General features: G+C 44.0%; 5 protein-coding genes across 5 annotated transcripts in view; 2 read left to right on the forward strand and 3 right to left on the reverse strand.

Annotated features, from left to right (window-relative positions):
• LOC133909988 (heat stress transcription factor C-1a-like) overlaps positions 1-1057 on the forward strand; it is a 1447-nt gene extending 390 nt beyond the window's left edge. Inside the window, exon 2 of the mRNA XM_062352510.1 lies at positions 138-1057. Coding sequence (XP_062208494.1) covers positions 138-824 — 687 coding nt within the window. The 3' untranslated portion in view covers positions 825-1057. The remainder of the gene's footprint in view (positions 1-137) is intronic.
• A 26058-nt stretch (positions 1058-27115) lies between these two features.
• On the reverse strand, positions 27116-29417 carry LOC133908239 (uncharacterized). Its single transcript, XM_062350242.1, has 4 exons — positions 29374-29417; positions 28755-29295; positions 28123-28184; positions 27116-27539 (listed from the first exon to the last, which is right to left on the reverse strand). The coding sequence occupies exons 2-4, from the start codon at positions 29275-29277 to the stop codon at positions 27462-27464; spliced, it is 663 nt and encodes a 220-aa protein (XP_062206226.1). The 5' UTR covers positions 29278-29295; positions 29374-29417; the 3' UTR covers positions 27116-27461.
• Positions 29418-45847: 16430 nt separating this feature from the next.
• Positions 45848-47354, reverse strand: LOC133909989 (transcription repressor OFP8-like). The gene has a single exon (XM_062352511.1). It carries the CDS (start codon positions 47204-47206, stop codon positions 46127-46129), a length of 1080 nt encoding a protein of 359 aa, XP_062208495.1. The 5' UTR covers positions 47207-47354; the 3' UTR covers positions 45848-46126.
• Positions 47355-60033: 12679 nt separating this feature from the next.
• On the forward strand, positions 60034-68051 carry LOC133908241 (beta-adaptin-like protein A). The gene is made up of 11 exons (XM_062350244.1): positions 60034-60380; positions 60469-60985; positions 62601-62725; positions 62809-63007; positions 63370-63598; positions 63702-63868; positions 63966-64175; positions 64610-64720; positions 64828-65004; positions 65940-66398; positions 67312-68051. The coding sequence occupies exons 1-11, from the start codon at positions 60181-60183 to the stop codon at positions 67600-67602; spliced, it is 2685 nt and encodes an 894-aa protein (XP_062206228.1). The 5' UTR covers positions 60034-60180; the 3' UTR covers positions 67603-68051.
• A 644-nt stretch (positions 68052-68695) lies between these two features.
• On the reverse strand, positions 68696-69295 carry LOC133908242 (mitochondrial import receptor subunit TOM7-1-like). Its single transcript, XM_062350245.1, has one exon. It carries the CDS (start codon positions 69205-69207, stop codon positions 68959-68961), a length of 249 nt encoding a protein of 82 aa, XP_062206229.1. The 5' UTR covers positions 69208-69295; the 3' UTR covers positions 68696-68958.
• Between the last annotated feature and the right edge of the window lie 2642 nt (positions 69296-71937).

Consider the following 71937-nt stretch of genomic DNA (forward strand, 5'->3'; position numbering starts at 1 on the left):
CTTCCCCGTTTCCACCTGTTGACTCGTGTAGCTTGTACAAGTTGAAGCTTAGACATTGAGATGCCAGTGCCTTGCGCGTGCACTGTACTTACTTGGAGTAACGGATGCTTTGCTTGATTGGATTCTTGTTTGCGCAGGGGTTCCGGAAGGTGCACCCGGACCGGTGGGAGTTCGCGCACGAGTCGTTCCTGAGCGGCCAGACGCACCTGCTCCCGCGCATCGTGCGCCGCAAGAAGCGCGGAGAGGGCGCATCCTGCTCCGCCGGCGGCGAGCAGTACTGCGGCGGAGAGGATCAGGAGGGAGAGGAGGAACGGGAGGCGCTGCTCGAGGAGGTGCAGCGGCTGCGGCGGGAGCAGGCGGCCATCGGGGAGGAGCTGGCGCAGATGAGCCAGCGCCTGCAGGCCACGGAGCGGCGGCCCGACCAGTTCATGTCCTTCCTCTCCAAGCTCGCAGCGGACCCCGACGGCGTCACGCGCCACCTCATCGAGCAAGCCGCCGAGAAGAAGCGCCGCCGCATGCACCTCCAGCACCATCGTCCCAACGCCTCCCCCCTCCCGCCTCCTCTCCCGCCGGCGCCATCGCCGCCGCTAGCGCTGCTGGCTCTCGGCGGCGCAGCCATGGACTGCGACGACTGGCTATGGGCGGCGGAGCAGAAGCCAGCGTTGCTGCCCTCCTTCGATCCCACCGTTACCTGCGGGGTGCAGCAGGTGCCGGATTTCGCGAGCGGCGCCGGTGCCGGCATCGGCATGGGCCTGACTACTGACGACGAGACCGCAGTGGAGACGCCCTTCCCGTTCTGCCTTCTTGGCCAGGGTTTCCTTTAACCCGGCGAATCATGCTCATGTATGCACGGTTTACTTCCTCTTACTCATTTTAGTTACTCCTACTCCTCAACATCATGCAAATGACTGTTCAGCTATGCAGTGATCAGGCTATACATCGGTATGTCTTGTGATCATTGTCACATATATGAGAACAGATTACAGGCTACTGTGCCTGTTGTATGTAATCGTATAACTGATCGATCGATGATGGTTCATTAGTTTTGGTAAAGTACTCTCTTCGGTTATAAATATAAATTGCTTTAGCTTTCTTAACTATCTATCTATTATCTTAATATTTAAGAGAAAAAATAAGTTACACAAAAGAAAAAGAACTAAATCACTCATTGTTATGAATATCTGATGACCTAGTTTAAAAAAAAAATTATATCAAATACTATTAATAAATAGGTAAATTCATAATTAAAAGGTATGAAAAATTAATAGTTTGATTTTCATACGGTTTGAGAAACAAAACATCTCAATAAAGAGTCCAAATAAAATAAATATAAATAATAACTAAAATTGGTGTTATACTAAAAAAAGAAGGATCCACATTAAATATAGTCTTAAAAAAATCAAATTATTATAAAAATAAAACACCTATATAAAGAATCCATGTAAAATACAATTAATCAATAACTAAATTTTATAATAAAAATAATGAAAATTTTACTTAGATAATATATTAAGAAACACCATATAGCTCAAAGTCGTCACATCAGACAAACAACAGGCAAGACATAACACGGAGAAAAGGTAAACCTATTCTAATTTTGTTAGAATGCATATACCAGACGCAAAATTATAGCAGTTGATCAAAACATATACGAATCGAACCAATATCTATATACGATTCAGGTATAAGTTTGAAGTATAAATAATTTTCTCTTCTCTTAACATAATATTTATCTCTTCTTCTAATTTTGTAACCAAATAACACTAACCTCATTAAAAAAAAACTAAAGAGACTAATTTTTAATTAAAGGTTATCGTGACAAAATATTACAGTAAGCCTAGCCATGCTATTAGTTTGGACCATCTTACTAGTTCTCTAAATATAAGTCATCATTAAACTTCTAGGCATTTTTCACTTTTCTTATTCTCTTGATCTTGCTTAATAAATACTTTTGTTCTCATAAATAAATAAGTCATCTTTTAAAAGTTTAATATAAATAAAAGGTAACAAAGTTAATCTAGTTCCTTAATTCTTGTTTAAATATAAAACAACTTGCGCTTGCAATAGGAGGGAGTGTAAGTGATTAAACTAAGCTTGCCGCACTTGGTGCATTATTACTTTTGTCCACATGTAATTGCTTAGATCATTTCATTCGGTGTGGCGTCTGAGGGCATGTTTGTTTCAGCTAGAGATTCTGAAAAGCAGCTTATAAAAGCTAGATTGTTAAAAGCTGGATTGTGAAAAGCTGGATTGTGAAAAGCTTTTAGACTGTAGATTCTAAAAAAATAATGGACAGTTTAGTAAAATGGACCTTCACAATCTATCAAAAGCTGAGGAAAACCAGCTTCTCAGATTCTCACAATCCAACCAGCAGATTTTAAAAAGCTATAACCAAAAGCTGCCTGTTTGTTTCAGCTTCGGATTATAAAAGCTGAAAGCCAGAATCCGAAGCTGAAACAAACAGGGCTTGACTCTACTCTAGTTCATGAGATGCTCGTGTACGTGTTACTACGGCGTTAGCCCAAGAGCTTTGGCCTGGATGCTTTTCCTGGGGCCCACAGCTCAGCCAATAGGAGGTCATGGTTTCCTATTGGTCCAGATGTATGTCTCTCTTATAATGCTTCTAAACTTTCTCTAGTGATGATGTTAGCTTTTCCTTTTTCTGTTCTCACTTTTTTTTGCGAGGGTTATTTTTTTAGAGAGGATGTAGCTAGTGACGATGTCAATTGAAGTTGTGATTTGGATGTTGATGGGAAGGAAGAAAATTAAAGGCTCTTTGACTCGCGAGAGGGTACGATCGGATCGGAGGGATTTTCTCTTGCGATATTGACCCGCCTTTTGCTTGTTGATTTTGGCATAGAGGCGGATCACCCCCTACGCAGGGTGGGGCACTACCCCAGCTACCCGGCGGCGCAAAGATCCCCTACGGCGTACCTTGGCTGACGCCCTGCCGAGATCGAAGCAAAGCAGAGGAGCCGCGTCACGTCGGGACTCGAGCGTCGGCCTCTCCGTAAGGGCGGGGACAGGGTAGTGGCCAGGGGCAGGTCCTTAACTACAAATTATAGATGTGTGTTTGAATCTCGGATAATAACTATCCTAGTCTTGCTGAGCAAAGACAACTATTTGGTAAAAGTAGAAAAGGCAGGCTCGAGCACGACTAATCCGCACGTGTGAGGAGGTGTCCACGCACGCCACCCCGATAGCCCCCTCCTTTCCCCTTTCAATTTTTTTCCTTCCCGGTCTTTTTAAAAAAAAATTGCACGAGAAAATTTTAAATTTAAAAGTTTTGAGAAAAAATTATACGAGAAAAGCTTGACATGAAAAATTAACGAGAAAAATTACCTTAAAAATTTTAAGGAAAAAATTTCAAAAAAATTTACATAGGCCTCACACACGCGGAAGAGAATTTTCGCTTTTGAAGGTTGTCTAGCCTGCCACTGGCAAGAAAAAGGCTTGCTCGGTCAAGCGAGTCAAATCAGCTCTCCCTCAGCGGCAATATCGTGGGCATCCTGTGTTGCAGCTAGCAACCAAATAAGGGTCCTTGCTTTCGGGGACCATGCTAGGATGAGCTATTTTGGGTTTATTTGGTAGGACTTTAAAATAATTTTTCGGTGGTATTAGGAAAACTCTGATAAAGAGTTATTTTTAGTTTTTAGTTTTTTGAGTGAAATCTTTGAGAGCGATTATCTGAAATAAATTAGAAGTTGAGGAGCTGAAAAAAACAGATTCCTCTTATTCACTTCCCGCAAAAAATCATTTTCTTCATATATTTTATTTTAGAGAATCACTTTCAGCTACAGAATCACTTTCTCTAGAAAATCACTCTACATAAAAAATTTAAATAAGAGAAAGCTCTATCAAACAGACCTTTGACTTGACTCGGCTAGCGGTGACTGATCCAGTATTTTAACAATAAATATATATAGTTAAAAAATTATTCGATTGCCAAGATACTTTAAGACCACGACAGTGAAAAAAGAATACAACACGTAATTCAAGAATTTAACAACTACTGATATTTACAACTATAACATATAATATATAAAAAAATAAATAGATGTACACATGTACACTACCTTAACTTAGATCACCACTGCTAGCTAATTGTAGTTGTAGCCATGCATCCCTATAGTGAGCAGCTACCCGACTTCAAATGCTGGACGTCCTATGCCAGGGGCGGAGCAGGAGCAACTACTCCTGTTGTAGCTGTAGTTAGGCATACTTCTTGCTTGACATTGACCCAAAGCTCGAGTACGGTCCGTGCGTAATTGCTGGTACCTTATTCAATCTCACTCGTAAATATTGAATTTTCAGTCAAGTATTGAAAAATTTCTTAATAAAAATCACTACGAAAAATGTATAGAAATGGAATCTACCGAACTTGCAATTAATAAACATGTCTCGACAACAGAAAAGCAGGAATCTAATTAACGATGGCTACCGGCTAAAGAAAGCTCAGTGGACCATGTGCAAATTACTTCTTACACTTTAGCTAGTAGTAAATAATCGCTGATCTCTGGTGAGATCGTGGCTTAATCATGACTACTAAGCATATCAAATCTTTTTTTACTACTCTCCCAGCTGTTAACTTGGGTGGTGCACATAATCTAAGGTGATCGCATGATCTATATATATACACACTAAACTAGTACGTGGAGCTAGTTGCTTTCCAAGATTCCAGCTGATGGAAAAGACGTATGGAATCGGATGAAAAACATCTTATGATGTTTTAGAGTTGAGTATAAATATTAAAGTGAAAGATAAAATGATAATCTTATTTTTTAATATTATTTATTGTGTGAAAAATAAGATTTAATGAAGTTACTTAATGGATATGATAAAATTGAAAAATTTAAATTTAAATTATCTTAAAATCGTACATCGTCTATATTTTATGACGGAGGAAGTACCATATTTGGCTGTCCGGCCGGCCGATCGAATATCAGCTACGTTGTGAATAGCTGGTAGAGTGGGGAAAGAATAGCGCTAGCTTGTACTAGCTTCTACTAGTATATACAGAGCGTAATGGCGGTCCCCCGGCCGTTTCTTCTCCACCATCCACGTGCCATGGATCACATGGCTCATGGACGTCCCCGTCGAAAGAGCATGCGTGATGCAATCGTGCAAATGAAGTAGTTTTCTTTGAAAACCCTCCTTCTTATTAGTTTGTTTATATAGGCCGATTTTTCATGTTAGGATTATACAGGACAAACCTTGTCGGTGGTTCTTGGCCTTATATCTGTTATTGTATTCGTAGGGTAAGAGAATCTTGTAACTAAACAGAAATGTTTGAATTTGTTAAAATTATGGGGAGAAACTGAAATGATCCGTGACTTCTTAAGAGGAGATGGATTATGATATTTATTAGTGTATTTCTCTTCTCCTTGGTCACCTTCTTGATTCACTTGTATTGGAAGGATTTATGATCTTTTTGATGATACTTGAAATATGTTACGGTAGATCTCTTCGTAAGTTTGTTCACCATATTGTTACGATTATTTTGAAGATATTGTACATGATTCTCGCAATTCAATCTTGCTAAGTTCTTGAGCTTCTCTATTTTTTCTTAAGTTTATCATTCTCTTGTGCAATAAGATTATTACAAGATTGTACAACAACATTTTTAACACATGTCTCATTTTAAAGGTGTGAGCTAGATAGATCAATCAAATCATCACAAGAAGTAAAAGAATCTACCTTATGATTAAAATCAAAGAAATAGGTAGATTGCGTCAAAGGGATCTTAAGTTAAGATTCAATGTCCTCAAATTTTGCTTTAAGCTATTCACGCTCATTGTATAGAATTTTGAATTTACACAATAATTATTTATAATTTGAAACAAAATAAGCATAATATCATTAAGGGTATTGGATTTCTTATGTTTTTTAGCTTGTTTTTTTAAGAACCTTTATTGCTCATTGATCAATTCAAGAAGTTCTTCTTAAGTGGTGAATCATTATCGGATTTATTATCACTTATATCATTTTTCATACATTTGGCCATAAGATACTTGTGTGATGATAACTTGCGTGATAACGATCTTGAGGAAGAGCTTCTCTTGAAGGAGTGGAGGAGTGGATCGTGAAACTATCATCACTTGAGCTTAAATCTTTATCTTCACTTATGCATCTTGCTATGCTTGTAAATCCTTTGCTTCTTTCCCTTATCTCACTCTTCTTCTTGGTCTTTTCCTCTTTCTTGATATGATCAATTATGTTGAGTAAGTTTTTCATGGAGATTGAATGATCAAACTTAGTGTTGATCCTCTTATGGTCATTCTCCAATCTTGAGATGAGCTTAGTGAAAGGATCAAATGGCCCAAGAAGGAGGAGCGTGAATTGGGTAATTAAAACTTCCACCGAATTCTAAAACAATTACCAACCTTAGCTTAGAAGAAAGGAAATATGACTACATGAACAAGCTAGGAGAAGGCAACCCAACAAGCAAGAAAAGACACTATGTAAATGTAGAATTGAAAGTTTGCAAGAACGTAAATGCTCAAATTAAATTGAGAATGGCAAAGAGATGGATAAGAGAACACCAAATTTTTTCTCGAGGTATCAAGGAGTTGGCACTCCTCCTAATTCTTGTTGGAGCATTCACCAAGGATATCGTTTCCACTTGAGTCACCAAGACTCAAGTGCTCCCTCATGATTGTCACTTCTCTATCTCCGAATTTGTGGACATCAAACCAAGTACATAACTCTTCTCGGTACTTCTACAAGAACTCCAAGAGCTCACTGAGACACTTTCAATCACCAAAGACTGACTAGGTGTTGTCAACCACGAAGAGTAACAAGCTAATAGCATCACTTGACCAAGATCAAACCTAGACTATAGCTAGATGTAAACTTGCTACACTCTAAGCACTAATGATGTCCTTAATCTTCAATTAGAACTTTGGAATTCACTCAAGTGCTCTATCTTACTTCTTGATGACACACTAAGTGTATTAGCTCCGTTGAGTACGCAAGAGCTCAAACTCAAACCAAGTGAGGGGATATTTATAGTCTAGAGGTCCAAATCTAGCCATTGCCCAACAACCCAACTTTCTGTGAATGCTGGAAGGTCCGACGTGCACTGACTCACCCATGCCGGATTATCCGGCATGTACATTTCAAAGCCCCAAACTGTTCCAGCTGTCATTAGCAGTTACTACGAGAAATATTCCGATGAAGCCTCCGGTTCACACGCCAGACCATCCAGCGTGTACAAACATAGAAACCAATCTGAAATTTCTTCTTTATAGAACTTTGCTTTGACGATGTCATCCGATGAATGCCAGACCATCCAGCGTGCACACTTAATTCTTCTACTGAAAATCTTGTTTTGTGTAAAATGCTATGGTGTTCTTCATCCTCAACGTCGGACCATGCAATGTGTAGACTCGAAATTGTCCTTCTAAGTCAAAACACTCTTGTGTGTTCATCCCGCAGAGCGTCAGACCATCCAGCGTGGACTTGTTGTTTTTCTGGCCACGTCACCCCAAAAATGCTCTGGTGTAAATGACTTTGTAGATCAACGGACCATCTGGTGCACTCAACAACTTTCTAAACTAAACCAAGAATACTCTGTTGAGTTCATCGTCAAGATTGTCGGACCATCCGGTGTAGGTATTTTCTTCTGAACTCATACAATTCAACCAAGTTCGAGTTCTAACTTCTCGATAACTTATCCATAGGCTTCTCTAAGCTACCTAGTGCTAGAGTTTCACAAGTGTGCATCAACCATGTCTAGATTCACCTAGTTCAAGCTACTACTCTTAACCCCCTCTTTATATTACGGTTAAAAGACTAACAAAAAGGAACTTGTACTACTCTAAGTGTCCTTGATCTCCTTGTGAAACTTAGAACTAGAAGATCATTAATCTTGATGCTCAAGTCCTTTGATCGTCCATGTCAGGACCCTGAACCCGGGTTCCCCTGTGCCTCCTATATCAGTCAGAATTTAATAGAATGATATCAAATACATACTTTGAATAAAATAATTACTTGAAAAGGCTAAAAGATGGTCTGGTGGATAAGGATCTACAACAGACCAGCCAGGAAGAAGAGCCTACATTGCAGCGGAGCGAAACAAACGATGCAATCCAATGCCACGGGCAGCTCGGGTGCGGACGTGACCTTAGATTTCTTCCCTTTAACTTCATCTAGGTTGAGGTTAATCTCCATTTGAACGACCTGAAAGTAACAAGACTGAGTACGAAAGGTACTCAATAAGTCCTATACTACTTCAAAGGGGTTGATAGATGCATAATGGATATTTCAAGGATAAAATTTTACGGTATAGTTTCAAGCGTAAAGCAGGTTTTATGCAGATATCCAGTTATATTCTCTATTGTTAACCTTTTGAAACAAAGGTAACCTGGTAGCAAAGCTTTTGAAATAGTTTTAAAACAAAAGAACCTGGTAACAAAGCTTTTGAAACAGTTTTAAACAAGGTAACAAGGTAATAAGCTTTCAAAACAGTTTAAACAAGTTAACCTGGTAACAAAGTTTTTGAAACGGTTTAAAACAAGGTAACCTGGTAACAAAGCTTTTGAAACGACTTTAAATCCAGAAAATAGTAACAAGTTATATTTGGGGGTTTTTCAATCCTGGGAGGGGTTACACCACACTCCGCAGTCCCTTTCATCACATCTAGTGTACCTCTAGTACCACACAGATTCTAGCAGATTTAGCCAGCAACCTCATCACACGGATATCTAGTCCACACACTCACTCATCAAGACATACGCACCCGAAGTCTAGTAAAAAGATTCTGCCTTCGCATGTCCATGACTGTGGCTACAGCTATTGAATAGATTTACACTATACAGAGGTCATACAGCTTTACCCATGCGATATGCTTAGCCCCCAACTGTTGCAAGCAGAGGAACGAATCATACTGAGACTCTCCAAACACCTTTCCTGTCGAGCGTTTCTACGAGATTTATCCCAAAGCGCCAGAGTCCATGTACTGAAAGTCAATCCCCTTTTTAAGCCTAGGCCGGTACTTGCAACCTCCAAACAGAGGGACAGATGACCACTTGACTGCTCGCTACTCCCAGCCTCCTAGTATGATGCTCAACTCATTCCAATGAAGGGGAAGTCAAGTCCTGCCCATTCAGGACGCATGGTTGCAGGAGGGTTGCTAAGGTATGGCTGCGAAATGACTCGGTCCTTAAACGGGCAGGATAGGTATCTTCGAGCAATGAATACGACAAAGGTAACTCAAGTCCACAAGAGCATCCTCATCCAGAGTACTACTCTACCTGCCCCTGCCAAAGCAATTTTCACCCATTTTTACATATCTTCTACCATATCCCACATGACATTAAGGATTTCACAACCATCAAGGATTCATGCTATATGAGTTATCATTGATAACAGTAAATCTTATCTTTGAGGAGAGGTGTTTTAAAAATGACGTCTTCAAGGAGACGTATTCAGTCCTAAGCATGCTAGATATCAAGACATCGTCTGTCATTAATATAGATAACAATAGGTAATCCTAGGGTGATATATGTTTTGGATGATAACATTATGACATGGCAAGTGTTTAATAGGATTCCGTTTTAAGTTGATCATGTAGATTATTTGAAAACATAGGTTCAATATAATAAAGGAGATATGACTTACCTTCCCGAAGATCAATTCATGATTGGTCTTGTCGTTTGAGCATCCCGGGTTCTTCATCATCAGGCCTCACCTTCAGTTCCTTTTTTGCGTTCTTGCTTTGATCATTGACTTCGAGCCTAGGCAGATTAACGAAGAAAACACACAACGACTAAGCAATGGAACAACAACAAAAAACAAAGGAACACCTAAACAAAGAAGAACAAACGAGAAAAATGACAAAAGCTAACCTAACAGGAAGACGACGGCAACACTAAGCTTAGCGAAACTAACATACATAGACTATCGAGATTATCTTGTGGAGCTAGGTTAAGCTGTTAACCTAGTTGTTTTATTAACTTAAGGAAAGTCTAGACAGTTATTACGACTAGATGAGCGTTTATAAGCCTAACTGCCAGCGATAGTTAGGGTTTCTACGTGTAGGTGAGTGCACGTGTACCGATATAAATGTATGTACGATACTTACGTTTATATGTATGTGAGCATGTATATATATACGTAAGTATAACTCTAGACGATTATATGTGCTTAAGTGTTGAATTAAATATTCTAATCTATAGCACTTAAACCTTAATTACCTAGTGTTGTTTAATTGTCACACTAATTAAGTTAAATTTTATTGCATAAAAGCATGCATGTAATTAATTAACTAAGTTAAACTATTCTTTAAGTCTAATCAATTAATTATTGAAAGCATATTTAATTAATTAATTACCAGCGTTAAGTTACTATATCATATTCTAATGACTTATATTTATTTATTTATCAGCTGCACTAGTTAATCTTATTACATTAATTATACTCAGATTAAATACTATATATTAAAGCATGAAATGACAATCTATATCTACACATGGAATAACAGGAAACCATTAGTTATTCTAAAAACCTATTCTTTAACTAACATAAGTGACTAATCTATGATTATAATCTAAATATGGTTATCAATTTAACTACCTCCACTTTATTTATTAAAATATGAAACTATTTCTAGTTAAACGTCACGACACGAATTAAATACCGAACAAGAAAATTAAATGAGCTCCATAAATTACAAGAATTTGGCATGAATATAGATTATGATTTTACAGGAATATTGGCAAAAGAATTACCGAATCAGAGTTAAAATGGAGGAGTTGTGACTATTGAAATATTTGCCAGAATTGAAAGTGCCGAAAAAAGAAAAGTGGGCACTGTTTCATGGACTTGGTCCATGCAACTATGGACCGGAGGGAGATTTGTGAGGGGGGTTCATCGTGCACCAAAGGGGTGGTGCTGTCGGTGGGCTCAGAGCATGGATTTGGTGGACCAATGGGGCTGTGGGTGGCCGGTCCACCGTAGACCAGCTTGTGGATAGGGCTGGACTGGCAAGTGGGCCCACACGGCAATGAGATAAGAGAGGGGATAAGGAGATAAGGCCAGCCGGTGCTTTTCCTGTGCGGCTCAGAGAAGAGAGAAGGGGACCAGAGGGAGGTGTGGGCGCCGGAGGGGGTTGAGGCCGCAGGGAGGAGATGGCCAGCGGAAGGCTTGCTCGCCGATGGCGGAGAGAAAGGGAGCCGGCCGGAGGAGACCGGAGCAGCACAAAAGGAAGGGAACGCAGGGGGAGAAGGTAGTGACAGTTGGAAGAAGGGCAGGGGAAGATGGCCGGTGGAGCGAGACTAGGACGGCGGGAGGCCAGATTTGATCAGCCGAGTAGAAGGAGGCCGGTGACGGGAGAGGGGCTTTTGGTGACGGTGACCTCGGCCGAGTAGCAGAGGGCGATGATGGAAGAAGCTGGGAAGGCACGCGAGCAGGGAAGGCTGGGCTGGTGGAGCGGTGCGGCACAACATGGCATGTGCTGGCCTATTGGTGCGACGGCATGAGGCTGCGAACGCACGTGGGGGACTATGCGGGTGGACGATGCGTGAGCACGCGGCGCAGCGCGCAAGACGGTTGTGTGGTGTGGCGGCATGGAAGACGCACGAGTGGAATGACACGGGTTGACATGAGCCGGCGATGCATGTGGGCGGTGTGAACTAATGGCGCAAGCCAGCGACGGCTCAGGCGGGATGGCGCACACGACAGCGTGGCATGGCGCGCGGGCCAGTAGTGATGTGGTGGCACGTGCAAGAGGCAAGCCACAACACAGCTCGGCTTTGTGGGGAGCAGAAAGGAGAGGGGGAGGGGCTCACCACGGTGGCTGGAGGCCAGCAGCAGAGGAGCACCACCAGGACTGCCAGGACAGTACGCGTGTAGCCAGCTGTACGTACGGTGGGAAGGATCAGCACACGACGGTAGCCTGGATAGCACACACAAGTGGCGGTGCGGGTCAATTGCTGCTGCTGTGGTTGTGTGACGCCGTGGATGTTTGCTTGGTTGTGCAGGTGCGGGAAGAGAGAGCCGATGAGGGTGCTGGTGCTGCTGTTGTTTGTGCCATGTGTGTGCTATGTGTGTTGTATGCATGTGTGTATGTATGGTGCAGGGAGAGGAGGAGGCCAGCATGGTGCTTTGCTGTGTATGTGGCGTGGGGTGGGGGCTACTTTGCAGGTGAAGGAAGAGGGAGGAGAGGAAATTGGATTTGGCTCCTCGGTGAAAAGATCAGAGAGAGGAGAGAACAGGGCATGGGCTGCCTTGGTGAGAAAGATTAGGGAGACATGGGGTAATGGCTGGCGCAGTGTGCAGGGAAAGGGAGAGAGGAGCAGGGAGATGAGAGAGAAGGAGAGATGAGAGAGATTGTGAGATATTTTGTGTAACCAACCAAATTGACGTATTTGAATGGTAAACAGAATGTGTGATAATTCAAATAGATGTATTTGAATTTGAACTGGATTTGTATGATTCAATTCAAATGTAATTGAATTGAATTTGTAAATATTCAAATTGAGTAAATTGTATTAGATCGAAATGGATGATTCAATGAATGGCTAGAATTTGAATTGGATCGAGTAATTCAAATTGTATTTGAATTAGAGATTGAAATGACTTCGAAAAGAGGATTCAAATTGCATGTGAATACGAATTCGACAATGATTTGATCGAATATGGATTCGGATAGGATTTGAGATTGATTGAAAAGAGTATTTAAAGTTGGTTTGAAATTGAGTTTGGCATTAATTCAAATAAGGATATTTGAATTAGGAAAAAGATTTCAGACTTGAAGCCTCGGAATTTGAGAGGGGTTCAAATCAAATCACCACTCAAAGAATCATATGGGCAATTAAACACAAAATGCATATGCTCAATTTATTACGTGGATTAATATAGAAGTTAACTGGGTGCACTTTGGAATACTTAGCCAAAATATTATATTTGAATATATACATATGAGTATATACACATCAAATATATATTTCCTTGATTTTATATTGGTTTAATAGTTGGATAAAAGTTTTAATTTGGAGTGAATTTTGCTATATTTTTATATGCTAAAACTCCGGATGTTACAGTCCATGAGTTCAACTTAGGAACCAAGAGTACCCAATTAACATTGCGAACTAAATTTTTTATTCCCTTCAAAATATACATGTTAGTCATAATGATACGGTTGTCATTAATCACCAAAACACTTACCACTTACCTAGGAGCCTAGATGCTACAATCTCCCCTTTTTTTGGTGATTGATAACAACACATATGAGAAGATAAAGATATGAAATGAAGTACAACCTATCATACTAGGCAATGTGACAGCATATAACAATTAAGCAAGACAAAGCCTAGCAGTCGAACAACATATCATGCTAGATGAAATAGAATTAAGCACGCATGAAATTAAACACAATATGATGATAAGCGAAACACATCCAAAGAGAGAGCCAAATAGCCTATCGTTACATCAAAAACCAAAAAAAAAAATATCTAACAAGTCGAACAAAACTACTCAAGCTCCTCTAAGCACCCAAAAAGGAGACACCTAAGACACATCTAAACATCTAGAGTGGGAGAAGAAGAGGAGTCCGACACTGCAGAAGATGGCAACACGGTGTACTGAGATCCTAAGCCAGACTCAGAGTTGAAAGAACTGATCTCCTGGGTGGCCAATTGCTAGTCAACCTGTGACTGTACTGCCCGGAGAGTAGAGTCTGCCTCTTCAAGCGCTGATTGCACAGCTGGAGGAGACTGTACTGGTCGCTGCGAAGTTGGGACTGTCGGCTACGAGGAGTTCTCAAAACTGAGAGGTCCAGTGGTCAAAAGTGAAGTCAACGAAGGAAGAACTAACCTCAGATGTCTCGACAGGCTATGAGAAAACTCTAGCGAAGAAGAGTGGTGAGAGAGCAAACTCTAACACCGAAGTACCCAAAAGTCCGCTGACACTTCCTAGGAGAGGACTAAGAGCTGGAGTAGGGGCTCGAGGGGTAGCAGGCAGTTGAAGCCCAGTAACCTAGAATAGGAGCCCAAACAACTGATCATTGTTCTACCTATCCAACTGAAGCACTAAATGCATGGCTTGCTGCTGCTGCTGAAGAGACTGTAAAAGAGCCATCTGCTACTCCTGCTGGCATACGAGATCTGCCTGAAGCTTCACCTGAGCCTCATCATGATGTCTCTGCGTCTCAGCCTAGAAACCCTGCTGCTGCTGAAGAATAGCTATGAAATCTCAAGGCGGTGCAGCAAGAGGTACGAGAGGTGCCGACTCAGGTGACGATGGAAGGGGAGCTTCAAACTGAGGAGCAGACTGAGAAGAACCTCCTGTCTCGGTGTCATGAGACCTAGCGACCAGAGGAATGTACTTGACGTCATCTGAGTTGCTATCACTTACCAAGTCAAAGAGCACATGAGGTAACTCTACCTCAGCCTCATCTCATGCCTAGTCCTCAGCTGCAATTCTCTGTATCCTCAGCTGACACTTGCTGCTGAGCGTAAAACATAGCATGATGACCTCTACGTCTGTCTGTTGGTGCAGTGGGGATGTACTATCTGAAGGAGTGAGGAGATTGCTCGTAGGTGTGCAAAAATTGAGGGAACCTTATGGCATAAGCAAGCAAGCAGGAGATGATATGCGCATAAGACTAGTATCTGACTATCGTCATCCCATCAGTAATCACATCCTCAATCTCACACAATATCATATCAACAATATCGAAACACTAGTGAGTGATAATGGAAAAGATGATCCATTGCTGTAAACTAGTGATTGACTATGCATATCCAATCTGTAGCAGCAAACTGCATCTCATAGCCATGTGAATCGCCTTCGCCTCAGGTGTAAGCATATCCAGCAGACGAGGTGAACTGGGAGGAAGGGTTGCCTGAAGAGTGGCCTAATCTCATTGTCATAGGGAAAATTCCTCCAAAGAAACCATAACAGGGGAGGGGGTTGACGTTCGGATAAACGACCTTGTGCAAACACCTCTCACTCGCCTCAACCCCTAGGGCCTCTAGCATGTTGCTCCCGTACAACCTCATCTGCTCTCCCTCAAACATGAACTTAATGAAGTTCTGTTCAGACTCTATCCACACTGTAGCTTAAAAGACTTGGACCAGTCCTCAACATCAACATCTGTTAGAAGAGCTGAGAGTCTAAGAAAGGTGTCAAAGGGAGCCTTCACATCCACGCCTCCTGCTGCCTGCTGCAAGTAATACCAGTTCAATGTCTTATGCTTGCTCAAGCTAACTTTCTTCTTCATGTAAGATGCATGGAAGCTCTCCTACAGTAATGTCTACAACCTGGGGTTTACCCCCTCATCTCTGTCTAGGGTAAACTACTCATCGATGGGCATAAAACGCAGCTTCTTAATCTTTGGTGACTTGAAGGAGGTCAAGTCACACAATCGTATCTCTCTCTGAGCTGGGGGCTACTGCTCTGTCTGCTCCTCTGTCTGTTGCTCCTCCTCCTCCTCTAACTCTAGCTCCTAACGAGCTCTCTTCCGACTGACCGACTATTCGAAAGGTGTCGAGCCTAACCCTGTAGCAGAACGAATGCGCGTGGACCGACACAACGTAGAGGAGTCATCTCTGATCTGAAAGCCATGCTGCATATCTAACGCATTGGTTGCAGCAAAAACTCTATCCCACTCCTTCTATACCTTCAACTTCTTCTTCTTCAGCTGCTCAACGGCTTTACCCTTATCGCGGCATTCATGACTCATCTAGGAAATGAAACAAATGAGAAGAGATGAGCAAACGATTCAAGTTTATGAAATTTCAACGAATTTGACCCAAATTTGAATCCTAAGCAATAATTTGTGGACAATATTGAACAACATGCCATGGATTCATGTTTGCGATAGTAGGCAATGATCAATTGCAAAGGATTTGACTCTAATTTGAGGGAATTGATCAAAGGGCATATGAAAATTGCAAGATTTCGGCCCAAATTTGAAAGAATTGAGTAATTTGAGCACAATTCGAATCAGCATACCCTCATACAACATCAATGTATAGGGTATGGCTCTAATTGCAACAATTGATCAAGTAATTCTTGGATTTTGGCTAGAAATTGAATGAAATTTGAGAAAAATTATCAAAATCAATCTAGGGCATGAGCAATATGAAGTTGTGGCCAATTATTTGTGCTCACCATGATGGATTGGGGGAGTAGAGGTCGACGCTAAGCTTTGGAAGTGGCCGGTGATGGCGAGAACGGCGGCAGCGGCTAGGGTACGTGGTGGCGGTGGCTCAGGATGCTGGAGACGGCGGCACTCGGCAGCTCTGCGATGGTGCAGTGAGTGACAACGGCGAGGGGAAGGAGCTAGGCGGTGGAGCTCATTGGCAGCAAGAGGCTCAGGGGCGGTGAGTCAGCGGGTGGCACGAGAGGTACGGGCGGCGACAACACAGATCGAGAACAAGAAGAGAGCAGGAGCCGAGCCTGAAAGCTTATATGACAGGTGGGAACCGCGCCGAAAGGTCCGACGATAATCCATCTGATAGCCGGAGAGAGCGCTAGACTAATTTTTGCAGAGAGCATGCAAATTGACCCAAAACTGACTTCTGAACGCTGGATATTCCGCTGAACATTGCACTGAACGCCAGACCTTTTTTGAGGAAATTTTCAATTTTGAATGCCAGAAGGTCCGATGTTGAACTTTTTGCACTTGGTAGAATAATTTCCAAAACCTCTAAAAAGCTGCCACTCATATGAGCGTTGGAAGGTCCAATGATGACCTCAAGCACACGCCAGACCATTTTCCAAGGTTTAACAAAACTGATAAAGCACTGAGTGCTGGATGATCCGCTGAGAAGAAAGAATCGAACGCTGGATCATCCGGTTTGAGGAAAAACTTTCTGTTGAACTAAAAATTATCACTGAGTTCAAATTTCAAATAACCACTTAATAGAAACACATATTCGGACCAGTTTGAGTGAAACCCTTACCTCCCAAAAACTCATTTTCAATATTTGCCCAAAAAAAAGGCTATATTATACATAATTTTTGCAATAGACAATAAGAACCAAAGAAAGAGGGAGAAAACTCTAAAGGAAATGTATGAGCCATATTGCCTTTGAATTCAAAGATTAAGGTTTTAAATTCGCTAGGACATGACTCAATAGGCATGAAGCACATACATCTATCTAATCACACTTATAGAGGTGTATGTTCACATAGAGAGCGAACAACAATTTTAAAGAGTGATATCCTCCTTTCTGAACTCTCTACCGCTAATGCACATGCAATGCAAGACATATGCATAAAACTAAACATGAGTGCATGCTATATGACATGTGAGTGCATAGCATTAAAATGAACTATCTTGTCATATTACTTCACTTCTCAAGCTTCTTCATGGTGAACCCAACTACATGCATTGAGTGAAACAAAAAGGGTCACCAACTCAAGTAAAACCCTTGTTCACCACTATTTTGAGAAGGCTAGACGAACACCTATTATGAATACATCTGTATGACAAGGCATCACATGATGTTAAAAGCATCTATTATATTCAACTCACTTCGTAATCTACAAAAATGTGGCTTCATCTAGAGGTTTTGTGAATATATCCGCCAATTGATCTTATGATCTTACACCACTAAAAGAGATATTATTATTAGCCACATGGTCTCTAAGGAAGTCATAGAGAATATCATTGTGCTTTGCGCGAGAGTGTTGAACGGGATTGTTTACAATTTTTAAGGCACTCTCGTTATCACAAAGGAGTGAAACCTTCTCTAGATGAACACCAAAGTCTAACAAGGTTTGCTTTATATAAAGGATTTGAGCACAACATGCTCCAGCGGCTATATATTCGGCTTCCGCGGCGAACAAAGCTATGAAATTTTACTTCTTAGATGACCAAGAAACTAGGGACTGCCCTAGCAAGTGGCACCCACCCGAAATACTCTTACGATTCACACAACATCCGACAAAGTCCGAATCCGAGTAACCTAAGAGTAAGAGACTAGCACCTTTGGGACACCATAAGCCAATGCTAAGTGTATGCTTAAGATATTTTAAGATTCTTTTTACGGTGCTAAGATGATATTCTTTAGGATTAGCTTGAAAGCAAACGCACATGCATACACTAAACATAATATCGGGCCTAGATACAGTAAGGTAAAGAAGTGATCCTATAATAGAATAGTAAAGCTTTTGGTCAACCGCTTTACCCGATTCATCCAAGTGGAGATGTTCATTGGTAGGTATTGGAGTCTTCATTGGTTTGCAATCATCCATCTTAAATTTCTTGAGAATATCCTTCGTGTACTTCTTTTGATGGATGAATGTCCCTTCCTTCAATTGTTTGATCTAAAATCCAAGGAAGTAGTTTCTTGTGTGAAACCCACCCATGTAGGTGAGGCTCTTAAAGATCCGGATTGGGTGATGTCAATGCAAGAAGAACTTAATAACATCACCTGCAATTGCCATGTTCTTCATTGCTTCTCTCAAGGGTTCATCACCTATATCATCACAAACAATACCTTCTACTTGGGAGCCATTAGATTCTCAAAATTTCCTAAGCGTTCTCTCTTCTTGAAGATAAAACACTTACACCCGAACACTCGGAAGTAGGAGGTATTGGGTTTCCTCTCAATAAGAAACTCTCATGATATTTTCTTTAATAGTCGGTGGAGGTAGACTCTATTGGATGCATGACACGCCGTGTTGATTACTTTCGCCCAAAACTTCTCCGGCATACCATATTCATCCAACATAGCTCTTGCAAGAGTGATCAACATCTTGTTCTTCCTCCTCACCACACCATTTTTTGAGGAGTGTAGGTTGATGAGAAATCATACTTGATGCCCCTATCATCGCAATGCTCTTCAACATGAGTATTCATAAACTCTGTGCCATTATCGCTTTGGATCATCACTAATGTGGCCTCAAACTCATTTTGAACCCTTTTTACGAACTTCTTGAAGATCCTAACGGCTTTCTCTTGTCATCTAGAAAGAAAGTCCAAATGTATCTTGTATAATCATCAACAATAGCAAGACAATAGAGATTACCACCAAGACTTTTGTAGGTAGTTGGTTCAAAGAGGCCCATGTGTATTAGCTCCAAGGGTCTTGATATAGACATCATGAACTTGTAAGGATGTGAGCTTACAACTTACTTTCCCGCTTAACAAGCACTACACAACTTGTACTTCTCGAAAATCACGTCCTTTAAACCAACCACCATTCCATTCTTGAACACCTTCTTGAGTGGCTCATTCCAGTATGTGTAAGTCGACAATACCAAAGCTAACCATAGATGTCTTGGTGAAGAAGCATATTGTCAAGCTAGCTTTATTAGAGAACAAATCCACAAGATAGATATATCCGTATCTAAAGATTTTAAAGATTAGATCATTCTACTTCTTACTAGTAATGACAACACCAACATCACTAAATAAGTATGTGAAGCCTAAATCACATAGTTGAGATAAAAAAAATCAAATTAAAACTAAGAGACTCAACTAAAAGAATATTGGAGATAGAGAGTTCATTTGAGATTGCTATCTTACCCAAACCTAACATATTTGTCTTAGAATTATCACCAAAGGTGACTTTGTCAAGATATCCTATATCATCTTCTTGTGAGGTGAACATCTTTACATTACTAGTCATATGTTGTGTGCATCCGCTATCAAGCACCCAATACTTGCCACTGGCTTTGTAGTTCACCTTGTTGTTACCTTTTGCATGAGATACATAGGTAGTGGAGGTAGTGATGGATCATTGGTGATAGCGAGGCCTGTAAAGTTATTGTCTTCATTATCACTTGAATCATCACTTAAGGTCTTGCCGGAGACCCATTCACCAACTATGTAGGCCTTGCGGGCTCCACCCTTCTTGTTGAAGAGCTTCTTGTTCTTCTTCTTGTCTTGACTCTTCTTCTTGCGCTTGTCCTCATCCTCACTTGCATCATGCTTCTTGCTCTTGTTCTTGTTTCTCTTGTCGAGATGAGGGCAATCATATGATATGTGGCTAAGGTTACTATAATTGTAGCACTTCTTCTTGTCTTCACCCCCAAACTTGTCAAATTTCCTTGAGATAAATTTGTTCTTCTTGGATCATAGTGGTAGCCCTTCTTGTTGAACTTGTATATCATCCTTATGATTCTTCTCATGAGGAGTACAAGCTTGGTGTATGAGTCATCATCATCATCTTCTTCGTCGCTTCCACTTGATAATGGGAGCTTCATCTTCATCATCATCTTCTTCTTCTTGTCAACCATCTTCACCTTAAGAGTAAGATTCTTCTTGGATACGGACTCTTGGTCTCCAAACAAGAACATCTCATGAGCACATATCTTCCCAACGGCGTCAGTGACGGTCATATCGTTGATGTACCTTTCATGAAGAAAAGAGATGACAATGTCATATTGTGGCTTTAGAAGCACCATCAAGATCCTACGAATAACGTCTCTTTGAGATAATTGAGTGGGTTTAAAAGAATTGATTTCTTCAACAAGCATATTCATGCGAGAATACATATTATTGTATAACTCATTTGGAAGCATCTTGAATTGATTAAGAGCATTCATAAGCACATGATATCTTTCCTTACGAATTATCCTAGAACCCTCATGAATTTCACAAATAGCGGTCAAAATCTCATGAACGAGTTCCTTACTCCTAACTCTAGAGAAAACCTTTTCACCAATTCTCTCAAATATAGCATTTTTGACCTTAGCATTCTATTTAACTTGTTGTTTGGTAAAAGGCTGATCCAACTTAATAGAGGTGGCTAGTCAAACTTCTAGCGAAATAGTCTCAAGATAGCTCACCATCCGAACTTTTCAATAGACAAAATTCTTTCCCTCGAACCTTGCCACGCAACCGTCATTCCCTGAGGCCATTGCTATAGGATTTTAAGCATGTCAAGAGCATGAGACTCTAATACCAGTTGAAAGAATCGAATGACCCAAGAGGGTGAATTGGACAATTAACACTTCTACTGGATTCTAGAACAATTACCAACTTTATCCTATAAGAAAAGAAAATGCGACTACACGAACAAGCTAAGAGAAGGCAACACAACTTGAAATCAAAGACCTAGGGGCCTAGATGCTACACTTGGCAATCTTAGGATCCATTTCTTCATCACTTAAGGTGCTTTGCTCATCTTCTACATCGATCTCTTCATCTTTATCACCATCATCTTCACTTAGACTCTTACTCTTACCCTCTCATCTCTTTCATGTGTGGGTAATGAGCTTTCTTGCTTGTAAGGGTAAAGTTCTTGGCATCAGATGAGGATGAGCCTTCAACCTTCATGTTCGTGGTCATCTCAGAGCGGTGACCTTGCTGAGAACTTGACTTGGAGTCATCTTGCTAATATTGTTGTTGTTGTAAATGATGGAGACTATCAACTTGTACTTTGGAAGAAGAGCTTGAAGTATTCTTCTCATCACTTGATTGTCTCTAATTGGTGTCTACCCTAGCCCATTTATCTCATTAACAAGAATATTCAAACATGAGTACATGTCTTAGTACTTTTATGGGGAAGTTATTTAATGCTATTAAGTTGAGAGACTAGCACATGATAGTTCTTATTGTGCATATCATTTGTGACTTCATGTATTTCAATGAAGCTAGTCCAAATATCATAAGCACTAGTGAGAGAATATACTCGATTAAATACATCAATGCTTAGAGATGATAAAATGATACTCTTTCCTAAAGTATTGAATTGCCTCTTCTTATTTGTGACACATTGCTTCATCCCCTGTTCGGTGACCCTCCAAACATCTAAACCTTTGGCTTGCAAGTAACAAGGCATTAGAAGTTTCCAACGTAGGAAATGAGTGCCGTTAAAACGTGAAACACTACCGGTATCCAACCCCGGACGTCACAACTCACTAGGTATTGAAGCCTAACTGATCAAAATGAAAACAAGGCTCAAATGCCACTTGAATTGGCGTATCCTTGCGAAAGGTGTGAGCCACGGCTCTGATACCAATTGAAAGGATCGGTGACATCTTAAGCGGTGGACGAATTAGGACATCTAAAACTAATCGGTTCCAAAAACTTCATGATATAAACCTATATCAATTTCTATCTAAATGTACTTTAGGTTCATCTAGTGTCTCTTCTCTAACGTTCAAAAGCTTTGCAACCTATAGCAATTCCTAACAAACTACTCTAGGAAGGTAAACATGCATAGAATAGATTGCAAGAAGTAAATGTGAAAATATAAATAAAGTAGAGAGAGTAAACTCAACACAAGGAATTTTTATCTCATAGTATCGATGGTATAAACACCACCTCTAGTCCACATTAGAGCAACCACCTAAGCTATGGCTTCTGGATGGCACCCGGTTATGACCGTTGAGCCACCTAGGTCTCATGTAGGTTGAGCTACTAAGCCACCAAGGTAAAACCTCATCACAAGTCTCTCTTCCGGTCACCTGCTGCCGTCTTCACTTTGAAGCTTATCGTCGTCATCAAGGCAAGTCTCTGCGTCCCCCTACAAGATTCTTACCGTTGTTCCACACCAAGTCGGAGGGTTAACAAGCTTGAGTCACCAAGTCCCAAGGTGCCGACGAGTCACCATGACACTAAGGTGTCCGTGTACCACTTGTTATAAGCTAGGATTACTCTTTGATCCTCTCTCTAGGCAGCAACACCAAGCAATAACTCTCTCTAGGCCTATTAGCACTAATCACTCCTTAATCATATGCTTAATTATCTTAGATGATCACTTTTAGTACTTTGGTTGCTTTGATGTCTTCTCAAGTGTCTATGAGCGGGGTATTTAAATGGCTAAGTGGGGTGGTGTTTCTAGCATCAACCCCGTGAACTACTCGTTGCTCTGGTGTGTATATCCTCTCTGAGCACTAGACCATCCAATGTGTATAAATTTTCTGCACCAAAATATTTATCCTGAAAAATGCTCTAGTGTGAACATCTTGCTAAGCACCGGACCATTCGGTGTAGTCTTTATTTTCTCCTCTGAGCTAAAAAATATTCCAGTGTGTATGACTTTCAGATCACCGGACCATCCAGTGTGTATAACTTTCAGATCATCGAACCATCCAGTGTTAACATTTTTTTCTAAACTCGTCCAATTCAATCTTTCTTTAGTCCGGCTTCTTCATGTATAGCATATATAAGACTTGCTAAAATATATACTCGATAAATATGTTAGTCTTATTGACTATATTATCAATAATAAAAAAAACACATATATACCTAAAAGAGCCATATTTGCTTAAAAATGATTAAAACTTACTCCATATAACAATGACGAAGGGACTATATAGAAACTTAGCTAATTTTGAAATAAGTTAGCGAGAGATAGGATGAGTACCGAATAGATTTATTACGATTGTTGCGTAACCGGCTGACTGATTGGTCTCATCAACCTACAAGATACTAAACAGTAAAAGTAAACAGTATCCATGATTTTATATATATGTGGATTAACACCTCTGGATCATCATCGTAGACCTCGCAAGCTCGCACTCGCCGTGAATTCAAATGATTTGGGGATGCGTGCATGCGTGAGCCATATAGGCCATGTTTGGTTGGAGTCCTGGCAAGCAGCTCCGGCGCCATGCAGCGCATCCAGCTGCTGGTGTCCGAAATCGGATGCCTGGAGCTGCTGCCTGACCAGGCACCTCTGGCTAAGGGAGCAACCAAACAGGCCCATATGGCGTGTGGTGATACATAGTACTCTAGGAAGGCTTCTGTGTATACGTGAGACATATTTTGCAAGGCTTCTGTGTATGGAAGCTGAAATGCCGGTTATAGAAAGAAGATAAACATATCAGGCTAATATCACTGTACTTGAGTGCTGCAAACCAAAGCTGCTCGCCTCCCTGTACTTGAGACTGTATGGACCTAGGGATAACAGTTACCTGTCGGGTCAGATCTTCGCTGGTTTTAGATCTAACACGGACGGATTTGAGTGAAAAAACAATCCTGCGGAGGTATCGGGTCAGGGTTTTGAACTGAATCGGGTTTGAGGCTAGAACTTTGTTTACCCTACGGGTGCCCTGTGGGCCCTAGAACACGGCGATGGGTCCAGGGGTGAAGGAGCTATGGCGGCCCAGCCGGCAATCACGCACATGTTGGCCAGCCCACGTGCACGCGCACGTTGCGCGCGCGGACACGCCCCACCCGGCCGCTATCCATCCGGTCGCCTGATGTCGCCCTTGTCACTCCCCAGTCGCTCGCCGTCGCTGCGCCCCACCCATTCGCTCTGCCTCGCCCACCCACCTTCTGCTGCCGGGTCACCTTGCCTTGTCGCCTGCACACTCTCTGCGGTCGATGCCTCGCCCTGTCACTTGCATGCCCTCCACGACCGTCGCGCCGCTACGTCTACGCTCAGGTCTCCACCGATATCGAAACTGAAATTATTTTGCACCTGTGATCATTTTCGAAGATAGATCAAGTTTGAAATCAAATCTATTCTAGGCAAACCCAACACAGGCAGACCCAGTATTTCCCATCAGACGACGAATGCATTCAAGCTTGTTAAATCGTACTTACTGTAACAATAGTGATGTGTAAATGCGTCAGCATGCTTTGGAGGCGCACTAGGATCACGTACGGTACGCAAACAGGATCGAAGAGTTTTACGGTTAGTTAATGCCGCACACCGCAGTCAATACGAATGTACTCCCTATATAGTAAATAGTAACAAGACTAGGAGTATCTGAGACTGATAGACAGATGAAGATGGCTTTGCCTGATACCCAGTACTTGTGTTGAATCTCAGCACCGGTCGCAGGGTGGGCGCGATCGATCGATATCGATCGAGCTGCATGCATCACGACGTGACGTGCCACTGTAGGGTTGCCTGCGGGAGGATGCGGGCCGCAGGCGGATCTAACCTCCACTGGTCCCCATTCAATGACATGCTACCCGGTCTGGGGCCCACATGTCACGTATGGAACCTGAAATGCCTGTTATAGAAAGAAGAAGATAAACATATCAGGCTAATATCACTGTACTCGAGTACTGCAAACCAAAGCTGCTCGCCTCCCTGTACTTGAGACTGTATGGCCAAAAAAGTAAACTGATATGATCCGTTCAAAGCTGGATGGACCTAGGGATGACAGTTACCCGCTGGGTCAGGTCGTCCTTGGTTTTAGATCTAATATGGGCATGTTCTTCTGTGAAAATAGTTTTATAAGGGGTATTGGGTTAGGGTCTCGAATTGAATCAGATTCGGGATAAGGTTATGTTCATCCTGCAGGTGCTCTTATAGGCCCTAGAACACAACGATGGGTCCAGGGGTGGAGGAGCTCTGGCGGCCAGCACACGCACGTCAGTCAGCCCACGTACACGCGCGCGTTGCTCGTGCGGACGCACCTCACCTGGTCGCCTGATGTCGCCCTCATCGCTCCCCGGTCGTTCGCTGTCGCTGCGCCTCGCCCATTCACTCCGTCTCGCCCGCCCGCCCTATGTCGCCACGCCGCCTTGCCCTATCACCGGCACGCCCTCTGCAGCCGACACCTTGCCCTCTACTGCCGCCGCTCGCCCGCACCACCTCACCCCATCGCCTGCATGCCCTCCGCGACTGTCGTGCCACCGCACCCACGCTCAGGTCCCCGTCGAGGTCGGGACTGAAACCGTTTTGCACCCGATATCAATTTCGAAGCCGGATCAAGTTTCAAATCGAATCTATTCTAGCCAAACCCAACATTGTCACCCTTAGACCACGCCCAAGGGATTCCCATCGTGGGCGAAAATCCCGTCGTGAAGGAATTTTCGTTCCCTTCAGCGCTCCAACGGTTTCCCTTCACGGTTCTCATCACGAAAGGATTCCCAGGGTCATTCCCTTCAGGACGGGATTATCTCTCCTTTCCCTTCGCGATTCCCCTTGAAGAGAAGCTGTTGGAGATGAGAGAAAATAAAGGGAATGAGAACGAAGAAGGGAATAAAAAAGAAACGAAATGAAGAGAATATAGTTAGAGATAGTCTTAGATGGACCCAGCATTTCCCATCAGAGGGCGCAAGAATGCATTCAAGCTTGTCCATCTGTAAATGTACTTACTGTAACAATAGTGATGCGTAAATACGTCAACATGCTTTGAAGCGCATTAGGATCACTAAAGATGGCCAAATGGGCCAATCGGGCCGGCCCGGCACGGGCCCATCTCGGCACGGCCCGATTGGCCTATTTACTGTTACGGGCCGTGCCGTGCCGGCCCGCGTGCCGAGCCGTCGGCCCACGGCACGGCCCAACTGTCACCGTGTCGTGCCGGGCCGGCCCACGGCACGGTCGGCACGATGGGCCCGTTCGGCACGATGGGCCCGTTCGGCACGGTGGAGGCACGATAGGCCCGTTTGGCACGATGGGCCCGATCGGCACGGTGGAGGCACGACGGGCCAGGTCGGCACGGGAAGGCACGACGGGCCCGGCCGGCACGGGAAGGCACGACGGGCCCGGCCGGCACGGGAAGGCACGACGGGCCCGGCCGGCACGGTGGAGGCACGTTGGGCCCGTCAGCACTCAAAAAAATAGAAAAAAATCAAAAAAAATAGCTAAAAAAATCCAAAAAACAATAAAAAAATATGGAAAATAAATACATAACATCTTTATTGATTGGTTGCCTCGTTAAAAACCTTTCTACTATAAGGAAAAAAGAGTACAACCAATGATTATGCTCCAAAAATTACATGGTTTCATTAGAAACCCCAGAATTTTGCTTGCAATTTTTCATATGCTTCCTCAAGTGTCCCGTTCCATGTGAAGATCTGGCACCTATTTCTATACTGCATATATTACACTTAGCAAATCTTACCTGTTCCCCGTTAATTTCTTTGAAGACCTTTTCAAAATATTGCCACACTTGGGACCATGCACCTGAGTTCTCGGCGCCTTGATCCATGAATTGAAATATAGAATTAGTTTCTTGATGTGAAGTGAATACTGGATACTTGGCTAGCAAATAGGAAAAGAGAGATGGGTGGGCAGGGTGGAGTTTGAGATGGAGTAGATGGTATTTATAGGGATGAGAGGAGAGGTAGGTGGGGGTGGGGCCGCGGGGGGTATTTTAAAAAAATAAACAAAAAACATGAATAAAAAAACTTAGAACTAATAGGGGCACATGATTAATTCTAAAAATGAGCTTTATTGATAGGTTGCCTCATTAAAAACCTTTCTAGCAAAGGAAAAAAGAGTACAACATAGCTCAGAAAATTTAAAATTACACGTTCTCATCAGCATCTAGATACAAATTTTGGAATGATTCTTCAAGCTCAGTATTTTTTGCAGTGTGTTGCATTCGTGCTTCAGCTTGTTCCCAATCCTTTACTATGGTGAGTATTTCAACCATCTCACTTGACAGATTTGTTCTTCTCTCTTCGATTATCCTTCCTGTAAGACTGAAGGCAGCCTCAGAAGAAACTGTAGATACAGGAACCGTTAACAAATCTCGCGCTAACAGTGAAAGGACTGGATAATTCGTCTTGTGCTCATGCCACCATTGCAGTATGTTGAAGTTTTCTTGTTCGTGGCTGATAACGTCACTGTCGATGAAGGTAGTTAGCTCCCCTCCGGATGTTGGAATTCCGGTGCCCGTAGACGATCGTGACGAAGAGTCTGAACTTCTTGATGAAGAACCTACACCAAATATTTTCCCCCACGTTGTCGTCTTCTTACTTGTTGTTGGTGCTAGTGGAGGTCGTTGCAGGCGAACTCCGCCATACTTTGTTTCATATTTACTATAAACTTCGAATAACTTAGAACGAACATTAGTATAATAATTAGAATAATCATGGCCAAGAGCATCACCTAGAATTGCGAGAACTCTACAGAAAGCTGCAATTTTAGCTCTAGGATCTAAAATAAAGGCAAAAGCGTATAACAAAGGAATTTCTTTCCAATACTTTAAGAATTTAGATTTCATAGGAACTACACAATCTCTTAAAAGATTGTCATTTTCATAGTTGTTTAAATGAGTAGCAATTTCGACAATATTATGCACTACTAAACAAGATGTTGGATAATAAACTCCTGATAAACTCACAGTTGAATCATAAAAAAATTCAAGAAACTCCAGTATCCTTTCAGCAACATACCAATGTGCTTCCGTGAGTAAAGTTTGACCCCCATGCTGATGGTAATGTGTATGAATAAACACACCAAATGTGCTCTTATATGGTATAATATTTTTAAGCATCAAGAAAGTAGAGTTCCATCTCACCGGCATGTCCAGAGCAAACTTACGTGGACGCACACCCATTGCAACACAATACTGTTTATATGCTGCAATTCGTTGGTTAGAAGAGTTCACAAAAGATATTGTAGTACGAAAATCTTCTAAGTATCGCGATAACCTCTTCAAACCGGATTTTACTATAAGATTGATAATATGACAAGCACAACGTTGATGTAACAAGAAAGATTCAGCATAAGTACTAAACAACGGAGTAAGAATATCCATTGCTCTAGAATTTGCACCGGCATTATCTAAAGTGATAGAAAATATTTTATTCGTGAGGCCAAAGTCTGCAACTACTTGAGATATTTTTTCAGCAATATTTTCACCGGTATGCGCGTTGTCAATCAAGCGAAAACCTATTATTCTCTTTTCTAATTCCCAATCATTATTAACAAAATGAGCAACCACACTAAGATAATCCTCTCTAGCCCTACCTGCCCATATGTCCGAGGTCAAAGCAACTGAAAATGTACATGTTTGCAACATTTCTTTAAGTTTACTACGACACGTATTGTAGTATTTTACCATATCCCTACTAGTTGTCTGTCTAGAAACATGCGTGAACCTAGGATTATGAGCTTGCTTAATGTAATCTTCAAATGCAGCAGACTCACCGATATTGAGTGGTAGATCCGCTCTTGCAATGAAGCGACATAGCTCTTTTCGAGCATTGGCAGAGTCGTACTCCCAATGATGAACAGAGCCGTCGGGGTTGTACTGCAACACCGTCTGCTTCATGGCTGCTCCACTCTTTCGCTTGCAACTTATGGCGTGCCTCTTCAAGTGCCCCGTTCCACCCGAGGGCTTTGCAGATAATTCATTTTTACAAATATAACACTTAGCATACCTGACACTTACCCCATCTTCCTCTTTGTAGATCCTTTCAAAGTCTTGCCAAACTTCGGAAGTACCGGCTCTTGATCTTTTAGACCCGCTGCTTGCTAATGTGTGCGCACTTGTAGAGCCTGACGATGGCACTCCTGCTGCATCACCTGGATTTGGATGTGAACCAATCGGAGGTTCACCGTCGGGTCCATCATCACCTGCAGCACTAGTATCAAAGGGGCCGTAGTCCCCTGTGAGTCCTTGGAGAAAAAAATCATGATCTATGGATGTATCATGATCACCGGCATCCATGATCAATGTCGAATGACACTACAAAAATTGCAAATATTCAAAGTTAGAAATAATCAAATAATAAAATAAGACTCAACAACGATGCAAAAAAATCACCAAGATTTCTTCAACTTCAAGATAGCAAATCAGCAGGATGACGATTTTGGAATTGTTCGGATTTTTTTGCAACAATTCAAACTAATTTTGCCAAATTATCGCTAATTCTCACGAACTTTGAGACAAGAATGAGAGGAGAAAATAAGAGAGAAAATGGTGTTGCTGGTGTGGAATGGAAGGGCAAGGTGCTCCTCTATTTATAGGTGAAAAATGGTGATTTTTGCAATTTTTTTCGAATTTTTTGGAGCTCAAACGGTCACAAAACGGCTATAAAATTCAAAAATATCGGGTTAACGGGTTAAACGGGCCGTTCCCGGCCCGTTTAACCCGTTAACCCGCGTGCCCCCGCCGGCCCATCGTGCCCCACGTGCCGGCCGGGCCGTGCCCCCCCGCGGTGGGCCGTGCCGTGCCGTGCCGGCCCGGCCGTGCCGTGGGCCTCCGCGTGCCGAGCCGGCACGGTGGGCCGTGCCGTGATGGGCCGGCCGTGCCGTGATGGGTTGCCGCGTGCCGTGCAGGCCCGGCCCGGCCGTGCCTCCTGGGCCAGCCGTGCCTGAGCCGGGCCGTGCCGTGCCCGTGCCACCCGTGGGCCGGGCCGTGCCCGTGCCGGCCCGCCGTGCCGCGCGCTCGGCCCAGGCACGGCCCGTGGCCTCGTGCCGTGCCGGCCCGTCCCATCTCGGCTCGGGCCGGGCCGTGCCTGGGCCGTGCCTACAGTTCCGTGCCTCGGGCCGACCCAGTAAGCACGGCCCATTTGGCCATCTTTAAGGATCACATACGGTACGCAAACAGGATCGAAGAGTTTTACAGTTAGTTAATGTCACACACCACACTCAATACGAATGTACTCCCTATATAGTACTCCCTCTGATTGCAAATATAGGTCGTTTTAGTCTCCTCAACTATTCTCTAAATATAAGTCATTCTCAAACTTCTATGTATTTTTTTCTCTTTTATTCTTTTCTTGCCCTTGTGTAATAAATTCTATCACTCTCACAAATAAATAAGTTATCTTTTCCAATGCAGAATAAATAAGAGCTAACAAAGTTATTTAATCTATTTTCTTAATCCTAATATATAAATTTAAAATGATATGTATTTATAATCAGAGGAAGTAAATAGTACCAAGACTAGGACTATCTGAGACTGAGAGACAGATGATGATGGCTTTCCTGATACACAACTGTACTTGCGTTGAATCACAGCACCCGAGTGAACGGTGCGGTGCGGTGGCTATCGAGCTGCATGCATCACGACGTGACGCGCCACTGTAGGGTTGCCTGCTGGAGGATGCGGGCCGCAGGCGGATCTAACCTCCACTGTTCCCCATTCAATGATATGCTACCCGGTCCGGGGCCCACATGTCACGTGGGAATTACGGTATCTCTCTCCGCCCCGCGTGTTGATTTGCACGCAACGGCCGGCCGCCTGACGTAGCACGGCAGATCTAGCGTGCAGCCATCGCCGGCGGCCGTCCATCGCTATCGAACTCGCCGCTTGTGATACGTGGCGTCGTGCATGACATATACGGATGTGCTACAGCCATCTGGGTAGCTGCTGGCTAAAAAGATGGATAGATCTATGTATCGATCCATGCGCGTTGTCGTGTGTGGATGCGTTTACATGGTACACGCCCGTTTCGGAGGGCATACGTCGATAATGCAAGCGCCAAGCAGCATTGGGAATATCATGGGACACTATATGTAGGTCGGATGTTATACGTTGATGATGCACTACTGTAGCTTCAGCTCATGCAAGCAAAGGTTAATTATGGCGAAGAGCAAGGTAGCAGTGAATGGCCCTCCCTCGCACGTGTGCACGCATTGGTTACATATTCGATACCAATGATCAAAAGGATATATTATCCGAGCCTGGATTGAATTCTTATCTATATATATAGGTGCACTCTATTGTTGGTCTTCGTATTCTTTACCTGTGGGCTCCGGCCTTTTCTTTTCGTGTTTGTTTTTTGTTCGTTATTCGCCTTGGAAAATGGGAGGAAATGCTCAAAGAGAAACAGCATAAAATTGCAGTCCAAACAATAGTTGGAAGTGGGAAGCCGTGAGCCATGAAATCTCTTTTTTTTTTGGGGTATTTTTGAGAGGAACGTGAACCATGAAATCTTTTCGTGTGTTCGAATAAATAGGCTGAGTTGGTTTAAAGGCCCAAGCCAAAGGATACTACTGAACAGAAACCTTGGTAGCCCAATCCTGCCGAACCGGTAGGCCTTACACTGAAAAAAAAAAAGGCCGAACAGTCTGCCAAACTCGGCCCGCAGTACCGAGGAGTTCGGAACAACTAAAGGTGCTTCACTGGCTGCAAGCGCAAGTCGCAACACCTGTTAGCACGAGCGCGATCTCCAAGGAGAACTAAACCAGCAAAATGGAGTACTCGTCATGTATGTCATGGGAATGTCCCTTCTCCGAAAGCGCCAATGCAGAACAACCAGGCCATGGAATCGGTGAAGATTACATTACATCGTTGTAAGCTGTGGTGACACCTTCCCAACGCCGAAAACAATCAGAAAAGGATAACGGTCGACGTCAGCCAGCGAGCAAACGGGCAGCGCAAGCAGCGGCGCCCATCGGGACGAGGGAGCACATGCACGCGGCACGGCCACGGCGCGGAATTACGAGGCGCCCGGCGATGGAAATGTTGTATTTTCTTGAAAATTCTAATGGGCTCATTCTGTGAGGCCTTCCTCTTCTTTTTGGGCCGAGCCTCTTGGCTGGCCGGCTAAAGGAGGCGCCTAGGTTTTCTTGCGCTCGGTACAACCCTGGAAAAGCTGGGCGCCCTGGAGAGAAGCTGGCGGCTGCTGTGCTCTGGCGGCGGCCGGCGCAACTGCCTCCGTTTCCTTCGGGAACGGGGGCTGGAAGGCGCCGGTGCGCGGCTGCTATTTGGGGACACCGGCCTCCTCTGCTGCGCATGAGTTTTTTTTCCCCTCTTACTTCTGTTCTTCCTCACTGGTTTCTTCGGTGGTTCTGGGAATCATCGGCTAGTCCACCTGAGCGGGGCTTGGGCTGTGATTTGATTCAGGAAGGAATCCGTGAGGGAGTCCTGTGTTTGGAGCTTTTGGTGCTGCGATTGTCTAGGCTCGCCCGCACGCGCCGTCAGCGGTGTGGTGAGGATTTGTACCTCCGTCTTCCACATCGGCGTCAACGACGGCGAATTGGATTTCTGGGGCAGCGGCTTCATCGCCGTGCTTATCCTCTGTGACTGATTCACTTGCTTCACTCTCTCTGTGAGTTTCCCTCTCTGATCTGAACTGTAGAGTGCTCTTATTACCATGCTCTGTGATGATCCATTTTGATGAGATTAAATTAGAATGTTGAGTACAATAGATGCATTCTTGATGCTCTGTTTAGTTTAGACAGTGACCTGGTTTTGAATTTGTTCGGCAAGATCAATATCAGTTTTTGGATCTAGCATTATTCTCTTGGTGTCACTGTCTGGAGCACTATACTTGGGCAGGAACATCATGCTGTGATCTATTTGTGCTGTGAGAGTTGAAGATCTGATTTAGACCGCAGCATGCCATGGGGATGTTTCTGTCTCTGAGATGTTTCTGTCATCTTTGGATTATGCTGTTGATTAAAATTTTGGTTCATCTGCTGTGTAGTCATCTGTTTATACAGGTGCTGTTCCTTTGCCCAAGTATATGCCATGTTCAGAGCACACTAGATCAAGAATGCTATCTAGGTGTGATCTCATATTCTAATTTAATTGATGATATGTTAATCAGATCAGTTATGGTACAAACTCTTGAAGGTTTGAGGCCAACTGATATTAGTGATCTGAGAGCCATTGCAATAAATCCAATTCAGTTCAGTTTCAGATGCAATTTTATTAGGTTCTGTTATTTCAGTATTACAGAATTCTTTGCTAGATTTTTGTATTTGCTCAGAAGTTCCTTCTGCTCATTGTATTTGTTATCTGGGATCTATATATATATGCTCATTATATCGCAAATTATACAACAATCCAGAAATCCAATTTTTGCTTCTGAGATGGCTAGTTCTAGCTCCTCTGCTCTTCCTCCGTCGTCCTCTGACGCAATTAAGCCTGAGTGCTTTGATGGGACCGGCTTCAAGCGCTGGCAGGCCCGGACGAGGCTGTGGTTGATGGAGCTCGGTTTATTCTGGGTCCTCACCGAAGAGCCGCCCGCCCCCCAAGGGGAAGCCGTGCTAGACGAGGTTGAAAGAACGCGTCTTGACGCATTAAGGGCCCGTTGGGAGAAGGCAAATGCTTCTGCCCTGGCACGTCTCTTGGCCGTTCTGTCGAACAGGCTCTTCGACGTGTACGTGAGCTTCGGGGAAGCGCGGAAGGTGTGGACGGAGCTGAATGACAAGTATGCTGAAAGCGACAACGGCAACGAGTCCTTCATGGTGGCAAGCTATCTGAACTTTCGCATGGGAGATGGCAGATCAGTCATGGAACAAATCCATGAGCTTCAACTGATCGTGCGGGACTTAGGCCAGTATGGCTGTGTCCTCCCGGAGAATTTTCAGATTAATGCCATTTTGGCCAAGCTGCCTACTTCTTGGCGTGACTTTGTCACTGCACGTCGGCATTTGAAGCAGCGATTGACTCTTAATGAGCTCATTGCAGCGATAAATGTCGAGGAGAAGTCCAAGGCAGGCTATGGTGGGGGAAAGGCTTCTGCTCAAGCAAACCTTGTCGAACACAAGAACCATCCTGGCAAGAATGCGAAGAAAGAAAAGACCAAACCTGGTTTTTCGGGACCGAAGGTCAATGCTATGAAGAAGAGGAAAAAACCCGAGATTATCTGCTACGTCTGCGGCGAGTTGGATCATAAAGCCAACAGATGCCGCAATCGTAAAGGCAAAGGGCCAACACCTGAGCAGCAGAAGGCAGCCAAAGCCCAAGTAAATGTGGCGGTCGCAATGGCCAATGATACTGGCAAAGGCGACTCCACTAGTGGGTATGCACCTGAGGCCTATATGGCAAATTCACCTGACTCCACAAGTTGGTGGATTGATACAGGTGCTACAAGGCATATTTGTGCTGATCAGACGTGTTTTACTTCTCTTCAGGGCGCAGATGGTGGATCCGTACTGATGGGGAACGGGGTCTCGGCAGCAGTGCGCGGAGTAGGACAAGTGAGCCTGAAGTTGACTTCTGGCAAGACTCTTGTCCTGAAGGACGTGCTATTTGTACCTGCCATGACCCGCAATTTACTCAGTGGATCGATGCTGTGCCGGCAAGGAATAAAATTAGTCTTCGAGTCGAATAAAGTAGTGATGACCAGGTGTGGGTCGTTTGTAGGGAAAGGCTATGATTGCGGAGGCATGTTCCGCATTTCTATTCTTGATAGCTCTGCAAACATTTTCTATTCTTCGTACTCTAATAAGAACATTGATATTTGGCATTCTCGCTTGTGTCATGTTAATAATGAAGCAATTGTGCGATTGAGCAAGATGGATCTTATTCCTTCATATAACTATGATAAGAGCCACAAGTGCGAGGTGTGCGTGCAAGCTAAGCAGCCCCGCAAACCGTTTATCTCGGTCGAGGGGAGAAGCACCTCGCCGCTTGAGTTGATCCATTCTGATCTGTGTGAGATGAATGGAATATTAACAAAAGGTGGCAAGAGATACTTCTTTACTCTCATAGATGATGCTACCAGGTTCTGCTATATCTATTTGCTCAGAACAAAGGATGAAGCATTAGAATACTTCAAAATCTATAAGGCCGAGGTGGAAAACCAGCTGGGGAAGACAATTAAAAGACTGAGGTCTGACAGAGGTGGGGAATATATTCCCAGGGATTTCTCCGAATTCTGTGAAGAAAGTGGTATAATCCATGAATTCACACCACCGTACTCACCACAGGCCAACGGAGTAGCCGAAAGAAAGAACCGAACAATTTGTGATTTGGTTAACACCTTATTACAAAGTTCTGGTATGGCTAACTCATGGTGGGGTGAGGCTGTTCTCACAGTAAATTATGTCCTGAACAGGGTCGCTCCTCGGAATCGCGAGGTAACCCCTTATGAAGGATGGAAGGGGAGAAAACCGAATCTGTCCTATCTTCGAACATGGGGTTGTTTGGCTAAAGTTCATATTCCCCTGCCGAAGAAAAGGAAATTGGGACCAAAGACTGTCGATTGTGTCTTCCTAGGGTATGCACACCAGAGCACAGCCTATAGATTCCTGGTGGTCCATTCTGAGATCTCAGACATTGCAGTTAACTCCATAATGGAGTCTCGGGATGTGACATTCTTTGAGCACATTTTTCCCATGAGAGCAAAGGAGACTAGATCCCATGATTTTTCAGTTGATATCCATGTTCCTCAGAGTGTTGATGACACGGTTCATGATTTGGAACCTAGGAGGAGCAAAAGGCAAAGAACGGGAAAATCACTGGGAGATGACTTTGTCACCTATGTCGTGGATGATGAACCACGAAACCTTTCAGAGGCATACGCTTCACCAGAAGCGGAGTACTGGAAGGAAGCAGTCCGTAGTGAGATGGATTCTATCATCTCTAACGGAACCTGGGAGTTGGCAGACCTCCCAGTTGGGTACAAGCCGGTCGGCTGTAGATGGATCTTTAAAAGAAAACGGAGACCTGATGGTACTATAGAAAAGTACAAGGCCCGATTAGTGGCTAAGGGTTTTACGCAAAAGGAAGGAGAGGATTACTTCGATACTTATTCTCCTGTAGCCAGATTACCGACTATCCGCGTGCTCTTAGCATTGGCAGCTTCGCATAATCTCCTTGTGCATCAGATGGATGTCAAGACCGCTTTCCTTAATGGAGAGCTGGATGAGGAGATTTATATGCAGCAGCCAGATGGATTCGTGGTAACAGGACATGAGCGTAAAGTATGCAGGCTAATCAAATCCCTGTATGGTCTCAAACAGGCCCCTAAGCAATGGCATGAAAAATTTGATACTACACTGACTTCGGTCGGCTTCTGTGTCAATGAAGCCGATAAGTGCGTGTATTATCGCTATGGTGGGGGTCGAGGTGTCATTCTGTGTCTATACGTGGATGACATATTGCTATTTGGGACAGATATAGAAATGATTAACCAGACTAAGTCTTTTCTATCTCAGAACTTCGATATGAAGGACCTGGGAGAAGCTGATGTAATTCTTAACATCAAGCTCCAAAAGGGCGAGAATGGGATAACTCTCAGTCAATCCCATTATGTGGACAAGGTGCTTACACGCTTTGGTCTGATAGACTGTAAGTCTGTAGCCACGCCCTATGATCCAAATACTAAGCTGAAGAAGAATGTAGGTCATGGAAAAGACCAGTTAAAGTATTCGCAGGTGATAGGTTCTCTTATGTACTTGGCCAGTGCAACTAGACCTGACATCTCATATGCAGTGTGCAGGTTGAGTCGTTATACGTCCAACCCAGGAGATGATCATTGGATAGCATTGGAAAGGATTCTCAAGTATCTGAAGGGGACAAAGAACCTTGCGATTCACTACTCTGGCCATCCTGCAGTCATAGAGGGATTCAGTGATTCCAACTGGATCAGTGACTCGGATGACATGAAGGCTACGAGTGGATATGTTTTCACTCTAGCAGGCGGAGCAGTGTCATGGAGGTCATCTAAACAGACCATCCTTACTCGCTCCACGATGGAGGCTGAACTAGTGGCGCTAGATTCAGCAGCTGTAGAGGCAGAATGGATTAGAGAACTCCTTTCTGACCTGCCGATATTGGATAAACCAATTCCGGCTGTTCTCACCTACTGCGATAATCAAACCGTTCTGGTTAAGGTGAAGAGTAGGAAGGACAATATGAAGTCTTCGAAGCATATAAAACGGCGACTTAAGTCGCTAAGGCATGCATTAGAGACGGGTATAATCGCTGTGGATTATATTCAGTCTGAAAGGAATCTGGCTGATCCTTTCACAAAAGGAATGGCTAGAACAGTCATTCAAGCAGCGTCAAGAGGAATGGGATTATTACCCACTGATAAGGTCCACACCGGCAGTAACCTATCCTAGGAGATCGGAGATCCCGTGAACTAGGCTCTAGGATAACAAGCTGTGTGGATATAAGAGCAAATCGATCCCATTTGTTGTCTTGCTCTTCTGTAGGAGAGGCTGAGCTAATAGCTCTTAATGAATTCAGCGCCGAATAGCTATAGATGTCGTCCTACAGGACATCTAGGAGAATTCACCTATGTGAGTGTGATTGTGTGGTCGCAATCACAGAGAAGCCGGGTACTTCTCTAAGAGACACTCATGAATAGAAGGTGCTCGGACATGACCGTAACGTCCATCCCGAGAGCTAAAGGCTAAGCAGCCTAGTACAGGGTGTTATATGGATGGAAGCTCTTACACCAAGATAGAGGATCAAGGTGTAATCCTCCTCTGTCTGTTTGAGCCAAAGTCTATATGACTAGGTATAGTGTTCAAACCCGAAAGGTACACTATACTCAAAACTTGTATATTAAACCGAATGCTACCAACATTAAAATTTTGGTGGGGATTGTTGTATTTTCTTGAAAATTCTAATGGGCTCATTCTGTGAGGCCTTCCTCTTCTTTTTGGGCCGAGCCTCTTGGCTGGCCGGCTAAAGGAGGCGCCTAGGTTTTCTTGCGCTCGGTACAACCCTGGAAAAGCTGGGCGCCCTGGAGAGAAGCTGGCGGCTGCTGTGCTCTGGCGGCGGCCGGCGCAACTGCCTCCGTTTCCTTCGGGAACGGGGGCTGGAAGGCGCCGGTGCGCGGCTGCTATTTGGGGACACCGGCCTCCTCTGCTGCGCATGAGTTTTTTTCCCCTCTTACTTCTGTTCTTCCTCACTGGTTTCTTCGGTGGTTCTGGGAATCATCGGCTAGTCCACCTGAGCGGGGCTTGGGCTGTGATTTGATTCAGGAAGGAATCCGTGAGGGAGTCCTGTGTTTGGAGCTTTTGGTGCTGCGATTGTCTAGGCTCGCCCGCACGCGCCGTCAGCGGTGTGGTGAGGATTTGTACCTCCGTCTTCCACATCGGCGTCAACGACGGCGAATTGGATTTCTGGGGCAGCGGCTTCATCGCCGTGCTTATCCTCTGTGACTGATTCACTTGCTTCACTCTCTCTGTGAGTTTCCCTCTCTGATCTGAACTGTAGAGTGCTCTTATTACCATGCTCTGTGATGATCCATTTTGATGAGATTAAATTAGAATGTTGAGTACAATAGATGCATTCTTGATGCTCTGTTTAGTTTAGACAGTGACCTGGTTTTGAATTTGTTCGGCAAGATCAATATCAGTTTTTGGATCTAGCATTATTCTCTTGGTGTCACTGTCTGGAGCACTATACTTGGGCAGGAACATCATGCTGTGATCTATTTGTGCTGTGAGAGTTGAAGATCTGATTTAGACCGCAGCATGCCATGGGGATGTTTCTGTCTCTGAGATGTTTCTGTCATCTTTGGATTATGCTGTTGATTAAAATTTTGGTTCATCTGCTGTGTAGTCATCTGTTTATACAGGTGCTGTTCCTTTGCCCAAGTATATGCCATGTTCAGAGCACACTAGATCAAGAATGCTATCTAGGTGTGATCTCATATTCTAATTTAATTGATGATATGTTAATCAGATCAGTTATGGTACAAACTCTTGAAGGTTTGAGGCCAACTGATATTAGTGATCTGAGAGCCATTGCAATAAATCCAATTCAGTTCAGTTTCAGATGCAATTTTATTAGGTTCTGTTATTTCAGTATTACAGAATTCTTTGCTAGATTTTTGTATTTGCTCAGAAGTTCCTTCTGCTCATTGTATTTGTTATCTGGGATCTATATATATATGCTCATTATATCGCAAATTATACAACAGGAAACTCCCACGGGAAGGAACCTGACAGAATCCCCAGCACCGGCCGTGACGCCGTCGCGGGCCTCGCGGCGTTCGTGGGGCGCGGATCTGGATCCATGCTCGCCGCGTGCGGACAAGCGCGCCGGCGCCTTATGCTTGTTGCCGCGTGCGCAGCTGCCTAGTGGGTCTTTGTGCACGGCTCGGTGAGCTTCTAATGTTAGGCTGCTACGCGGGTCCCTTGCTCGGCTGGTTTCGTCATAGGCCCACCGACAAGTGGCGGAAAATAGGTTACGAAAATTTCCGATTGGTTGGACGAGGAATCCTCAATCAATCACTTTTTTTAAAAAAATGTCTTTTTGACCCGGTCTTCCATGAGTTTTTTTTCTAGGTTCTAGCCCGGGCCGGCCAGCTCCTCTTATAGAACCTTTATCAACTGATCTATGATTGATTGGATAACAGATCATATCAACCACTTGTGAGGTTGAAGAGTGGAGAATTTATAAGCTCTGATAATCTGATATCATTAACTAATCCTAAACGGTTAAAAAATCCAATCGTAAAAGTTGATGCTGCTGCTGATCGAGTGTGATGCAAAATAGGATGTGAGTGACTATCTGCATCAGAATCCAAGTTTCAAATCATGAGCTTCTGCGCACTGTACCATGAATGATCATTCACGATAACGCTATATATGGTGTTACGCAACTGAGCCTTTTTGATGTAGATGGTCAATTGGCCCTGGAAACGAAATCGTGGCGCGTCCACATTTGGCGAGGACATGGAGATGAAACCGTATAGTATGTTTGAATTGGCCTATACTTTATCCTGTCGCGTAGAGCTCCGCAGTTCAACTTTCATTGATGTAATATTACAGTGTCACACTCCTAGTAAAAAAAAACTAAAAATAGACAACAAATATCATCGTATTTGTTAAAATAGATAATATATCGGTGCATTTGTAAATCTAGCATTTGTATTCGGCACCTCAAATACCAAAAAATTGATTCTGATACCTGAGGTAAAAGAACTCCTGTATTCGGTACTGAGATGTCGAATACAGCACCGTTCACCATATTCGACACCTCAGGTGCCGAAAACTCCCTGTATTTGGCACCTGAGGTACCGAGTACGGTGAACAGTGTTATATTTGGCACCTCAGGTGCCGAATACAGACTAGCCCTGCTCGCGTCGCGTCGTTGCTTTTGGTGCGCTCGGTGATGTCATGTCGCATCATTTCGCTTTTATCAGTTTTTTACCCCACGCACTATTGTCCCTGAACCCACGTACTGTTCATAGAGGCTGACAGCGGGCCCAGAGAGAGAAAAAAAGGAGTAGAAGGTAGAAAATAGGGTAACTGCTGGAGATGAAAAAATAAGGGATGCTGTAATAGTGATAGGGAATGCTGTAATAGTGTTTTTTAGGATGAAAATTTGAGGTAGCTGCTGGAGATGGCCTAAGGAGCTATAGCGCGATCAGAGAGCAGATGAGCAACGCGAGCAAGAGAGGAGAGGAGAGGAGAGGAGAGGAGAAGAGAGAAGGAGCAGCAGCACAACGCGTGGAAAGTAGAAGCAGCGCGAGGTGAGGAGTAGCAGCAGCACAAGAAAAGGAGATCAGCCCGAGATGAGGAGCAGTAGCATGAGTTACAATAAATTTTTAAATTATGTATTTACTTGCGGCAATAATAATAATTAGAGTAAGTAGATTGTTTAATTATTACATTTGTATAATTATTTGTTTAGTTTAATTATAAGAATTTGATTGTTTTCTTAGTTAGTGTAATAGTAATTAGCGTGGATTTGTATAATAGTAATTATTTGTTTAGTCAGAGTAAGTATATTGTATAATAGTAATTAGTGTAAATTTGATTAGTTAGTATAATTAGATTATTTAATTAGTTTAATAATATGATGACATAGTGGTGGTACTTTGTGCTAGCGGTGGCGTAGGGTGGTGGTCCAGTGCACGTATGCTCTCTATAAGTGTAAGTAGGGTGTCGATATAATGAGAGAGAAAAAAAGAAAAAGAAAAGAAAATTAAAGGATAAAGGATAAAAAATAAATTTAAGAAAGATTCTAAAAACTTGGATTAGACAGAAAGATTTGATAAAAATTATACTTCACAAAAAATTATCAAATTGAATTTTTTAATTAATAGTGGTGTGTACCTATTTAACTGATTACCCAGGTTGAGAGTGGCATGCTGATACTTCTGACGTCTAGAAGAGTAAAGATGGTGTAAAGAAATATAATAAAACTAGCTTTCAAAATAGTTTTGAAGTCAATTTATAATGAGATTGAATATTTGGTCAATACAACTTTCATGTTAGTTTAATTAATATTTAAATTTAATATTTAATATTAATTATTTCATTTTAATTCAATATTCATGATTTAATTAGCATTGTTAATTACTTAAATATTTAGCGTTGTTAAGTATAGTACTATTTAATTTGTATTGTTAATTTATTTATTATTTATCGGATGGGGTAATTAGTTGTGTATCATATATATATATATATATATATATATATATATATATAGTTATTTTATTAGATGTACCTTTGTTTAGCAGATATGGTATGATTTTCCATATTTATTACGGAGAACGTCCCGATATTTTACACGGAAGACTCGTAACAATTCAGAACTACCAGCATATAGAGAGTTCGATTGAGATACCTAATGATCTAGATGGCCTGAAATCACATATTATGAGTCTTTTACGTGTGAACCAGCAAGCCCATACTATTGTCCTGGACGGTGTGAGGCCACGTCTTGTTCCAAACAGTTCGGTCGTTGTCCATACGTTGTTCGAGATGATAAGAAACAATGCATAGGCTTTGTACTCACGCAATATATTGAAGGAGAACTTTGATATGAGCGTGTACATAAACATAGTGTCACGACTGGGCAAGATGATGCAGTAACTACCGTGAAAGGATCAGGTCAGCAGGTGATGCATGAAAAGGATAGAGGGTATATCGGGGAGGGCAGTTCTGGTAGAGAGGGAGCTAGAGTGGACCCTTCTAAGGTAGATGCAGGATGCATGGATGATGAAGTCGGTGGTAGCAGGGATGAAGAAGCTGCTAACAACGATAATTCGGTGCTTGCGAACCAGTACTTTCGTGGTGCTAGGTTGCTGGATTGTACTGTCGTTGAGTATAACACCTTATCTAACTGGGGATACCAGAATAGCGATATCCAGGTTAGACAACAGTTTCATAACAGGGGAAGGTCATCCATTTTATTAGCAATTTATGCTGTAATAACAAGAAGGGACTACAAGTGCGACCGACCTAACCCTACAGAGTATGAGGTTAGATGTATCAAGCACCCGAATTGTCCTTACTTCATATGCCAAAATATGAGAACTATTTTATGATTAGTAAACACACCCCGCATACATGCAGTGAATAGGCTATTAGAAATGTGAGTCAAACCGTTGATATGAGGTTCATAGCCTAACTCCTCATTACTCTTGTTGACATGGACATATGTTTGTCGCCAAAATCTATTATGGAGGAGGTGCAGACTAAGACGAATATGCTAATCAATTACCACACCGCATGACGAACGAAGCAGAAGGCGTTGAAGATGCTGTTTCGAAGCTTCGAGGGGTCTTACAACTATTCTTCGAGGCTATTGCAGAAGATTGCCATGAAAAATTCAGGGACTCAGTGGGCCATGACGGATGAGCCGATCAAGCTAGAGGATGGATCATACAACACCACTGACCGATACCTTATTAAGTTATTTTGGTCCTTTGGGCAATGCATCGAAGCTCTCAGACATTGCAGGCCAGTTGTATGTGTGGATACCACATTTCTAAGCAGTAAGTATCATAGTACCCTTATGATAGTGATAGCGGTAGATGCAAATAATCAGATCATTCCTCTCACCTTTGTAATGGTTGAGAGTGAGAACAATGATAGTTGGTTGTGGTTCCTCACTTTGGTAAGGACACGTGTTGTGGGAAGTAGAGCACAGGTTTGCATCATCTCAGACCGTAACAAAGGTCTTCTGCATGATAGCACAAACAACTCCATTGTATGGCCTGATGTGGAGAGAAAATGACGCATGCGACACTTGGGAGCAAATATGTACACAAGATACCACAACAAGTATCTTGTAAAGAGATTTAAAGGCTTGTATCTACAGAACCAATAGGCGAAGTTCGACGAGATATGAAAAGAGTTAAATGAGACCACTCACAAGATGATGATAGATCAACAAGCACAAGAGGACCATCTGCTAACGTAAATGGTTGGGAGGCAAACTTGAACAAATGATGAGGACCAGCATGTGGCCTTGCTTGAACAAGTGTTCTAGGTATTCCGAGTGCACCAATTTAAAGTGAAACCGACAAAATGTTCATTTGCTAGAATGAAGTTGACATACCTAGGCCATGTTATTGGCGACGGGCAAGTGGCTACTGACGAGAAGAACATCGAGGCGGCTCAGAATTGGTCGGTGCCGATGAATGTTAGGGAGGTGAGGTACTATCGTAAGTTTGTGCACGGGTTTGGTGAAATAAGCTGGCCCTTAATGGACTTACTGAAGAAGAATAGCGTCTTAGTTTGGACAGTCAATGCGGAAGCCTCCTTCTAGGCTTTGCAGCACGCATTGGTGACCGCTCTCATGCTCGCTCTGTTGGACTTCGACAAGCATTTTGTGATTGAGGTAGACACATCTGATAAGGGGATCGACATGGTATTGATGCAAAAAGGGCATCCCATCACGTTTCTTAGCAAGGCTATGGGGCCGCGGATGCAATGCGTGTCGACTTACAAAAAAGAGAGCCTCATGATTTTGATGGCAGTGAAGCAGTGAACGCTCTATCTTCAGCACATCGAATTCCTGAGTCGGATGAGCGGAGCATTATGCATCTGACGACAAAGGATCGGCACCGCCTGGCAGCGAAAACTTCTGACAAAGCTAATCGGGTTGCAATATCGACTGGTTTACAAGAAGGGGACATTAAACCAGGGAACGGATGAGCTGTCCCATTTTTTACAAGAGTATGACGAGGAACAATTGCTAGCGGTTTCAACCTATGTGCATGCATGGATGGATGCAATCAAAGCTGGGTACATTGGCGATGCTCACGCTGAATTATTACTGACCAAATTGAAGGAAGGATCGAAGGATGTGGGGCAATATACTCTAAAGGATAGTGTGATTCGCTACAAGAGGCGTATTTGGGTGGGGTGTAGTCCGGTAGTCCAGCGCGAACTATTGAACGCACTGCACTCAGGAGCGGTGGGTGGACACTCAGGAGTGGAGGCCACTTACAGATGAGCTAAACAATTGTTTGTGTGGCCAGGCATGAAGAAGGCAGTGACTCAGTATGTGGAGGCTTGCAGAGTTTGCAAACAAGCTAATCCCGAGCATGTCAGGTACCCAGGACTCCTACAACCCCTATCAGTGCTAAATCACACTTGGCAGGTCATCACGCTGAACTTCATCGAAGGTTTGCTGACCTCTAACTAATCCAATTGTGTTTTGGTAGTCATTGATAAGTTCTCCAAGTATGCGCACTTCATGCCTCTATTCCATCCTTTTACTACTCTGCATCTGGCGCAAGCATATTTGAATTAGATTTACCATTTGCATGGGCTGCCTTTGGCTGATCATCTCCGACCATGATCGGATTTCCACCAGCTCAGTGTGGAGGGAGCTGTTTTGACTAGCATGCACACAACTTTGGATGAGCTCGTCGTACCACCTGAAGACTGACGGGCACATGGAGAGGGTAAATTAGTGTCTCAAGACCTATCTCTGGTGTTTTGTGCACGTGTGTCCTCGCAAATGGAGTGCCTGGCTGCCGCTCACCGAATTTTGGTATAACACAGTCTTATCACAACTTGCTTGGTAAAACTCCCTTCGAGGTCCTGTTTGGTCCTCCTCCTCGGCAGTTTGGCATTGTGGATTCCTCAGTATGCTCGGTGCCGGATGTGGTCAATTGGATGCAGGAATAGGAGCTCATGACCGGACTGGTCCAACATCTCGTCCATGCGCAACTGAGGATGAAACACTATGCGAACAAGAAGTGCTTAGACCGATATTTTGAAGTGGGAGAATGTGCGTACCTGAAAATTCAGCGCTACATTCAAACCTCGGTTGCTCGCGATGCTAACCATAAACTAGCCTTCCTCTATTTTGGATCCTTTCAGGTGTTGCAGCGCATGTGATCGGTGGCGTGCAAGTTGAAGTTGCCGGAGGGGTGCCTGATCCATCCTGTGGTACATGTGTCGGTGTGTCGCAGTTGAAGAAGGCGCTGCACCCATCCGAGAGCTGCGCTGGACAAATTCTAGTGATCCCTGAAGAACTTGCTAGTACCCAGGTGCCCGAAGAAATCTTGGACATGCGGCTGTACAAGAAGGAATCCACGGCGGCGGTCCAAGTGCGCATCCGTTGGACGGGCTTGTTGGATACGCTAGCGACTTGGGAATACTTAGAGGCCCTGAAGCATCGATTTTTGAAGGCGCTGGCTTGGGGACAAGCTATTCCTGATGGAGGGAGGAATGTCAGTGCTGAGGTGCCAGAGGTGGAAGAAGAAGGCGTAAAGACTGATCGGGCTGAGGCTGGGCCGAAGCGAGGGCAGCGCACCAAGAGGCCTAGTCGTAGATACAACCTAGAGGAGTGGGAGTTGACGCCAGTGGGCGCGGGTGCGTGCGTGCATGCATAAGAGGTTTTAACGCTGAGCCGAAATGAAACCAACCCAAGGAATTCATAGCGCTCAATTATCATCTGGCTAATTCTTTACATGAGCACATTATTAACATTTTCATGGCACGATCATGCCAATTTCTGCATTGGCATGAACATACCGACTACGACGAAACTGCAAAGTACCACGTCGATCGATCCATTCCCAGCACCTACACACCTCTGCTCCACTGACCGTACAACGATCATCTGTGTTATGTAGCTTGGCCATGCCAAACATGCCTCTGAACGATCACTCGGGCCGCTCTCACTCCTCGCCGAAGACAGCCTCCCAGACGTCCTCGAAGGCGGCGAGGATGGCCGGGTGGTGGCGCGGCGAGTTAAGCGACAGGTACGTCCCGAGGAGCTCCTCCATCTGCCCCACGCTGCCGATGCGCCGCTCCACGACCATCTCCACCATCGAGCTCCGGAAGTCCGCGTACGGGTTGCTCGACCGCTTCACCACCGCCATGCCCGCGCTGGTCTCCTCCGCCGCACCCAACTTCGTCCTGACCACCTTCTCTGCCTTCTCCTTGTCGTTGCACCCGCTTTGCTTCTTCGTTTCGACGGATACCAGCGGCCGGAAGGCGTCGACTGGGGCTGCTGGGTCGCTGGTTCTTGGCAATGCTCGCCGTGTCGCGCGGCGAGTCGTGTTCCTGCGGCTGTTCCTTGCGTTGTTTCCGCCGTTGGTGTGGTAGAAGTCGGAGGTGGAGTCGGACGAGAAGCTGAGGGACGAGAAGAGCGTCCTCGTCTCCGCCTCCTCGCCGCCCTCCTCGTCACTGCTGAACGGCGCGAGCTCGTCGTCCGTCGCGGTAGAGGACGACGACCAGCTGTACGGCGCGGGCATGCTCCTGGGCCGCCGCGCGCGGCCCCAGGAGGCAGAGGAGGGCGGGCAATGCCGCCTCGATGCCGAAGGAGATCGCGCCGTCTGGCTCCTGCCCTTGCTCTGTTTCTTGATGACGTCCCTTACCGGCAGCGATGGATGCTGCAGAAGGGGCGCGTCGGAGTGGACGGAGCGGCGGTCGGAGGCGGCCGCGGCCCCGCCGGTGCAATCGACGGAGATGTGGACGAGAGACGCGCTGCGGCTGCGGTGGCGGCGCGGGCGGCTGCCGCCGTCGACCTTGGGCCACTCGTAGGTGCACGGGGTGCAGAAGTATGGGGAGGGTGGCGCGTCCTGGTGGGAGTCAGCGTTGGTCTTGGCGAGGCTGACGAAGGCCGTGGTCGAGGTGCTGGTGTTGGTGGTGCAGGAAGAGCGCAGGAGGATCTGCGCGAGCCGCTGCTTCAGCCCGCTGCCGGCGCCGGCGCTGCCCCGGCGGTGGGGGCTTTTGTCCACGGTGGTTGTATGCATTGTAGTGCACGTCCTATGGCTTCAGGGAGCGGAAATGGAATGGGTGGAGATGAATTGGAGACGCGTGTCTTGTCTTTGGTGTATCTCACACCTCGCGGCTTGCTTCCCTGCCTTATAAGTGAGTGCGAAGTGAGTTAGAAGAAGAATCTGCCGAGATTTCTTAGGGTACGAAAGGGAGGGTGTGCACGGGCTTAAAATACTTCGTGCTTGAATGTAAGAAACTTGTGGGCCTCACGCAAGTTGTGAGTAGAACAAACTGCGAATGCGGCATGCTCCGCATTACCAGTACGGCACACATGAGCATGTTCTTTGGTACGTCGGCATTAGCCACCAGAGATGCGGATGTACATTCACTGTACTGCCACGTCGGTGCAGAGAGCAATCACAAGCCCACGAGAATGTAGCATGGCTCCCGACGGTGTCGTGTCCGGCGCCCTCGTCCAGCGGTCCTGCCGCTGCTGGGACGTGCGGTGTCGGCCGGTTTGGTCCGTTGACCGCTCTCCGCGCGACGGACGTGCTGAGACTGGGCGAGGAAGAGACGCGCGACCCCTCCGGCCCACCGCCCCACGGTTTCGGTGACTTCGGCTACCGTCCCGCACTCCTGTGACCGACGTGGTGCTAGTACTACTAGCAAACCGGCTGCGGCGAGAGCATGGAGGCCACAACCGCTTGCCAGTTCCTGATGCTTTTCCCTTTCTATGAGCTGATGCCATTTTGGACATCGTTTCTTACCCTTTAAGCGCTGAGAGCTACCTCATGGCATGTGTCTATGCATCAGCCATTTCTCTGCTTTTTTTTTTTTGAAAAAGCAAGTGCTGCCGATGTAATGCTGATTAAGTGCTGCATGACTTTATGCTTGGATGTTATTACCATGATTGATATGCATAATCCTCCTTCAGAAAGAATTGTGGTAGACAGGTAAGGAGCCCGGTGGCAAAACACTGATTGGTGCCGAGCCGGCGGGGATCATCCCCGTCCTGCACAATCCCCCCCCCCCCCCCTAAAAGCCTCCAAATTAGATTGGGTAAGAGGGTCCTGTTAAAAAAAAAGATATATGACAATGTTCTCTGAAAGCGTATTGGTTTACATGCTATTGTGAGTTTGTGACAATGTTCTCTGAAAGCGTATTGGTTTACAGGTGGCGAGTTTGATCTAATTCACAGGCCCTACTTCATGGCTAGTAGCCAAGTAGCGAGATAGACGAATTGGGCTATTCCTTCACAAGCACAAGGCTTATTCTCTCCCTGATTGACGTGCCAGCTACAAGAGACACTCGCCTTCTGACCTCAATGTGTTTGTTATTGAAGACAGTACAACGCATCAAACACAAACAAACATTTTCTTCTCTGTAACCTTGCCATCTATTCGTTCGTCCATCATCTCTCGCTCTGGTTCCAAACAAAAGTACGGAGTTTATCAAACATCAAACAAACTCAACGGCCCAATTTTGCTCCATCCTATGCGATCCTTCCACCACGAAGTTTGTAACCACATGATTAGGAGGTAGCGGAATGTTTCATCGTTCCAATGCGGTAGGGAGGCAGCCCGGTTACAGAATCATATGTGCATGTGTCCTGCTCAATGACTTCCCGCAGTAACATGCCAAAATGTTAGGCGTGTAAATGTCCGTGTAACCTCATGCAAATACAACGCTAAAGCCATGGAGGAGAAAGCTAACCAGGAAAGAAATAGGTGAAGCCTGTGGCCCTTGACCCCCATCAAAAGAGAAATGAAAGATCTTGGAAGAATTCAAATGCATGAGGACTTTGGTGCGTCAGTGGCCAAGAGCAAAGGGACAGAGGCAGTGCAAGCAAACCAAGCACACCATGTTCTTTGCAGCGTAAATTTGCCATGCTGCTTACAGGAGAAACGTAATATAATAATGCATGCATGGTGGTGAGAGGAAGACTATTAGATTAACATCAATTTTACAGTGGGGGAGAAGCGAGAGGCTTTTGTTGCCTTCTCAGTTGTCTCGTTATGTCACAGGCTGAGCTTAGGTGCAGTGGTGCTGGTAGAGAAAATAGATGCCCTTCTGGAGCATCTCACCCTGCAACACCAACCCATGCGCGAACTGATTTCAACTTGCCATCACACGCTGTGTTCAACTTCTCTGACACTGTCATGTGAGCAAGAAGAGAGATCTGACGTACCGTTAGGAAAAACGGATACGTCCTCCTCTAAGTTTAAGCTATTGGATAAAGCCATTTCTACTCGCTCATAACAACCTCTATATACTGGAGCACTGGACACTGCCAGGCTGCTGTGCTATCGATAGCATATGCCTACTTGCACCGACTGCTCCAGATGCAGGTGACAACCTAAAATGCCACTTTCACACATGGCACCAAAACATATATGCCAATTGACATCTATATGTAATGAAGTAACGAGACGCCGGTCCTCGCGATCATCAGCAGGTGTAGTCAGTGGTCACACAAGGGAGAGCTAACTAGTAGCCGGTGTCGTGTAACGGATGCGGTCCAGATGGACAAGCCACTGCCCCTCCCTGCCAGTTCAGGCCGCCTGACCGACGTGTCTGGTCGATCAAAAAGTATTCCGGATACGCCTGGCCCGGGAGAGGAAGGTTCAAAGAACAACACACAGGGAAGAGGGAATAGGAAGACTCTTCCCTGATACATTGCAACAGTAACAGTCAGCTGGTACATTGTACAGAGCAGGGCGTATACATCCAAAGAGTCTAAGCTGAGGCACCAGCAGGTACGTGCTCGTGCATGTCCAAGGAGGGTTCTTCCTATTCCCTCTTCCCTGTGTGCTGTTCTTTGAACCTTCCTCTCCCGGGCCAGGCGTATAAATCAGTGACGACATACTTGTGAACGAATGGAGAAATGGAAGCTATAGAATTTGTCAGGTACATAGCAACTAAAAATAGATGCATGTGATCTCGCAAGGCGCTGCTTAATTACCGCAATTAGTGAACACAAACAAAAATCTGGTTCTGAAATCAACGTCGGCGCCGCTAATGCATACCCTGATTTGTAGGGTTCCAGCTGTAGAGATAGTTCTGCTACTGCATGTCTGCTTCCAAGCATCTGATATCAGTAGTATATGAGCCAGATAGCAAAACCGTGATGAAATTTCGGTTACGGATGGGTTCAGATACAATAAGGGTCGTTTAGTACTAACAACGTATATATGTTGATATAGGTGGGAAATGTGAAATATTTTTACTCATTTTTGACAATTTTTTCTTCTCAAATACGCATTTTTGCCAAAAATTAAGCAGCAAGAGTCAACAGATTCTGGACACTACATCAAGCTTGATCTGTTGATCATGCCATACAACAAAATCTGCCAAGCCTTTCTTTTGATATAGCATTCAACAAATTACATAATGAGAACGAATACTGCCTGCCAGATTTGAATGTAAACACCAAAACTCATCTATTTCTACCATATTCCTGTCAAGCTTCAACCTTCAGGATTACTACTGAAGAAGCAGAACTGCACAGAATAGGAAGTAAGCAGGAAAAGGTGACACGAGAGTGCTGCATCAGCCTTATAATTTGGCATGATGGCAGCGCATCCATGCCAGAAAGGACCAGACCCAATAACATCATGGTAGAAGAAAGCGAAAGGGTGCAATGATTGCACAAAGAAATGTCAAGCATAGATTTCACCTACAATTGATTCAAGGACAAATTTTGCACAAGAATCTTCCAGTTATTTTTTTTCTTGCTGGTCAACAGCCATGCCATTGTTCTGATAACAGAAGATTTATTGTATTCGCGCTGGATGTTTTCTCATGAAAAATTCATCAAACCAGAATATCTGTACATTATGAAAAATATAGAACACATACAACATGTATTAGTATGGTCTTTTAGAAAATTTGTTTTCGGTTTTCACCAACGCAATATGAAAACACAGCATTGTTTACCACATTTATTTTTCTTATATCAACAAAAATGTGCATGATAGTATTGGGTTATCAATTCGGAAGCACAAACAGACGCTATTCATAATACCAGTTCTGAATGCAGTGAATGGTACTTTGTGAGAGAGGCTGGTGAACAGAAAGATCGTAATTACCATTAACAACATATCTGGTGATTAAGGTGGCAAACAAGAAGAGATTTTCACCGTGAATTTTCTTTTCTGAAAAACTTCAAAACAACAGAATCTGACCAACTCCTAATCATGACATCAACTAGTTTCAGTCAAGGCTCTTTTGTGTGTAAATAAATTCAACAAAATCAGACAATGAAGATGAACTTACAATCTGTTGAGGAATTAGTGATGTTTACCCGAAGTCAGTAACTCTCAAGAACACATTTTCAAATTCCTTCCAAAACTATAGACTTGATACTGCAGAACTGCAAACAGAAAGTCAGGACAAAAGATACTGCACTAATGCAACGTATCTTTTCTTGAGAAACCATAGCAGAACAGCTTCACAAAGGGAGAACCTCAATATCATAAATCTTTTCTAGTGTCAACAAAAAATCGCAGTATAGTATTCATCCCTTAACTAGAAAGCGCGATAGAATGCAGGCCGAAGCCATCGGGGTCGGGGCTACTGCAGGTGCGCATTTGCCAGAATGCATCGCGCGCCTCATCCGCAGTAAAGAGGGGCTCCATATATTGCAATCCTTGCACAGGGGGAAGGAGGGCCTACAGGTCAAACCCCCAGATTACGTCCTTCGGGGATCCGAGCAGCGTGTCACTGTCCCAATAAACTCGGCGATCTGAGATATGAGAGGGAGAATAGAGAAGACAATAGAGGGGATTGGGGTTAGAACTCAGTGTTCTTAAGACGCTTAGACAGGTTTAGAGTTGTACATCAATGCTTGCCCCTTCGGCAAGTTGGTCTCTTCCTTTTAAACACCACACACGCACGCAAACGCCACAACCAGCCTGGCACACCCCCCCCCTAAACGGCCTCCTTTCCTAGGCCATCTGACGACTTCTAGCTGGTCCATCTGCTCTGTCATCTCCCACCATTCTTCTGACATCTTCAGGTTCAGACTCCGGTACAAAGAGTGTGACATTCTCCCCTTCTTCAGTTTTGACTTGTCCCCAAGCTATAGCCGTAGGGAATATGTGTTGGAGTTCAGTCTCGTCTTCCCAAGTAGCAAGGTCGTCAGGCATACCTGACGACACCACCAACATTTGACGCGCCGCCTTGAGCCTTTGCGATACAATCGCCTCTGAAGAATTCTTTCAGGTTGTGTCAGAAATTCTTCAGTGTCCCTTGGCACATCCGACAACGAAGTGTGACAGTCACCATGGGCAGCGGTGCTTTCTTCAATTGGGATACATGGACGACAGGATGAATCTTACTTGACTCTAGCTGATTAAGCTTATAGGCCACTTCACCAATGCGAGCTTCCACCTGAAAGGGACCAAAATATTTGAACGACAACTTGTGATTAGCCTGGTTAGATATGGAGGTTTGCACATAGGGTTGAATCCTGATATAAACCCAGTCTCCCACATCAAAGACGCGTTCAGAACGCTTCTTATTAGTTTGATGCTTCATTCATTGCCGTGCACGCTCCAAATGTTGGCACAGTAGGTTGGTTTCAACTTGCGGTCCTGCAACCACAGTGCCAAATCCAGAATTACACATGTGTCAGCTTCTTCCAACTCAAAATGCTTCGGTGGATGTCCATATAGAGCTTCGAAAGGTGAGAATCCAAGGGCTGAATACCAAACAATATTCCACCATAACTTTGCTAATGCCAGCCAGTCATGCCATTTCTTTGGACAAGTGTGCACAAAACAGTGCAAGTAGCCCTTTAAACACCGATTCACTCTCTCTGTCGGGCCATCAGTCTGTGGTTGGTAAGAGAAACTCATGCTCAATTTGGTACCAACTACCTGAAATAATTCCCTTCACAATGTGCTAGTAAATATCTTATCTCGGTCTGAGATCAGTGCATCTGGCAACCCATGCAGTTTGTATATGTTGTTGAGGTACACATGGGCTACTTGCAGTTGCAGTGTAGAGAAAGGATGTTTAAGAGGCAAGAAATGAGCATACCTCGTTAGTTTATCGACAACCACTAAGATACAATTGAAACTTGTTGAAGTTGGTAGTCCTTCAATAAAGCCTAAGGTCACCACTTGCCAAGCCCGCTTGGGCACTGGAATAGGCTGAAGCAACTCAGGATATCTGACATGTTCAGATTTCGATTGTAAACATATTGCACAAGTAGTCACAAACCTTTTTATGTCTTGTTTCATCTTAGGCCAAGCAAATAACTTTTTGATACGTATGCAAGTGACATCAAGGATATGTACGATAATGTTGTGACAAGTGTTCGGACAAGCGATGGTGACACCAATGATTTTACAATTAGAATAGGACTGCACCAAGGGTCAGCTTTGAGCCCTTATCTTTTTGCTTTGGTGATGGATGAGGTCACAAAGGATATACAAAGTGATATCCCATGGTGTATGCTCTTTGCAGATGATGTGGTGCTAGTCGACGATAGTCGGACGGGGGTAAATGGAAAGTTGGAGCTGTGGAGACAGACCTTGGAGTCGAAGGGTTTTAGGCTAAGTAGAACTAAAACTGAGTACATGAGGTGCGATTTTAGTACTACTAGGCACGAGGAGGATGAGGTTTGCCTTGACGGGCAGGTGATACCTCAGAAGGATACCTTTCGATATTTGGGGTCGATGCTGCAGAAGGATGGTGAAATCGATGAAGATGTGAGCCATCGAATCAAAGTCGGATGGATGAAGTGGCGCCAAGCTTCCGGCGTCCTCTGCGACAAGAGAGTACCACAGAAGCTAAAAGGCAGGTTCTATAGGACGGCAATTAGACCTGCGATGTTGTATGGCGCAGAATGTTGGCCAACTAAAAGGCGACATGTCCAACGGTTGAGTGTAGCGGAGATGCGCATGCTGAGATGGATGTGTGGCCACACAAGAAAGGATCGGGTTCGGAATGATGACATACGTGATAGAGTTGGTGTAGCACCAATTGAAGAGAAGCTTGTCCAACATCGTTTGAGATGGTTTGGGCATATACAACGCAGGCCCTCAGAAGCGCCTGTACATAGCGGAAGAATAAAGCGTGCGGATAATGTCAAGAGAGGTCGAGGTAGACCAAACTTGACATGGAAGGAGTCTGTAAAGAGGGATCTGAAAGACTGGAATATCACCAAAGAACTAGCCATGGACAGGGGTGCGTGGAAGTTAGCTATCCACGTGCCAGAGCTATGACTAGACTTGCAAGATCTTATAGGTTTCATCTCTAACCTACCCCAACTTATTTGGGACTGAAAGACTTTGTTGTTGTTGTTGTTGTTGTTGTTGTTGTTGTTGTTGTATGCGAGTGACATCAAAACCTGAATGCCCCCTATGACACTGTTATGTAGAGTTGACATAATAGTAGTTTGTACTTTAGGGTTATTACCCACCTAGATTATGTTCTTATACCTCAAGACACCTTCCTGCATGTTAAAATCCTTCATTAAATTTTCTGAGACAATCAACTTTGCTATTATATCTTGAGTCTCCTTGTCTGCCTAGTAACCTTGATTAAGCTTCCCAACCACATTGGCATCACTGTAGAAATAGCACAAACAGTAGGCTCCTCCTCTTTACCAGAACACCTTGAAAGAAAGTATGCGGCTCTATTTTCAGTCCCCCTTTTGTACATAAGTTTAAATTGCAATCCCAACAACTTCATCATAACCTTTGCTGCCAAGGTGTTGCCAATTTTTCTATCACCCAAGTGTACCAAACTTTTTTGGTCAGTTCTAAATTTCTGATTATGAATTCTTTCCCTTGAAGGTACTGTCTCCGGTGATCTACAGCTAAAAGAATAGCTAGGCCTTCCTTCTCATAAGTAGATGGAGCTTGGTTCTTAGGTCACAGTGCCTTGCTTAGAAATGCTAGAGGGTGACCATCTTGCATTAACATAGCACCAATCCCCTCTCTGATGCATCGGTCATCACAATAAACTTTGTTAAGGATATAATCACTTATATTCTTAATTGTGATCTCATTCAACCGACGATAATCAACACAGAGCCTCCACTCACCATCCTTCTTCTACACTAGAAGCACATGTGAGGCAAAGGGACTGTTGCTCAATTGAATTATCCCTTATTCAAGCATTTTAGTCACTTGCTTTTCTATTTCAGTCTTTTGTGCCGGATTGTACCTGTAAGGCCTGAGATTCACTAGCCTTACTCCAGGTATCAAAGGTATGGCATGGTCATAGGTTCTCACAGGGGGTAGTCCTGTTGGTTCATTGAACAGTCACTAAACTCCTCCAAAAGCTCCTCCAGGGCTGCACAACATGATTTCTCATTCTGCTCCACCTCAATTCTACATAGATGAATGATGCTGGTCAATGCCTTCCTTTGCATTAACTGATGCAGCTCCATGGATGAGATTACTTTAAATGAAGTTCTATCAGTTCTATCTCCGTGTAAAGTCATCCACCTTCCTGGATACTCAAAAGATAGGATCTGGTGCCCACCACTCAGAACCAACCATTTCATGATTGCAAGAAAGCACACCCCATTTGCTATTTTCACTGAAAATGGAGTCCTAAGCCTGCAACTCCCTGACAACACTTTGGCACATCGACAGCTCACGAAGCTGTGTGTGCTGCCCGAATCAATTAGCATGAGTACTTCTTGCTTCTTGATCATTCCTTTGATGTGTATTGTCTGAGGCCCTTCTTTCCCATTGACAGCAGCTTCAGAAACAGACATCAGCGTCTCTTCACTATGCGAACACTGTTCACCGTCCAGCATTGCTCCGATGTGTTCCTGCCCTTCCAGAAATTTCAGCATCTCTTCGACTACATGTAAATGGACCGTGGGTGCACATCTATGATCCCTGGACCACTTCTCACCATATTTCATACACCGCCTTTGAGATTTGCGATATGTGTGCAAGGCTGATAGACGGTCTTCAATCACTGACGTTCTGACAGCATCCCCCGCTCTACGATCTTCAGCAATGGCTCCTGTAGGTGGCCGAGGTCTGCTGGAAGGTGGAGTTAGAGGTAAACCCGTGCGTCCACTATGTCTCATCGCTGGTGCCTCGTGCCTCTAATACTCCTTATGTTGTGCTGTCTCCAATACTTCCTCCTGCAAACATGACAAGGACACAGCAGTATCAAGGTCCACCGGGCAATGTAAAATGACAGGTGCTCTAATCTCCTCTTTAAGACCATCTAGGAACTGGGTGACAAAGAATCCAGGCTCCCATGGGTGATGATGATGAGTTCATTGAACTTTTCTGCATACTAATGAGTGCTTCCATTGCAAGGTGAGTAAATTGTCGCAAACTACTCTACCAAATTTCTCATTAACCAAATGCATAAATCTTCCTCATGAAACTAATTGGATGCTAGGATCAGGTTGCAACCACATGGCAGCTCATCCCCCCACCCCATGTGCAAACTAGCGATGCTCACCCAAGACTCCTCATGAACACGGAAACCCAAAAATACGCTTCACGCTTGAGCTGCCATGCCTTTGGGTTGTCCTCTTCAAACGATGGGAAATCCATCCATGGTGGTGTCACGAACTGATAACTCCCATTCGAGCACATAAAACCATCTCTAGAACACTCAAATAGGCAGTTAGAACGGGATGATGAGCGTGTACCTTTCTTCGGAGGTGAAATTGGGAGTCCTTTACCCCTAGTTCCAAGTGTCCTCGCGGTGGCCCCATGGCCTGAGTGCCGAATCCGACCTCTAAACTGGTGGATCTCCCTCCTCCTTCTAGCCCGGTAGTGATGATGGTGGCTGGGATGCCAACGGTAACGCCGGCGGCTTTGCGATGACCAGCGGCAGATCTGACAGCTTCACCGTCAGAACAAGATTCCGCGTGATGATCTCCACCTGAGAACGCATCGCTCCCGGCTCTTCCTTGCCTCCATCTACGATAGCTTCGACCTTAGCTTCCAATTCGCCAATTCCGCCATTGCTTCCATGATTGCCTTGTTCGACTCCTGCAACGCCACCAAGGAAACAGCGATCTCACCCAGTTGCTTCTTGTTCTCCATTGCTTTCCTTTGCTCCTGGGTGAAGTAGTGTGGCTTCCTCAAGTACTCCGGTTGATCCAGGTTCGCTAGGCTCTAATACCAAATGTCACCGTCCCGATCAACTTCGATGATCAGAGAGATGAGAGAGAGAGAATCGGGAAGACAAAAGAGGGGATTAGGGTTGGAACTCGGCAAGTTGGTCTCTTCCTTTTAAGCACCACACACACACACGCAGACACCATGGCCAGCCTGGCACATGCACACGCCTAAACAGTCCAAGTCTCTAACGGGTAGCGCGAACTAGGCCTCCTCTATCGGGCCATTCGATGACTTCCAGCTAGTCCACCTGCTCTGTCATCTCCCACCATTCTCCCGATGTCTTCAGATTCAGACTCCGGTACAGAGGGTCACACAGCGTTGGGTAGTAGGAGTGTAAGATGCCTTGGCGTTGTGCGTGTATTTGGGGGCACCATCGTCATGGAGGACCTTGATTTGGTTGCGCATTTGGTTGCGCCGAAGGCATGCTGAGGAGGAGGCGTGGAAGAAGCGTGTGCTTTCGTCGCCGAGGTAGCACGCTCGAAGATCATAGTGTTGGCGCCAATAGATGGAGAGCTCCTTCAGAGCAGTGGACAGGTGCGCCACGACGAGAACACGGAGGGCGGCCTCGCCAGGGCTCACAGGCCGGAGCTCTTTGAGGAGGTCGAGCAAGTTGATGACATTGCGGTAGGATTTGAGGACGGCGCTACGTGCACTCAACTTAGCATTGGTCCACTTGAGGCTCCGCGCCAGCCGTGAGGCGTTCCACTGATGTTCATATTCCCAAACCATCGAAATGCCAATAATTGAACCTTCAAGGGCATAAATCTTTCTTCCAGGTTACATATTATTAAGACGGTAGCATAATAAAACATGATATTCCCTCCGTTTACAAATACTTGATAACTTTGACTTTTACTATTTACACTTTGACTAACTCTGATTTTTCAAATATTTAGTTGATTGATATAACATAAGTATCACTTGATATGCTATCAAAAGTACTTTTATAACATCATACACTTATAAATGTTTGTTCATGTATTTGTGAAAAAATTGATGATCAAACTTTAAATAGTAAAGTCAAAGTTGTCAATTATTTGTAAATGGAGGGAGTATGTGTTATTATTTTATAAAAATAAGAGAATCTAAAAAGTACTATAAAACATAGATAATTAGCTATGAAAAAGAGGAATGAGGATGATATGAACACTAACTGGCCACTGAATCGAACCTTTTCGACAAATACACAGACCCCAGATTCCTCTAGAGATCGGAAGGCTTCTCCTTCTGGAAGACCATTTTTTTGTCAGTCCGAGAACAGGTAATAAGCCAAACATGTCTACAGAAACCTATACCTAAACTTTAAGGGAAAACTGCAAAACCCCCCCCAAAAGTCACTTGGATTTTGACTTTCCCCCCCAAAAGTTATTTTGTTGCAAAAAACCCCCTAAAAGTTTGACTTTGTTGCAAAAAACCCCCTAAAAATTTAAAAAACTAAAAAATCATTCAAAAATTCTAAAAAAAACTAAAGACAATTCTAAGACCTTCTGTGAAATTTGTTTTCAAAAATAATATCCTTTGCATCATATTTCATGGAGAGGAAGTTTGGAAAAAAAAGATAAATGTGCAACTCATTTATTAACTCATGTTATTTTAACTTTTTCATGTCTACCATTATTTTTCCTACACAAATAATTGTTTAAGTAAACTAATAAAAGTGGTTTCACTAATTTTGGGGGTGTTATGGATTAGTTATGAATTAATCTATCTGTAACACATTTACTCAATTCTGCACGTTACAATAACTAATTCAAGATTTCATGTATTTTTACAAGATAGAGGATCATGTAAGAAGACTAGAAAATTTTGTTTCATGATTTTTGGATTAGTAAATAATTAACTATGCATTTAACTCGAATTAATAAATGAGTTGCAAGTTTTTCTTTTTTTTTAAACTTACTCTCCATGAAATATGATGCAAAGGATATTATTTTTTAAAACAAATTTCACAAAAGTTCTTATAATTGTCTCTAGTTTTTTTTAGAATTTTTTGTGATTTTTTAAATTTTTTTTTGAATTTTTGGGGGTGTTTTTGCAACAAAATCAAACATTTGGGGGGTTTTTTTGCAACAAAACAACTTTTGGGGGGGAAAGTCAAAATCCAAGTGACTTTTGGGGGTTTTTTTGCATTTATCCCAAACTTTAAAGAAGTACTGTATTGTTCAACCTAGGATGTATGAGCACTGCTAGGAGATAGTGCACCGGGCTTCTGCCATAAAAGCGTCCGACAATCACCTTTCATGGGAATTCAGGCAGTTTTTTTTTTCAATTACAGAACCCATACAAGTTGAGAAACTATAATAACATCATCGAACAAATACCAGTTAACGACTAACACAACAGATGCTGAAATTTTACCTATCACATTCCCAATTTCAACCGAAGAAAATCAACAGTCTCACCGTCACACGAGAAGACTCGCGTGCGCAATGCAAAAGCAATGCCAACCCTTAGGCATCCAATACGAGTCCAATAATTGAGGATGCGTATTACGTAATCGCAGCAACTTGTATCCCCGATCGATAGACTCACACACAACCGACGGCCAGTCCCCAATTCCAATTGAAGAGCAGAAATAGCAGCGGAGAAGCATCAGATTGGGGTTCTGCCGTCACCACTCACCAGTCACGAAGAAAAGCAAGGCCGAAAGCGAAGATGAGGAGCCGGTAAGCTTCGCCTCGTCGGCTACCCGGCAAGAGGTCGCGCAGCGTCTGCCCCCCGCGGCGCCTTGCCCTTTCCCTGTCACGGCGCGCCGCCATAGCCAGCGACAGGGGGCTGTGGCTTGAATCGTGTTCGGGCAATGGAGTGCGGCTTTCGGGGGATCCCGTTTACTTGCCGTTCCATTCCTTCTCCTGAATACGTATTCCAGGAGCAGAGGCGTATTCTTTTGCATGACCCACCTGTCAGCCTCTTGTACTCCGTTCACAGCCCCAGCTCAGATCCAAGCTCCCACCAAACAAAACCACCGCTCGTCGCAGTGGCCTTCTCCCCCACGCGAGGCCAGATCCAGCCCCTCGCCGCGGCCGGCCACCGCCATGGCTCCCACAGTCCCTTCGGCGGCGAAGTCGGCCTCCCCCTCCCAACCTTCCGGGTACGCCGCTCTCTCCCTCTTCGACTCCCGAAACTTCCCGCCTCCCGAACCCTAAATAACCAGCTAATTGGCGATTCTGTGAGTGCAGGAAGAGCGAGGTGGCGGATCTGAAGCAGCAGCTGCGGCAGCTGGCCGGGAGCCGCGCGCCCGACGCGGACGACCAGCGCAGGGACGTCTTCAAGCGAGTGATCTCCTGCATGACGGCCGGCATCGACGTGTCGGCCGCGTTTGGGGAGATGGTGCTCTGCTCTGCCACTTCCGACGTAGTCACCAAGAAGATGTGCTACCTATACGTCGGCGCCCACGCGCGCGCTCACCCGGACCTTGCCCTCCTCACCATCAACTTCCTCCAGCGCGACTGCCGCGACCAGGACCCCACCATCCGGGGCCTCGCGCTCCGCAGCCTCTGCTCCCTCCGCGTCCCCAACCTGGTCGAGTACCTCGTCACGCCGCTCACCACCGGGCTTAAGGACCCCAGCGCCTACGTCCGAATGATCGCTGCTGTTGGTTCTGCGAAGCTATATCACATATCCGCCACCGCCTGCCTTGATGCTGACCTCCCTGCTTCGCTCAAGGCGCTCATGCTCTCCGACCCTGACGCGCAGGTGAGCTTCCCTGATACAAACCGATTAATGAAATCACTATGCATTGATCGTGTTACTAGTTAATTGAAATGACTACTGCCGCAAACTGACTGTTCAACTGCTTAACTGTCACAAAAAATATGTGCATTTTGTGGACTCAACCTGGTACTTTAACTATGTAAGTAAGTTCACTGCACGCAGATGCCAATCTCTATACTCATGAATTTAGGCACTGCATGCCAGTGGGAGCTATTGCTTGAAATTGGGCGCAGCATGCAGCTGCCATCTGTTTTGTAGCTTGTTTAAGGGAACAGGTGAATGATAGTTGCTAATGAAGCTGCATATTCGTGATTATATACTTAATCGGAAAATAATTTGACTTTGATCTGACTTGTTTGATCGTATTGGTTCCAAATATTTCAGCTGCCTACCTCTTTTTGTCTATTAAGCGTTCAGTAATCATCATTTTCTTTTTTTCCTACGATGTCTGATGAGATCTGTCACACGGTTATAATTCATTGTTTCTTATTACTTTGCTTTAGAGATTTTTTGCCGAGTTCCAATGCAAAATTATTGTACTATAAGTAGCACCGCGATCTATATATGCCCCTATGCTCGTGTTCACTATTTGTCCTTTTGTACTTTTTTCTTTTTGAATAAGGTAATTCAAATCAATATAGTTGAGATATAATCTATGCATACAGAATATTGTATACTTGAAGCTGGCACAAGGTTAGCCTCACCTGGTCCATATCAAATATATACCTAGCTTTTCTACTTAAATGATTTGTTTTGAAGAAAATGGCCTTGTCCTGCTGGTTCTCCCCCTTTTTTCACAGTGCCTGCAACATTGTAGGATTGTATGTGTGTTTCCATGGTGCCCAAAATCGATAGGACATTGTGGATATTTTAATAAAGAAGAAAGACAGCATTAGTCATGTTTTTAACTTCCTGTTAATGCTTAAAGAGATCTTAACTTTTCCACGTACAACTAGAACATCATATGATCATATCGTATTTTTTGTTCCTTAAGTAGTTGGTTCTTATGGCCCTCATAAATGTTGCTGGGTGTTGAATGCTGGCCAGGACGTTTTGTTGACTGTAGGTGAACATAGTCAGTAAGAAACCTTCCTTGGCAGCATTATGTCTTCAAATATAGTGGATGTTCTGTTGTCTGTATTATTTCTTGCCAGAACATACTGGCTAGGGGCTGCTGGATATTTGTTCTCGCATTATGCTGCGGATGCTTTGAGTTGTGCTCTTGAGTCATTTTGCAGGACATTAGAAGATTTTTTTTTTTGAAAATAAATGAACTGGAACTCACTGCACTCACCTCTTTGTGTACACTGCAGAAGCTATTGGTGGAATACTTGAGTTTGCCTTTATGGTACCAGTTTTACCTATTGTTAGTCATTTTCTGGAGCAGTTATACTCGATTTCTAAATACAGCTTCATACTTTGTTCTGTGTGCCAATTATAAGTCTATGAGGTCTTGAGGATGGCCTAACTTTGTTCTGACTTTCTGACCTGTTTCACTGGATAGCCCAATTTGACTGGGATCTTAAATGATAATTAAAATTTTAATGTTATCTTGTGGGTAGACCGTTCTTTTCTGATTACATTGGTTAATTTGCAGGTAGTTGCCAATTGCCTGCATGCATTGCAGGAGATCTGGACCCTAGAAGCTGCCAATTCAGAGGCAGCAGCAAGGGAGATTGAGACACTTTATAGCAAGCCAGTGGTATTTTACCTGCTAAACAGGTGGATTTCAACCTGTCTCTGAAGATTCTTTTTAGCAACACTCCGTACGTGCATTTAGTTGATCTTTCAATTTGTAATTGCAGGATCAAAGAGTTCAGTGAGTGGGCACAGTGCTTTGTTCTTGAGTTGGCGTCAAAGTTCCTACCCTCTGATAATAATGAAATATTTGACATAATGAACTTGCTTGAGGATAGACTTCAGCATGCAAATGGAGCTGTTGTTTTGGCAACAATCAAAGTTTTTCTCCACTTGACAATGTCGATGACTGATGTTCATCAACAGGTGCACAGTTTATTACTATCATTATATTGCCAGAGATGTAATCTTACGTTTTGTTTCCGGCCGAGAGGCGTAATCTTGCTCACGCAGAAAAATTAGGCTGCTTACATCAGTAGAAGTCCCAACACGTTTATGCAATCAGCTACACTTAAAAATGCCATTTCACATAACCAATAGCTGTACATAGAGCTGTTATTTGGAACTTCATGTGGTCTGAAAATTTCTTCATTCTGAGAACAATTTATCTGTACTCATATTCTTGTATTTTGTGGATTCCATATGTGATCTCATTTGTATACTTTTTAAGACTAATAAGGCCTTGGTTGGAGAATCTTCCTAATCTCTGTTTGAATCCTCCATTTTAGGTTTATGAGCGCATAAAAGCACCTCTGCTAACATTGGTTGGTGCTGGAAGTCCTGAACAATCATACTCTGTGCTATGTCATTTGCATCTTTTGGTGACGCGTGCTCCGATGTTATTTTCCTCGGACTACAAAAGTTTCTACTGCCATTTTAGCGATCCTTCGTATGTGAAGAAGTTGAAACTAGAGATGTTGACTGCTATAGCGAATGAAAGCAACACCTATGAAATTGGTATACCAGATATTCAACTTCTACTTATTATAAGATGTTACATATTGTTACTCATTAGTTGCCATAATTTTCTAAATATTTGTATGGTGTTTTCTTTTACCAGTAACTGAACTGTGTGAATACGCTGGAAATGTTGATGTACCAATTGCAAGGGAGTCTATCCGTGCAGTGGGAAAAATTGCACTGCAGCAGTATGATGTTAACGCTATTGTGGATAGGCTTCTACAATTTCTTGAAATGGACAAGGATTATGTGACTGCTGAAACTCTTGTAATGCATCCTTCACTCATGGTCCAATCTTTTAGGATCACATTCAAATTTGGTTTTGCATCATCGTGTTGTTCTTGAATACAATACTATAATGTAGGTCTTGGTGAAAGATCTTCTAAGAAAATACCCTCAATGGAGCCATGATTGTATAGCTGTTGTTGGAAATATTAGTAGCAAAAATATTCAGGAGCCAAAAGGCAAAGCAGCTCTCATATGGATGTTAGGAGAATATTCACAAGACATGCATGATGCTCCGTATGTTCTTGAAAGTCTTGTTGAAAATTGGGATGAAGAGCACTCTCCTGAGGTACAACAGTTATTCCTTATTTTATGCTGTTCATGTTCCGCCATAGCTTAAGATGTTTTCCACCAAGTTTCATGTGTTATGGTGAGTTATAAGCATATTCTTAAATTTGCACCAAATTAACGAAGTAAATTACCTTGCGTTGGGGGGGGGGGGGGACTCTTCTGCATTGTGTCCTGAAGTTAATAGTAGTAGCATACATATGGAAGACAAGGGCTAAAGCATTAGTAACAACTTTAAAGTCTAATCAATTAGTGCAAGGTATGGTTTTGTACTTTCATGAGTGCTATTCACTTCCTCTTGCATATTGGGTCTATTTTTTACCATTGTTTGAATTGCCATCTTGAACCTAGTTGTTTAACATTATTCTGAAATGTCATTCTTGCTACTCATTGCTGCGCTCCACATCATTTTTCGAGTGATATTGTGTTTTGCAGGTTCGCTTGCATCTACTAACTGCAGTGATGAAATGTTTCTTTAAGAGACCACCTGAGACGCAAAAGGCACTAGGAGCCACATTAGCTGCTGGTCTATCTGACACGCACCAGGTCTGAATTGAACCTTTTCTTTCTACAGTGATAATTGGATTACTCATACCGTTTTTACAAAAATTGTGAAAAGAATGCTGCTCTAGCTAAACATGACTTTGTTGCAGGATGTTCATGACCGAGCGCTTTTCTACTACAGACTTTTGCAATATGATCCTGCTGTAGCAGAACATGTAGTAAACCCTCCCAAGCAAGCTGTCTCTGTATTTGCAGATACACAGAGCAGTGAAATCAAAGATCGGATATTTGATGAATTCAACAGTATGTCAGTTGTATATCAGAAGGTACACAGTTTAATCTGACTTTTAACCCTTGTTACAAATTTTGAATACTGATCACGCCATTGCTGGACTCCTTTACTTTTGCATTTTGAATATTCATATTATGATGCTTACGGACTTCGTTGCATTCCCGTCATTATCAAATTCAGTGTTCACCCTTGCATGTTGCAACCTTTTCTTTAGTATTCTTCCTCTCCTGGCTACCATTGTGTCCTGGGGTTCGTTATGTTGTGGAAATCTGATGATTTGTTTTTGCATAGCAAAGCATGAACAGATGCAATTGTTACAATGGAAATTTATTTATTTTTATATCAACCAACATATGCCAGGGAAAGGTTTTGGAAGTAGCAATTTTCTGAATACTGCTCGTTGGTTTGTGAATTGTGTTTCTGGTTGATTATTGACTGTAAAAAGTTTCGAGAAAAACCAATTTGTCTCAATGACATTGTCAAACTAATAATAAGTTTCGAGCAAAACCATCTTGGCTCCCAACAAATTGTGTTTCTTTTTTCAAATAAATGCTATGAAATAATGATTTTGCATGGAAGAACAGTATGGAACTTGGGCAATAGCGTATGTTCAGCAGTCAGCACCATTCAGCATAGAACTTAGCGCTGTCCATTTGTCATAATTCTTTGCGTCTTCAACTGCAAAGCTGGTTACGAGAGCAAAGAGCAACATTTCAACCCCTTGCTTGTGGTCCATTTAGTTCATGTGACTCGAATAGAGTTCATGTCATTTGTTATGTATGGATTTTGTATTTGTTGAGCTTTATTGAAAGATGAACCTGTTCGTATTTTTTCTATGACATGAATTTTACAAGTACTGGATAAAATAAGAGCATATGTTTTCTTAGCTAGGCAGCTACACAAATTCCTATTATCTTTACTGTTATTTAAAAGTTTATGTAAATGTACTAACATCTCTGTATTTTGCAGCCATCTTACATGTTCACAGATAAGGAGCATCGTGGGCCATTTGAGTATTCAGAAGATCTTACAAACTTGGCTGTTGGAGCAGAGGCTCCAGAAAATGTTATTTCTGCACAAAGATATCAAGAAAATGATAATGATCTTTTGCTAAGTACTTCAGATAAGGAGGACAATGGTACAGGAGCCAGCAACAACTCTTCCACCTCGACATACAATGCTCCTTCCGACTTGATCAGCCCTTCACTGCTAAGTTCACAAACACCAACTGAAACGGTGCTAATAAATGCTGGTGGACCAACATATTCCTCACAATCAAACTTCAGTCTCGATGACCTACTTGGCCTCGGTATTTCTGAAACTCCAGCACCCCCACCACCTCCAGCCCTTACCCTCAACTCAAAGCCTGTGTTGGATCCTGGTACGTTCCAGAGAAAATGGGGCCGGCTGGCTTTATCGTCATCTCAGGTATGTTACTTTCAGGTTTTCTCCCTGCATTTCCTGATGGTCAGTTGTGCAACATGCTCCACATGGCCTTCTCTCATTTCCTGGTCAAGTGTCCCATGGGTTTTAGCACTTGGGTCTACTGTGTGAAATCCCGGGTGTTGCTACTGTCTATTATGTGCCTTTGGATAAAATTAGTCTGTGAAGAGTCTGAACTTAGCAGTTCCTGTTCCGAGAAATGAATCTGCCCAATTTAAGATTCTTATAATTTTAGCAAGGTAGCCTAATGAACGAAAAATCTGGGTGCTGCGGCTATCTAATATACTAGGCAGATTGGTGCGCCTACGCCGTGCCCCTTTTTTGTTGGACAGAGCATGACAAAAGAAGACTAAAAAATTGGGTTTACCAATTTTGGGCATCTCAATATTTATTTATGAATTTATCAATATTTAACACATTCATTTAATTATAGGAAAAACAGTAGGTACTTTCATGCATGCACATAATTTCAACATGTAGACGACAGTAATATGAACCTAACTAAATTTGTTTAATATTTTTTTGAGTTTTAGATATTTTCCTATGCATTTAGATTATTTCAGCTGATTTTATCAATATAACTATTATTACTTTCGCTATTTTCTGGAATTTCGCAAAAAAAATGTATACTTACACATATGTATATATTTATGTATATGTATCCGTATATATGTATGTACGTGTACGTGGGACCCATATGAACAGTGGCTACAATAACTTGTCATCTAGAATTGCTTCAAATCTTGGCCCTTTAATATATGTAATAATAATAGACTAGTCTTGCCTTGAAATTTGTATCGGATCAAAATTATAAAATTAGTTCTATGTTGAGCTACAGTTTCACCATCCTGATCTTGCTTAAGTGTTCTTCTCTTGTGCTTTTCGTTGTATTTGACAGGAATGTTCTTTAAGTCCACAAGGAGCGGCATCATTAATGAATCCCCAATCACTCATTCGTCATATGCAAAGCAATTACATTCAATGTATTGCTTCAGGAGGCCAGCCTCCAAACTACAAGTTCTTTTTCTATGCTCAGAAAGATGGGGCTACTACTTTCTTCCTCGTAGAATGTATCATCAACACGGCATCAGCAAAGGCACAACTCAAAATTAAGGCTGATGATGGCGCTGCCGCTGAGGCATTCTCTACTGTATTTCAGTCAGTCTTGTCCAAATTTGGCCTTTCTTGATCCTGAGCTTTTTCTTTCTTGGTGATGCACTGGTCCACAGTTTTTTCTGCCTTGTCCCCTGTATGTCCACAGTATGCTGCCTTCAGCAGTTTGAGCAAGCTTTTCCAGTTTACATTGAATCAAAATATTGGAGAAAGAGGAAATCTGCTCTTCAACGGCTTAACAGTATTAGCAAATTCAGTAAGGAGGAGAACGCTGGAGTTTGTCTACTAAAAAACGCTGGTTTTTAGTGGGGGTTATCTTATTTGTGTCCTCAGGGCGAAGAAGTTAGCATTTGTATGTGATCCAGAGGAACAACTGGTTTGTTCAGGGTTCTACTGGTTTGATGGTGTTGGCCTATTCTGGAGGTGAATATCACCTCCTTTTTTCTCAAAGGATGTAGAAACAACATATGCCTTTCCTGTATGTTATTTTTACTTGCACAGGCAATAAAGCTGTTCATTCGACCACTTCGCATTGTTGAGTACATTGCCACGTTAAGAGCTTGCTACGCATTGGTATTGCGGATTCATGTATGCAACATAGTCACAGTAGATAAACATGAAAATGAGGTTCACTGCATATAGGCTTACCTCGGATAATGTTCACTGCAAACGCATGTTTATTCACTCTAGACAAAAGGTTGATCTCGCCTATATAAACAGATTAGCTCTAAACAACAAAATAAACCGAGCAACCAAACATCAAAATTCAGGAAGGCCGTAACCACAGCACGTCTGCAACCAAACATAAAAATTCAGTAAGGCCGCAACCACAGCAGGTTTGCAACCAAACAAGCAGTCTGCAACCAAGTCGCTCCTTACTACCAGCATTAAACATGCTCAATGAGCAGTCCCCACGGTAATAAGCTTGCCGATTTGCAAGTTATGACGACGATAGATCCAAGTACCGCGCGAACACGAGCCAATTATGAATCACATACAAGCACTAATTTCACATAGATATTCCCAATGAATCGCTACAGACGTTTGCTGAAACTAGCCAGATTCCACAAAATAGAGATCCCAAAACCGAAACTACTGATTCGAAGCAGTTTGATAAAAACATCAGGCACAAGCAATAGGCGCATAAAAACAGAAAGAGAACACACAGATGAACACGAAAGTAGACCATACCATCACATTAATAGCAGATCCATATAACAAAGTTAACATGATTTGGTCCGATCTATAGAAGGCAAATCCTGCCATAAAAATTATTCTCATATAGCAAAAGCCTCTAACTCCTCACAGAAGCATCAAGAACCCATCCACCTTCATTGATCCAAGCAACATGCCAAAACAACCACTAGCTATGATCTACTGCGAAAGGACACGGATCGACCACCGCATCTGGGCCTTGTCGTGGGGGACCGGATCAGACGGGGGAGAGGAGCTGGGCGATGGAGGGCTTGGGCTCGGAGTTCATGCCGATGACGATAATGAGCGGGATGAAGCCGTAGTGCGCCGCCACCTTCGCCTTCTTCATCGTCCACGTGGTCCACTCCTTCACAGCACGCACCGCCACCGCCGCCGCGGAGGACTGGTCCTCCTCGGCCGCGGCGGGGGCCTTCTTCCCGCCCCTGCCGCCCTTGGGCTTCGGCTTCAGCGACGGACGCGACGCCATGGCACTCGCCTGGATTCGGTTCGACTCGCCGAGAGAAAACCCTAGTGCTGTGGCGTTTGGGGATTCTTCGATCTGATGACTGATGCAGGCGCCCTCGCGTTAATATTGGTTGGTTAGTGGGCCGTCGGGTCTAATCGCAGGTCCCTTGGAAGACCTGGCCGACTCTGAAAAGGACCATTTACTGGGCCGGGCTTTTATAATGGGCTGGGACAATTTTACTTGGATGGGCCAATTTTTACTGGGCCGTATTATTGGGCTGGACATTCTGGACTTACGTTTCTAATGGATCAATCATATGTGCTGAGGAGTTCCTCTGAAAATGATCAAATACGTGGAGCCCGTACGAAGAAGAGTTTTTTCTTTGAGATGCCGTACGATAACGATTTGCAAATTGCAAATGTCTATATCTACCTTTTTCGATGAGATTGCACCGTGATGAGTCATCATGAATGCTTGCTTTCAACAAAAAGAAGAATCGCACGCGTCCATTTACGAGCATGGCAACAATGTGCGCGGTGCGCGTATCAATCGATGAACACTAATGCTGCGTTAGAAGTCTTGTCAACTTTTCGACGCATTCCTCTGCTACGGCCTACGCGAAGATAGAAGAGCTGCGGACATACGTTAGTGCAGCTTCTATGATGCTCGTACTACCTACCTGGCCTTATATTATCATGACCAGTTGACCACACTCGTCTGTCGTCATGTAACTTTGGGTTCCGATTATTCAACTGAAGGAAAAAGGTGCTAAACAGAATCCGGATCAGCACTACTGCAACCAACGGGGCGGACCACGTGCATGCATCTGAACCGAGGGCGAAATGAACAACGCCAAAATCAACTCAGTGGAAGCACGAACGCGCCGAGAACGATCGAACGAACGGCGACAGCTGTCTTTTATGGTAACGACAAGGCGTCGACACATCGGGAACACGCATCAAATCGCGGAAAAATTAGCGCACGCGCGCGCGCGCACGGGGACCCCGCCCGCCGCCGGGCTCGGCAACACCACCCGCGGCCGCGCTCATCGGCGCACGTTGACACCGCGGTTGCACCTGGGACGCTCGCGCATCGCCCATTCGCTCGACCGCCTGCCGACGCCCGCACCCCACCGCCCCGCGTGCACAAATAGCCGAGCCGTCCGCATCCGCATCCGCATCGGCAGACAAATCCCCCGCGCATCCACCCGTCCGCCGAGCCGATGCACCACGCATCCTACAATCGCGGCGCCCCTAAAGCGCCCGCTCGTTCACACCACGCACCGCACCTGATCCCGGGCCCCCGTTTCGCACGCCGTAGATGATTTCCTCCCGTCCCGTGCGCTCACGCGGGGAATTATATATATATTCAAATATTTTAAGATTAGAAGTCAGTTTGAAAAATAAAGAGATCTATCTTACTATCGACGGTTAAACGGATAAGATTTTGTGAGCTCTAGCTCACAACGAATTTAATAACCAGAAAAATAAAGGTCTTATCCGTTTAATAGGTGAGAACTTGATCTCACCTATTGAATGGGCAATACATTCATCTCGCCTGTACAACGGGTAACATATTTGTATCACACACATATCGGGCGACATATTCAATTTAATTTAATTACAAAAATATATGTATAATTAATTTTTTTAATATAGATTTTGTATTCGATAAATTGAAAAATATTGCATATTAATTCGGCGAAAAATGATAGCTGTGCATACAGTTGTCCAAACGATTCATTCTATCCACAAAAGAAGGGTGTGTGACACCACTGTTGGCGTGGAAGTGGTCACTTTCGGACTCTCAGCAAGAGGCCAGGTCTCCGAAGGCTGCGGACCCTTTCGGGCCACCCCTTCGATGCACGTGCGGCCTTTCGAAGCCTAAAGACGCAACCGGTCTTTGGAGATAATATTAGGGAAGAAAGGACATCCCCTGCAGCCGACCTAACACGAGATGATGGGCGATTAATGCCGGTGTAAGTGGTGCTTATCCTGACACCCCAGTGCGATGAAAGTCATCCTGACACCCCCGGCAGAGCAGCACCGGGCCACAATTGGGTACCACGGTAGATATTTATCTTGTATGTAAGGTAAAAAGTAGTTATCCAGGATAATACACAGTAATTTGGACAGATCCTAGATATTTGTACATCATGATAACTTATACACTAAGCTACATACCACCCTATTAAAAGGGGGTCGTGGTCATCTGGGCAGGGATGGGTCATAAGGAGAACGCTCAATACAATACAAAGGGCAACACACAAGACACATAGGTGCACAAACACAAAGTCACGTTGTGATACTTCTCCTAGACCAATCCATTTTTCTACTATCAATACATTCGTGGTGTTCTTTTCTCTCAAACTTTACCTCCAAGCTTGAGTCTTCTCCTTAAAAAAAACTCTCGCCGTACTTGCTATGGCAAGACGGTCTCTTTCTCCAATAGCGCGCCGTCGGTGGGGAGTCAAACACAGAAATGCTAAAGAGAGGTAGGAATTCACCAAAAAAATCACCAAAGCGCTAGATCTAGTCGCCATATCCACCGTTGCAACAATATGCGCGGCTGTCTCAGCCATGCACCCTCCGGCCCCACTACCGTGTGGGATGGCGTTCCTTCGACCTTGACCAACCTAGAACCTTGGGTCGGTACGGAAACTCCAGACGGCGTGGAGGCCTTCCAGCCTCTGCATGGCGAAGACCTCGCCGCAAACAAGCAGGCCGCTTTCCAGTGGTTCTTGGCGATCGA

Source organism: Phragmites australis, chromosome 2, assembly GCF_958298935.1.
Source record: "Phragmites australis chromosome 2, lpPhrAust1.1, whole genome shotgun sequence".
Taxonomy (NCBI): domain Eukaryota; kingdom Viridiplantae; phylum Streptophyta; class Magnoliopsida; order Poales; family Poaceae; genus Phragmites; species Phragmites australis.

Bases quoted from the DNA above. Each gene is read 5' to 3' on its own strand.
- LOC133909989 (XM_062352511.1), bottom strand. From the start codon at position 47,206: ATGCATACAACCACCGTGGACAAAAGCCCCCACCGCCGGGGCAGCGCC.
- LOC133908241 (XM_062350244.1), top strand. From the start codon at position 60,181: ATGACCCACCTGTCAGCCTCTTGTACTCCGTTCACAGCCCCAGCTCAG. The intron at 64,176-64,609 runs GTACAACAGTTA...TGTGTTTTGCAG, and splicing joins ATGAAGAGCACTCTCCTGAG to GTTCGCTTGCATCTACTAAC. The intron at 65,005-65,939 runs GTACACAGTTTA...TGTATTTTGCAG, and splicing joins TGTCAGTTGTATATCAGAAG to CCATCTTACATGTTCACAGA.
- LOC133908239 (XM_062350242.1), bottom strand. From the start codon at position 29,277: ATGGATGCCGGTGATCATGATACATCCATAGATCATGATTTTTTTCTC. The intron at 28,185-28,754 runs GTGAGTCTGCTG...AACGAATTGCAG, and splicing joins GGATCTACCACTCAATATCG to CATATAAACAGTATTGTGTT. The intron at 27,540-28,122 runs GTGAGATGGAAC...TATTTGGTGTAG, and splicing joins AGTTTGCTCTGGACATGCCG to GTTCTTCATCAAGAAGTTCA.
- LOC133908242 (XM_062350245.1), bottom strand. From the start codon at position 69,207: ATGGCGTCGCGTCCGTCGCTGAAGCCGAAGCCCAAGGGCGGCAGGGGC.